The sequence below is a fragment of the Dioscorea cayenensis genome, chromosome 10, assembly GCF_009730915.1.
Source record: "Dioscorea cayenensis subsp. rotundata cultivar TDr96_F1 chromosome 10, TDr96_F1_v2_PseudoChromosome.rev07_lg8_w22 25.fasta, whole genome shotgun sequence".
NCBI classification, from domain to species: Eukaryota; Viridiplantae; Streptophyta; class Magnoliopsida; order Dioscoreales; family Dioscoreaceae; genus Dioscorea; species Dioscorea cayenensis.
The window spans coordinates 22,035,760-22,107,848 of NC_052480.1; the positions used below are offsets into that span (position 1 = coordinate 22,035,760).

At 36.2% G+C, this 72,089-nt stretch overlaps 3 protein-coding genes and 1 long non-coding RNA gene across 5 annotated transcripts; 1 reads left to right on the top strand and 3 right to left on the bottom strand.

Moving 5' to 3' along the window:
* Positions 1-6,278: 6,278 nt before the first annotated feature.
* LOC120270164 (probable disease resistance protein At4g27220) lies at positions 6,279-13,563 on the bottom strand. 2 transcript variants are annotated; one of them, XM_039277186.1, is made up of 4 exons: positions 13,266-13,563; positions 7,679-10,796; positions 7,180-7,328; positions 6,279-6,567 (listed from the first exon to the last, which is right to left on the bottom strand). In XM_039277186.1, exons 2-3 carry the CDS (start codon positions 10,252-10,254, stop codon positions 7,280-7,282), a joined length of 2,625 nt encoding a protein of 874 aa, XP_039133120.1. In that variant the 5' UTR covers positions 10,255-10,796; positions 13,266-13,563; the 3' UTR covers positions 6,279-6,567; positions 7,180-7,279. The 2 variants fall into 2 exon arrangements, with proteins under 2 accessions (XP_039133120.1, XP_039133121.1); XM_039277187.1 differs by having other exon boundaries at positions 6,279-6,570.
* A 293-nt stretch (positions 13,564-13,856) lies between these two features.
* On the bottom strand, positions 13,857-15,156 carry LOC120270375. Its single transcript, XM_039277371.1, has 2 exons — positions 14,788-15,156; positions 13,857-14,126 (listed from the first exon to the last, which is right to left on the bottom strand). Exons 1-2 carry the CDS (start codon positions 14,896-14,898, stop codon positions 13,857-13,859), a joined length of 381 nt encoding a protein of 126 aa, XP_039133305.1. The 5' UTR covers positions 14,899-15,156.
* Positions 15,157-35,572: 20,416 nt separating this feature from the next.
* On the top strand, positions 35,573-36,809 carry LOC120270030. The gene is made up of 3 exons (XR_005539542.1): positions 35,573-35,707; positions 35,776-35,818; positions 36,356-36,809. It is a non-coding gene; the product is annotated as an uncharacterized LOC120270030 (long non-coding RNA).
* An 11,493-nt stretch (positions 36,810-48,302) lies between these two features.
* Positions 48,303-51,973, bottom strand: LOC120270019 (S-adenosyl-L-methionine:benzoic acid/salicylic acid carboxyl methyltransferase 3-like). The gene is made up of 4 exons (XM_039277027.1): positions 49,935-51,973; positions 49,466-49,849; positions 49,011-49,283; positions 48,303-48,922 (listed from the first exon to the last, which is right to left on the bottom strand). The coding sequence occupies exons 1-4, from the start codon at positions 50,247-50,249 to the stop codon at positions 48,542-48,544; spliced, it is 1,353 nt and encodes a 450-aa protein (XP_039132961.1). The 5' UTR covers positions 50,250-51,973; the 3' UTR covers positions 48,303-48,541.
* Between the last annotated feature and the right edge of the window lie 20,116 nt (positions 51,974-72,089).

Below are 72,089 nucleotides of genomic sequence, written 5' to 3' on the forward strand. Positions count from 1 at the left end.
CACTTAGGAAGAGTGATTAAAATTGACCACTTATATTATAAAAGAGCGGTAGCTCATTTCCCTCCTAAGTGTAAGATTAAGAATTTGACTCCTTGTCAACATAATGGTTGAGGGTTCGTGGCTTCTTGTCCAAATTATCAAATAAATAAATAAAGAAAAATAGGGGTTGATTCATCATTAAAACAAAGTCATGCTTATAGAATTATTGAAAAAGTTCAATGCAAATCTTTGATTCATGAACACCTTAATCATTTTGTTTTCTATTGTTTGGGTTTGCATGGAGGAAGTTGCACTCCACCCTCTCTAAGGCATTGAGAGTCGCTTATTTCTAATTTCAAGAGTTTAAAATACAAGTACCACACCTTTACAAGTTTTCAATAATTTTTTTAGACTAAACAAGATATTTTTATGTGCAACAAAATTGCCATTTTCTAGGCCTATGACAATTCCTTAGACCAAAATGGTACTTTGGCATGGAATGGGTTGTCGTGGTGGATAAGGAGAGGTGAGATAGGCCGCTAGGAAGCGGATGAGAGGAATGGGACAAGCGAGTTAGCTTCGGGCAGTAGACAACAAGGAGCTTTGGAAACCATAATCCCAGCTTGGGGGCTTGGGTAGTGGGAGAGGAAAGCCAAAGAGGTTGATGAAGGTCGCAAGAAGGCCATGGCGTTAGCACAAAAACACAGGGTCTTCTCACTAGTTTTATCACATTTTTAGATGAGTAATGCTAGATAAATCCAACAACCTTCCTGAAAACCACCTCTGAATGACACAACATCCATGTACCTGGACTCTATTTCACATACACTCTCTCCTAGTCAACTTCTCAAAAAATAAAATAAAATAAAATAAAATACTAACCACCATCAAGATGCCTCTCCTCCTTCATCTCCCTCCTCCGATCACAATCATCTTTACATCTCGAAGCTTTACTCCACATGTTCAATTAATTTCTAAAAATTAAAAATAAAAAAATTTAAGGCTCATATAAGAGGCAAAAGAGAGAGCACATAATGTTAAGATCTGTTTCACCATGACAAATATTAGCAATATAGTATGATTCACCACCAAATTCAAACATTTTCATAACAAATCAAACAAAATGTAAATCATTAGAACCAGTTTTTTCCTGATTTCACTAATAAGCCATCCAACTTCTCTGTTTTTGCAAACACCCATCAAAGATCATCAAAAACACTAAAAAAAACCTTTAATTCTACTAAAGAATCAAAACATGTTGAATAATCTCAAATCCGTTAGAGAGAGAGAGAAAGAGAGAGAGAGAGAGAGAGAGAGAGAGAGAGAAGGAGAAGGAGGAAAAGGAGAAGAAGAAACAGAGTAGCATACAAACTGAGAGCAAGCACAAGGAATGAGGTATATCTAACCTCTGTTGCCCTTCTTTTCTTCATCGAGGGTTCTATGGTCATTATTTGCTAATATCTACCCATATAGAAAGTGAGGTGTTTTCCACTATAGACCGTGGGTCCTTTCTTATTTGATTTTATACTTTCTTACGAAGATCAAAATGCATTCTTTTTAGTTTTTAATAACCTTAACTTACCTTTGTGGAAACCAGTGGGTTTCTTAGATTGGATTCGTCGAGCCTCTCAGGCATCTCTAATTTCCCATTTGTTAATCTTCTTTCTTACAAACATCAAAATGCTTTCTTTTTACTAACCTTGACTTACCTTTCTTGAAATCAGTGGGTTTCTTAGAATAGTTGTTGGAGCCTTCTCGTGTCTTTAATTTCAAATTAGTTAATCTATTATCAAACGGATTCTTATCTACCGATGATGTAATCCACCTCTCTTGATAATAGTATTCAATATCTTATGTCTTGTTTATTGCTTCGCTAATGTTTGCAGCCACAAAGTAAAATCAACTATATTTATATAAATATCCAAATTCCAACTCTCTCATCACAACAATGTAACTTCATTTGATTGGCTTTCATTTATTAGTGAATGCGAAAGGCTTCACGCTCATTGCACATGTTTGATTTGTTCTATACTTTTGACCTATTATCGGTGTTTTTGAGTCTAGCTAGTAAATTACACTTTGTCTTTTCTTGTGTTTTGTTTTAATATTTGTTTTTATTGTTATCAAATAATAATCGCTCTATAATTAATGTTGCATTCATGTAAGTTGAAGTGCCTGAATATCTTTATAATTACTATTGTATTTAGGTGTTTATATTTGTTGGTTTTTCTTTTGTCAAAATTTTTTTAATCATAATTGTTGTTATTTTGCCCAAGCATAATATTAATGATATATTTCTCTCATGATATTTTGTATTTCAACATGCATTCACCTACTTCTATACTTTGACTACTGTCTTTAGAGGTGAAATAAGGAATTGCTTATTGGTGCTAACCATCATAGGGGGAAAATAACGAAAATTATGTATTTTTTTCACGAATTTTTTATTTACTATACTTTATTTTTCTCTAACGCACGTGTCAACAATCCAATAATCCTTAATAACATTTGATTAAGAGAGTCAAAATTCATTTTGGAAACTCATATGCAATTGTCTGCAACTGAATAATGTTTGATGAAGGACAAAAGGCGGATCTTTTTATGATTAACAATGTTTTGAAAACTTCTTTATATGGCCTGCAGTGTTATGCAAACTTGTCCATAACCGAACAAAACTGATAACAAGTTTTTCAAGAATTATATACTGGTTGTAATTATTGACAGTTTTATTTAGAATTAAGTTTTAATTACTATTAGGTTAAATGAAAAATTTATATCCCGAGCGGAAAAAGAAAAGCTTGCACCTTATTGACACTGTAAATTGCTAATAAAAATTTATAAAAAAAATCATATTTAGCTTATATCCTTACAAAACATTTGCAGAAAAAAATAATAAACAAATAACTAAATAGGTAAATAAGTAAAAATGATTTATAAGAATATATTGACAAAATATTATCTTTAGAGTAATACAGTGCAAATAACCCATTTATTTAGGGACTGTTAAAAAAAATCCAAAAATTAAAATTTTTTATAAAAAAAAATGAAGATAACATTTGACGGTTAAGATCATTTGATGTTAAACCTCCTCGAGATATGAACACCGAAACCCGCCATCTATTTAAACCAATTGCTTCGCTATCTTTGAATCGATCCATTCCCCAAATGAATGATCAGAGCTCCGGCGATATCTCAACAAGTGTAGGCCAATACTGCCGAGAAGAGCGAGGTGGTGTAGATTTCCAACGAAGGAGACCAGAATCTTGAAGATAACGAAGCACTCAAGGAGATAAATTACAAAACAAAATAAAATTATGGGTTCTCGAAGTTTTCTTTTTATATTCGTTTATGGGTTCTCGAAGTTTTCTTTTTATATGGTTCTATATTGAAATTGGAACCTTTCTTGTGGTTTTTTAGGGCAAAGGAATTAAGCTGAGGGACATCAAGAAGGGTACATTGATCTTTGTGGATTAATTCTTTTTATCTTTTAATTCCTCGATGTATGATTCATGGTAGTTTGAATATAATTAGCAAAATGATATGATTGTTTATGCCCTGATGTTCGTTCTTAATGGGTGAATTCTTTAGTGTCTTTAAATTTGAAAAGGGGAAAGATTGATGCTGATCTTGATCTTTTCACGTTGCTCTTTTTATCTTTTCATGGACTGTATGATTCTTGGTAGTTTGAATATTAGCAAAATGATGTGATTGTTTATGCCCTGATGTTCGTTCTTAATGGGTGAATTCTTTAGTGTCTTTATATTTGAAAAAGGAGAAAGATTGAAGCTGATCTTTGATCTTCACGTTACTCTCCTTTTAATCGCTTCACAAAGTTGATGATTCTGGTAGTTTGAATATATATTAGCATTTGATTTTTATGCCCTGATATTTGTTCATAATGTCGAATTATTTAGTGTCTTGAAATTTGAAAAAGGAGAGACTGATGCTTTTTCATGTTACTCTCTTTTTATCTTTTCACAGAATGTATGATTCATAATAGTTTGAATATTTGCAAAATTGTTCTGATTTTTCTTGCCTTGATGTTGTTCATATTGTTGAATTCTTTAGTGTCTTTCAATTTGAGAAAGAGAGAGATTGATGCTGTCCTTAAAAATTTTCATGCTATTCTTTATGGATTAAAGGTGAAGGTAGAGTTTCTTTTATGATTGCGTTTCTTGTAAAATTGTTGCTTAACTTTGTTCAAGTATGTATTGATTAATGGAATTATTTCTCTTCAGAACAAAGATCTGAAGAGAAATATACTGCGATAGTTTTGTGGGGTCCTCAAGAGGAGGTAATTTTTCTTCCTATTTGTGGTGATAGTTTTGATTTTCTGATCAGGCGAGTGTTATTCAGATGGTTGATTTACCTGCTGACAATGAGTTACCTGTTGTCAATGATATGGATGAGAATGCAGTTCTGCAGATGCTAGAAGAACTTGGTGGCAATGAGTTACCTGCTGTAAATGACATGGATGAGAATGCAATTCTTCAGATGATCTGGGGAATACCAGGTTGGTTGGAAGGTGATGCAAATCTTGGAAGGCAAGCTGGAGCTTCTAAATGGGAGGATTTCACCAATATTTGTTGCCTTGTAAAACTATGCAAACATCGAAATAATCAAGCTATTTTTGGATAGCAGTTTATGCAGATTATGGCCTTCTTGTCTTTGACTTCTATATATATTGTAATGTTCTCCTGTAAAAAGATGTACCGAAAAAGTTATTGAATAAATAAAAAAAGGGAGGGAAGGAATTGAGGGAGTCTGGTGTTCTTATGGTGCTTCCTTTAAATTTCTTTTTGCAGATATGAAGAACTTGGTGGCAATGAGCCTGCTGATAAATAATGCAGCTGATTATGCAACAATAATAAAAATATTGATAAAAATATCTGATCAATAAAAATATTGATCAGATAGTGATAGTGATGTTGATGATGACGGTGATGATGATGATTTTTATATCCAGTGGAGATTATGAAGATGATGATTTTTCGGAGGATATAAAAACTCTTGAAGTTGAGGAAGTTGATGGTTGAGAAGAAGTCAGACTTAGAAAAAGGAGCTAACTCCAAATCTAATTTTCCTGCAAATAAAAAGGTAAATTGTTTCTGGTTTGTAGATCAGAATATGTAAGAAGAACTTCTTTTGTGACTTTCTTTTTGAAAAAAGTGTTCCCAATCATGATTTGCCAAAGTCTAATTTAAGTTCATAGGTTAACACAATCTTATGAAATTCTAAATATTCAAGGTTGTTGTTATAGCATCTCGATTTTGAAATAGAATTTCCCTTCAGTGGTTTAAAATGAAACAATCATTATATCAATATCTTTTTTCGCCCTTCATGTTGAGAACTATAATTAAGGCACCTCTCCTTTCTGGCATTTTAGTACACATGCTGAATGTTAACCATTTATCATCTATGTGATGTCATCTATGAACTGGTGTCCTCTATTTAGAGGGCTCTAGATCTAGAACGCTAAATGGTGTTTTATGGAAAGAAGTTTTGTGGAGTATTTTTCTCTGGTTGTTGTTTTGTGAGAAAGATTGCTACTGAATCTTATTGATAACTGGTTTTAAGGTAAAATTAATTGTGTTCTTTGTTTGATTATTTGATTTCTATTGCACTGTAACAGATATCTAAACTAGCCTCATGTCTTATTAATTTTTTCTAAATTAGCAGAGTATTACAACCGTTCTAAGTTTGGTGGGCATAGGAATGTTTATTTTAGTATTTGTAGTTGCTGTAGCCCATCCAAGTCTAGAAGCATTAGTCTTGGTAGCAATTGTCTATGGTTATAATTTGTATATCTAATTACCTTCTCCCATTTTAGTTTATAACGTATAAACTACTACAGTGTAACCTCAATACCGCAGCAATTTTAGTCAAATTCATTTTATTTCAACATCTTATTAGTCCCAAACAATTTATAAAATTCCACACAATACATTATAATAAAGTTTAATTCAAATCCCAAATAAATAGAAGCAATAACAACAACCTTTTTATCAAAAGCAGCGAAATACAAACAAACACAACAAATTAACCATCTGCAGCCAAACACTAGTGGAAATTTGAAACAATAAATAAACAGAACCAAACCAAACTAAACACAACCAGAAAGTCACTCATGAAGATCAAGACTGCCTCCATTTACAAGCAATCCAATTCTTTCAGATGTCAAGGGACCAAGCAGTAGAGTCTGCATAATGTTAGTGTTAGAAGAAGTAAGAATGAAAGAGGAGAAGAAGAAGTAGATCAGTTACTTATCTCATCTTACACAACTAGTGATCATGGGGCTTCATATAGAAGCTAAATGTACAGGTATACGTATGTATATATATACATACATCTAATATACATACACATATCTAACAGTTAGCACATGACCTGAGATCAAGATATTCCAGAGATGGCTACTCATCGCCACTGTCTGTGTCACTAAAGCAGTAAGTTCAGGCAACGTTATTAACAAAAGCTTCTTCAGTACAGGAAGCAAGCATTCATCATCATCTTCTTCTTCATAAACTACAATTCTCTCCAATGCAGCGCAGTCTTTTCTATGTATTTGTTCGAGTTGTTGCATTCCACCTGCTTGTTTCAACAAGAAGAGGTATGTCAGTTTTGGACAAGAAACAAGGCCTTGCAAATTTGATGATAATGATGACATGATCGTTTCTCGTTATCCTCCACAATTCCAGCAATGTATGGGAATAAAATTGCAACATCTCAGGACACTCTTTAACAATGAGCTTCTTCAAAATAACCAACGTTGTACTGGAGGGGCTAAAAAGAAGAGCTTTATGATCAAATTTTCACTAATTATTAAAAGGAGGGCATTAGATCTAGAACACTAAATGCTATTTTACGGAAAGGAGTTTTGTACAGCATCTTTTTTTCTAGTTTCTATTTTGTGAGAAAGATCACTATTGAATTCTATTGTTAACTGGTTTGCTGGTAAAGCCAATTTTGTTTAAATAGATATCTAAATCAGCTGCATGTTTCAGTACCAAGTGATTTCTGACTATCCATGTGCAAATGCAGATGTGGCTGACATCAACAAAATGATTATAAGCATCAACTCAAAATTGAGAAGTCATTGTGAATGTCAAAACTCAAGAAACATTGGAATTTGAAGGAGTTATGCTTATCTAACACACACTGTTATCTTTTAAATAGAATAGAGACACTTTGTTTACTTACCATTCATAGTGATAAGTGGCGTTTATCCTTCAAGATGCCAATCAGGTTACAAATCACCTTCCTCTTTTTCCTCTCCTTTGGCACCATCTAGCACGTCTTCCTATCCTTTCACACTGCCTGCCTTCTTCTTCTTCATCCTATTCCTCTCACTTCGTGAACCAGAAGACATTCAATATCAAATTATTGCTTGATACAAATTTTATGATTAATAATTGTCTTATGTACTTCCCATTAAGTGTTGAATATGAAAGTATAAAATGAAAGATACATTAGAAAAAAAAAAAAGACAACATTAGCAATTATTGTACATAAAGTACACATCAGAATATAATGAAAGCAACACAGGATTTCATGAATCAAGATCCAAAATGGTTAAAACTAGGATATTTGTCACACAAATTTGTAACTAATTACGATTGAAATGCAGGAGGAAATCAGATGAATACATATATGGAATTTTAGCAAAGATTGAGATGAGAGGGGATGATGATGCTCTTACCATAGTGATTGAACTCGTTCTTCCAAAGGCTCCTGTAGTTTTGGGCATTTGTTTATGAAGCATCTTTCAAGGTGTAACCACTCCATGGGCGGTGCTGTGGGGTGATGGAAGGCAGTGAGTTGAGGCAAATCATTCAGGCTGAGGTCTGTCAAATTAGGGAAAGGGCTATTATAAGATTCATGATCAGCAACATGTGCACTTGAAGATGCTTCCTCTTTATTTTCCGTGGAAATCACCACAGCCTCTAACGCATCACAATATCGGATATCAAGCTCTTCCAAATGTTGCATGCCTATTGCCTGCTCGTAGGTGAAAAGATGCTTTAGTCTTAGACATGAAAAGATATAGAGTTGTCTAAGTCTCTGGAAGAAGCACGGGGATTGCAAAGAAGCAGGGGGAGAGATCATCTCAATCATCTCTTCGCAATCTATGATCTTAAGATTCTCTAGTGCTGGAAAAGGATCAGCCAATATTGTCACTGTCTCCATCTCAGATGAAACTACATATCTCACTCCACAATTATCGATGTACAAGGACGTCAAGTTTGGTAGGCATTGGAATGGTTGTAATACATTCTGTAGACTCTGTAGGTCATATAATTTGAGATCCCTTAGCCCTGGCAGCATACTCCGCTGACAAAACCTTGATGGTATTGAATTGGTCAACCCAGGACAATTGTTTATGATCATGTGTTGGAGTTGGCTGAGGGGGATTTCTTCCTGCAATAATAACTCATCGTCCAACAACTTGGTCAACTTTGGCCAGCTGTTAACTTCAAGAGACTCCAAACTTGAGAACACAAGCGGCGAGATATCGCTGTTGATGGAAATCAGTTTAGTTTTTTGGAATTCTACTAATACCAACTGTCTTGTTTTTTCAAGTAATTTCTTGACCCAAACAGCCAAGGGTTTGGTTTCCTTCAGTACTAGCCCTCTAGATTCTCGTTCAAAATTAAACACCCATGGATAACCTTCAACAAAACAAAGACTGAATTTTAGAAGTCGATCAGGCCAAGAATCTGGCAAGATTAGTTCATGCGATAAGGAATCATCCAAGTCCACCACTTCTGAGATGAATAGGTGTGTTAGATGCCTCAAGCTTATCAACTCTTGAAAGCTACCTGCAAACTTGTTCATGAACAATTGTTCTAGCCTGTGAAATCTTGGCAATTCCTTGGAAAAAAAAATATCAAGGCAAGATGAATTTGAAAACACTAAACTCATACAAACAAATCTCAGACTTTGTGCGAATCCTACAGCTTCTGGAACAATGGACACTGGACAATCATCCAGAATAAGTATTTCAAGCATCTTCAACCCATTAATGTGAGAAATATCTTTCAGATAACGACAACGACGCAGGTTCAATACTCTGAGTTTAGTGATATAAGAGAATGATTTTGGCAGTGATTCAATGCCGGTATAACTCAAGTCAAGAACCATCAAAGATCCCATGTATAGGAAGAACATTTCTGGGATGCTAAATAAACTCCTGTTGCCACTCAGGATCAACATTTCAAGTTTTGGATACTGCATTGGATCAGGAGGAAGATCTTCAATATCATTGTACATCAGTGAAAGCCGTCGGCAATTTCGCATGTCACTTTCAGTAGTTCTTGGCCACCCTGTCAAGCCTTGCCCAGCTCTTGTATCGAAAGCATGATCTGCCGCAGCACCGATATGTATCGCCACATCCCTAACAACATCATGCATTCTTACATAGCCTTCATCCTTACCTTGAAGAAGCAAACCACAAGCTTTTAGCTGGTCAAGCAGTAGATCCACTATCTTCTGTACTTCGTTTAGAGTTTCAACATCAGCTAAGAGGCCCCCTCCGGCCATCATATGCATTAGTTCTTCTTTAGGAATTTCCCAATCTTCAGGGTAGACACAACAGTGCAAGAAACAAGACTTGGCTGCATCAATCTCTAAGAAATCGAAACTTAGTTTTATGGATTGATAAACTTGTTTACTCACACCTTGGAGGTACACCTCCTTTGACCCTTTTAGCTGATTCAACACTGTGTCCCAAGTCAAGGAGCTCTTATCCTTAAGTGTTGTGCCAAGAACCACCAGTGCTAGAGGCAGGCCAGCGCACTCTCTGGCCACTTGCTGTGCCAATTTCCTTATTGTGGGGGACTCCACTGCATCGCCTGCTCTACTCTTGAATAGAATCCAAGATTCTTCATCTGACAATGTCTTCAACTCAATTATCTCTCGGCACCTCATTTCTTCACAAACATATTTGTTTCTTGTTGTGATCACCACTTTGCAAGTGGTAGCCATCTCTTGAAGTCGAATCCCAACCTTTGACAGATGCAACTGCTCCCATAAATCATCTAATATCACCAATACTTTTTTTCTTGTAGTCTTTAATCTGTCTGCAAGGTTGCTAGCAACTACTTGTACATCATCTTCCTCGAGTTTCAAACCCAAAATTGCTGCCATCTCTTTTTGAATTCTCTTTAGATCTATGTTTTGTGATATGGTCACCATCACCACCTCACCAAACAAGCTCTGCTCCTTGGCTTGCTTTGCGACGTCTTTAACTAACATCGTCTTTCCCACTCCTCCCATGCCCAAAGCCCAATAGAGTGCACAGCATCATCCTTCAGAGCTTCAAGCATTTCCTTCACACGTGACTTCCTTGAATCGAAAATCACGAAATCTTCATTATATAACAGTGAATCGGTAGTGCTTGGGGGTGGCCGCTTGTGAGACACACTATCAAACTTGCCTTCTCTTAAAAGATCATCAGTGTTTTTTATATGATGAGCAGCCTCTCTTCCAAGTTTATAGCGCAGTTTTATGTGTTGAAAGCAATTGTTGGAGGTTACAGTACTACTAGCTTCATGTTTGATTTTCTCTACCTCTCCTTTCATATTGTTCACATTACACAACCAAGTTCGAACTTCTCTCGTGGCCTCTTCAAGTCTTCCACGCCTCGCTGCGTTAACCCTTTCCTGGACATCCTTCTGAAGATCATCTAGTTTATTAAATATGCTCTCCAACTTCTCAATCTTGCTTTTGTAACAAATAAGGTAACCAAAGTGGCGGCTAATGGGGGACCATGCATGTTTGACAATGTCAGTAGCGATTGTTATCAAGGACTCCATTCTCTGGGAACCACAAAGAGTAATTAATAAATGTTAAGTTTTTGAACTTTTTCTGATTTGGAAAATAATTCGTTATATAACATATATATTTTCAAAATGACCTGTTATGGATTATGTTTTATGATAGGTACAAATGTTTATAAACTCTGTATACATGTTAGCATCGACTACCAAAAAAAAAACACAGAAGCAAAGCGTCAATTGATGACAACACACGAGGCAGATATCTCTTTGGTCATGAGGGTATCACTTTGACATAAATATATCGAAGTTTAACATTTTGACATAAATATGTAAGTTGTTTATCATATTATATATGAGGACCGGTAATTTAGGGACATCCCTAGATTTCAAATCTATGGATGTCCATAGTAATACTTGGATGGTAATCCGACGGCTATAATCATCATAAACAATATCAAAATATGTTCTACAGTGTCATACAATAATCAGAAACAGTAAAAAGCATACAGTACTTATATAAATAAATAGCAGTTGGATAATAATCCAACAGTTCTAATTAAAACATTCCTAGAGAATAGTAATCTAGGGACGCCCCTAGAGAACAGTAATCTAAGGACGCCCTTAGATTTCAAATTGAGGAATGTCCACAGCAACTATAGGACGGTAATTCGGCAGCTATGATCAACATAGAACAGTGCTAAAACTCGTTCTATAGTGTCATACAATAATCATAAACAGTAAAAGATATGCAATACTTATATAAACAAACAACCATTGAATAATGGCTATAACTAAAACGTCCTTACATAACAGTTAATGAATTTCGTTTTAGTCCAAAAGTGTAAAATAAATAGGGTACAATTGAAAGAGTATATTCCATTGTGAATATTAGATTACTACCTATTGCGTTAGTAATCACACAACTACTAGTATTACAAAAGTTGTTAAATTTTAGAAATGTAATATTTCCACCTTAAACAACTAAACAAGGTAATCCTGTATTATTTGATCCAAATTCTCGAGGTAATATCATATCTCCAATCAAAAACTACTTAATTGTTATATTTTATGGTAGGTATAAATGTTTATAAGTACTATAAACATATGAGTTTTGATAATAAAATTATAGACACCAAACGTTGACAAGGGCAAAATTCAACCTATACTTGCTCGAGGCATAAGGACATTTTGCATTGTCCCTTGGCTTTTGCCAAGAGGGCAATGTGGGTATTCTCGAAAGATGTAAATCCTAACCCCACTTGTGAGACACAAGGATATTTTGCACTGTTGTTTGGTTTTGGTTAAAAGGTGAAATTTCAAAAAATTAAAATTAAAATCAAACAGGAAAAAAAAATTGAAAGCTAAAGGGGAAGAATAAAAATTTTTAAAGATTTTTTATAAAGGTGGATAAACCACAATTTTTGTAAAGGCTTAATTATATAAATTAAAAAAAAATAAAAAAGAATAACTAAAAGTTGAAATTAATAGGTGACAGGCACTCTCTATTTAAGAAATGTCAGAGGGACAAATAGATACGAAGGTGCACCAATTATGGTGGTTTACTGATCTTTTAGAAAAATTCTTGTCCTACAACCATAAAATGGTGAAACTGCTGTTTCTTCACGTAAGACCCATACTTGAGACCGTGACTTATTTTAATTCTTCATTCATATGGTTTATTCATTTTAAAAAAAATTTAAACAAAATTTCAAAAAGAAACAAAAGTGAAAAGTTGCCCAAAGGAAAAGAAAACACTCATTGTAAAGGTATCTATTTATCGCCCCCCAAATCTAAGCATATGTGAAGACTATTCTATACTAATATGCATGTAAATAAAGAAAATGAAAAAGACAAAAAGAACTAAAGAAGATGGAGAAAACTTGCCTCGGGATCAAAATCAAGCGCAAATCTCCATAAACTCCGTGTCCTCTCTCCATGTAACCAGGTGTTCAAATCCCAAAAACCAGAAGAGGTTCATATAACCAGGAAATCTGTCATGGCTTTCTTACTTGCCTAGTTATATCTAGTCACTCTACCACTATCACTTCTAAAAACATACATCCCAAAAAAAGTTATAGACCTAGGTGTTCAAATCTCATAGATGGCTTGGAATCCAATTATGACTGATATTATCATGTGAAAACTATATATATTTTAAATTTTTATGATGAAGTGGATAAACCAAAACAAGATTACATTAAAGTTGGATACATCAAAGAAAGACAAAAACATGAAGACCCCAGATGTAGAGACTCTTCTTTTAAGAATAACTGGCATGACCTAGCAGTAAATATAGGAGGATATAATCCAATCTCATAAATGTAATATCGAGTTAATTAATTGGCCGACTAGAAAAAAAAATTAACTAGAAATGATATAAGCTACTTAAAATCCATTGGTTTCACATGTTAATTATCATCAGTAATTTGACAATTACTTAAATTAAAAAAGCAAAATAAGCAAAATCATAATTAATTGAACTAATAATTATTGGGTTCTTAAGAATACCTGGTTAATTGTGCAAGTGCCTGCTGCCTGCTGCTGATGATCACTATTATCTGGTAATCGTCAGCGTAGAGAGAATTGAAGACATTGAAAGATGTTTAAATAGAGATGGCGGAACATCTCTTTTAGATTTCTTTCTTCATTCTCACTCCAAGAATAAACCACTCCAAGAATAAACCAAAATAATTTAAGGAAGTCTCTTTCTTTCTTAACTTCTTCTCTTATTATTGTTAAAATTTAGAATGTAAGCTAGGAATGCAAAAGAAACTAGGAGGAGAATCAGATGCTGACCTTTGCTTTAGGAATGGATAAGAAAAGCAACGATCATTGCCTTTCTGAAAGACCCTCATAGATTGCCTCCATGTACAAGCAATTCAATTCTTTCAAAGGCCAAGGGACCAATATTCAGCTAAAGTAGTCTGCCTAATCTTTGGATATGATTTGAGTTCAAGATATTCCAGGGATGGTTACTCCCACGCCACCACTTTTTGTCCCTAATGCAGTGAGTTCCTGCAAAGCTAATTAACTAAAGCTTCTTCAACAAAGAAAACAAGCATTCATCAACTTAGTCTTCAGAAACCACAATATCTTAAATTAATGCAGCTTGGTCTTCTGCATGTAGCTCTTTTGACTTTTGCATTGCATTCCATCAGTTTGTTTCAAGAAGAAGATATATGGCAGTTTTGGACAAGATCGAAAGGACTGCAGAACTCTAAGCAGTTGAAGATAGATATATGCCAGAGCACATTGATAGATTTTGTTGATTAGCTCGATTGGAGTGTTCCATGTCCTGGCTTTTTTCATCAAAGCAATGTTGCAAAGCAAGCAGTGGTGTTTTTCTGGAAGGTTGTCTCTTGGGTTCATCTGACAAATAGAAGCAATAACAGTTGTCTTTTTATCAAAAGCAGCAAAACACAAACAGATTAACCATCAGCAGCCAAACACCAGCAGAAATTTGAAACAAAATACAACCAAACCAAACCAAACCAAACAACCATTAAGCAGCAACACAACCAGAATCTCTAAGTCACTCATGGATTGCCTCTGTGATTAAGATTGTCTCCATTTACCAGCAACCTAATTCTTTCAAAGGTTAAGGGACCAAGTGTTGAAGCTTTGACTTGCCGAAATCCGGAGAGAACCAAGGTGTTCGATGAAATGCCCTGTAATCTATCAAGTGTTTGTGGAAATGACTTAGTTTCGTTGTTCTGGGTTTTCCTGGTCAATATGTCAAAGAGAAAGGAGAAACAATATTGAAAGCTTGACCAACCAATTACTTTCACCCACTTACTAGTATTATATAGCAAAAAGTAATACAGACAAACAGACAGCAACATGAGCACCCATTGGTCAGTGCCACCCACTACTATCTCATTGGTTACACACATACTTAAGCTGCTTCACCATTGGTCAGTCACTAACATCCAGAGATTGTTTCTCAAATAAACAAAACATTAAACACAAAGACTAGTCAAACTTCATTAACTAGCATAACTAAACATACTTTTAGTAGTCAAAATACTACCAGCTTCGCAGACGACGCCATACTAGGTTTGGTGTGGACCCATGCTTGCACACCTCCGTCCTCCGCTTCTAGCACTCCACCCCACCATGCATTCAGTCCTTTCTTCACCATGCTTTGTGTTCACGGACCATGCTTCTCCATACCATCACCCGTCTGCCCATCTTCAATCACATCTTCAACACCAAGCGCGGAGTTTGCATAATCTTAGTACACTACCTGAGCTCAAGGTATTCTAGAGATGGTCACTCCCACACCACCGTCTGTGTAACTAAGGCAGAGAGTTCAGGAAACAAGAATTCATCTGCTTTTATTTCGGAAACCACAATTCTCTCCAATGCAGCGCAGTCTTTTGCATGTAGTTGTTTTTGTTCTTCGGTAGAGGTGGAAGAAGAGAGTTTTGAAATGGTGAACTTCACTAATTCAGACATTAACTTAGTCTTCATGGACTTTTAAGTTTGTCCATGCATACAAAAGGGAACGACACACGTTCCAACACACTTACACCAATTCATGCTAAAAACAAAACACTAAACCATATGTGACTAAAGCCACATTCATTACAAAAACTGAAATACTTAATATTGATGTGACTCTTCATCAGATAATTGTTTCCCCATTGGAGCTTCTTTAGTCTGTCTCCTTTAGCTGTTGGTCAAAGAAGAAGTCTCCTCCTTTCTCCTTGGTCATGGCCATGTGAACCATGTGAAGCTTCCAATCACTCTCAATAGTTTTTCCAGTCGTTGCATTCCACCTGTTGTTTTCAACAAGAAGGGGTATGCCAGTTTTGGACAAGAAACAACATACAAAGCTCGAAAGCTAATGAAGTTTCCAAGGCCTTGCAAATTTGATGATTTCCCCTTATCCTGCGTAATCCCATCAATGTGTGGGAATAATTGCAGTATCTAAGGACACTCTTAGACAGTGAGCTCTATGAACTATAATGAAAAGGAGGCATTAGATCTAGACTGCTAAATACTGTTTTATGGAATGGAGTTTTGTAGAGTATCTTTTTTTGGTCGTTGATCAGTTAGTTACAAAATACAAATTAGAGGGAAGAAGAGAATATCTCTAGTTTGTGTCAAATCTATTTTGTTAGAAAAATAGAGGATCCATAGAGGAAATCAAGAGAGCAATGAGACACACAAGATTTACGAGGTTTGGCAATGTGCCTACGTCTTCGGGAGTGGAGTGGCCGTATTCCTCTTATTCACTCGTCTCTCTTCACAGATGAGATAAAAAACCAGGGTTTCAAATATTTATAGGTAAATACCTAAATTTATCCAAATACAAACCTATTTGGATCCTAACGCTATCTGGATTCTAAAAATATCCAGATTCTAAACCTATCCGGATACAATTTACAAGATTATCAAATCATAATCCTAACCAGATACAAATTACCCTTGTATCCTACCGTGGGGTGTTTCCCCGCACCCCAACCTATCAAACTGATGCTCCCACAATATGACAGATGTTGTCACGCCACTCTACTCCGTTCCCACATCTACTCGTTTACTTGTATATATGAGCCATACACAACAATCTCCACCTTGGCGAATATACCCCATGAAGATATAAACTATACAGCTTCTTATCTTCCCGATAGGTTGAGTGCCATGTCTCCTTAACTTTAGAGACATTGATCAAGTCCAAGCAATGCTTGTACTTCCATGTAGTGATTGGCTTGATCTGATTTTGTAATTGCAATAACTCCACCTACAACTGTATTTCCCATCAGCGTGTAGATATTCCTTGCACTCCTTTCTTCTTTCATTACTATCAAACCATCCTTACTCACCACAATGCAATCCTTTTCGGTTTTATAGCCAAAACCGTTTCCATGCAAAGTACCCAAAGAAATCAGATTCTTCTTTAATTCTGGAACATGTCGAACATCACACAAAGTCCGAACAACACCATTATGCATCCGAATCTTGATAAGCCCATTTCCAGCAATAGCACACGCTTTATCATTGCCCATGTAGACAAAACCAAAATCCCCTAATTTGTATGAATCAAACCAGTCCTTGTTCCATGTCATGTGAAACGAACATCCCGTATCCAAAATCCATGAATCTGAGGTTTGACATGATGAAAATGAAAGCAGATCCCCATCACTACAATCTGAATCACCCCGCTAGATCACATTAGCAAACTGTGATGAATTACTGTTCCTTTCATCAATCTGTTGCTTCCTGTAGGGACAGTCTTTTCTAATATGCCCCATCTATTGACACTTATAACATTGAACAGATCTTCTAACTCTGAGATTCCTTTTGCTAAAACCATATTTCCCTTGCATTCTCCCAGTTTCCTGGTTCCCTTTCACATACAATTCTTCCATTTGAGAACCTTTAGCATTATTTTGCTTCTGCTGATTGTGGGCCAACAACGCTGTAGTGATCTCTTCTACTTTGAGCGTATCTTTTCCCCATGTGAGTGTAGTCACCAGATGCTCATACGAAGGCGGTAAAGAACACAGTAAAATCATAGCTTTGTCATCATCTTCAATCACGACCTCAATTCTCTGCAAATCACTGACTGTGTGATTGAAGAAAATGATATATTGTACCAGATCTACACCTTCCTGCATCTTCAGGCCGTACAGTTTCTGCTTAAGATACAACTTATTTGTCAGGGATTTTGACATATATCGACTTTCCAATTTCCTCCAGACCTCCACCGGAGTCGAGAGATCCATGATGTGATACATAAAATCATCCGCCAAACACAACTGAATAAGTGTCGTCGCTCTTGTTTGCAAATCCAACCAGACTTGGTCTTCCAAACCTTGGGGCTTTGTCTCTTCCAATGCTTTCAACATCCCCTGTTGCACGAGCAAATCCTTTATCCTCCGCTGCCACAATCTGAAATTCCCAGTTCCATTGAACCTTTCCACATCGAATTTTATAACAGAGTTCATCTTGACAGTGAAAACCTCTCTCTGATACCACTTGTTAGAAAAATAGAGGATCCATAGAGGAAATCAAGAGAGCAATGAGACACACAAGATTTACGAGGTTCGGCAATGTGCCTACGTCCTCAGGAGTTGAGCGGTCGTATTCCTTTTATTCACTCGTCTCTCCTCACGGATGAGACAAAAAACTAGGGTTACAAATATTTATAGGTAAATACCTAGATTTATCCAAATACAAACCTATTTGGATCCTAACCCTATCTGGATTCTAAACATATCCAGATTCTAAACCTATCCGGATACAAATCCTATCCGGATATAATTTACAAGATTATCAAATCATAATCCTAACCAGATACAAATTACCCTTGTATCCTACCGCGGGGTGTTTCCCCGCACCCCAACCTATCAAACTGATCCTCCCACAATATGACAGATGTTGTCACGCCACTCTACTCCGTTCCCACATCTGCTTGTTTACTTGTGTATATAAGCCATACACAACATATTTCAATTGCCACATTCAATATTTTCATTGTTGTTGTCATCATAGCTGCATTATTTATCTCAGCAGGCTCATTGCCACCAAGTTCTTCTACCATCTGAAGAATTGAAATCTCCACCATGTCATATACAGTAGGTAACTCATTGACACAAAGTTTTTCAATCATCTGAAGAACTGCATTCTCATCCGAGTCATTCACGGCAGGTAACTCATTAATGCCACAAAGTTCTCTCATCTGCAGCACTGCATTCTCATCCATATCATTCACAGCAGGTAACTCATTGCCACCAAGTTCATCGGTCATCTCAAGGACTGCATTCTCATCATGTCATTATCAGCAGGTAAATCAACCATCACCATTATATGCATCTTTTATGTCAGTTGGCACACACTCATCATTGTCATCATCACTATCATCATCATCATCATCAGATGAATTTTTTGACTCCATATTAACTTACTCTTCTCCTCCTCATCATCCTTTTCCTCATTCTCCACACCATCATGATTATCATCCTTTCCCTATTACTCCTTCCACTCATAATCATCATCCTATTCCTCCTCATCCCCTTCCCACTCTTCATCATCATCATCCTTTTCCTCCTCCGCCTCTTCCTCCTCATCCTACTCATCATCATCAACAACCTGTTTTGACCAAAATAATGATATGCTTGTCAAGAAGTTATTTTGGAGACTTCAATGAACATGCACTGCAATCTGAGCTTTTTAAAGAACAATAACAAGAACATTTGCATAATTGCATGAACAACCAACAGTGACCTTTTCAAATAATATTATCAAAGCATCGGGCACTAGGTAAATAGAGACAAACAGATTTTATATTTTAAATTTATTATTTATCATTTATCATTTATTGATCCTTTCTCCAAAAGTTCCACCAAATCAATGAGCACTTGATGTTTGATGTAACTACAGAACAAGCTAGCTAGAATGTTAAAAATTAAAACAAAAAGTTTTCTCAGCTAGAGCATCATGCATTTTTTCATGTGTGATTATCAATTTTCTTTTTTAAAGCATCCATGTTATCTGTGAACTTGAGCTGGTGATGGTGCCTATTAACGGATTCATAGTCTGCAACTGAAAGGAAAAAAATAAGCATCTGCACTACCTAAGTGACAACTAGATATATGTCTTTATAACGTATGCACAGCATATTCAAAGCTTCCATCTTTCAAATTGAATAACTGATGGTTTGATTCAAAGGCATCAAAAAGAGCATATGAGTAAAGTTAAAATTAAAATGGCTAAAATCCCATTTCTATATGTTGGTGGGTTTCGGTGTTCATATCTCGAGGAGGCCCATCAAATGATCTTAACCATCAAACGCTATTTTCATTTTTTTTTAAATTTTTGGATTTTTTAATAGCCCATAAAAATGGGTTATTTGCACAGTATTCCTCTAAAGATAATATTTTGTCAATATATTCCTATAAATCATTTTTACTTATTTGAATATTTAGTTATTTGTTTATTATTTTTTTATGTAAATGTTTCGTAAGGATATAAGGTAAATATGATTCTTTAATAAATTTTTATTAGCAGTTCACAGTGTTAATAAGGTGTACAAGCTTTCTTTTTCCGCTCTGGAAAAAATAAATTTTCATTTAACCTAGTAGTAATTAAAACTTAATTCTAAATAAAAATGTCAATAATTACAACCAGAGTATAATTCTCGAAAATCTTGTTATCAATTTTGTTCTGCCATGGACAAGTTTGAAGAACATTGTAGACCATATAAAGAAGTTTTCAAAACATTGTAAATCATAAAAAGATCCGCTCTTTGTCCATCATCAAACATTGTTCAGTTGCAGACAATTGCATATGAGTTTCCAAAATGAATTTTGACTCTCTTAATTGGATCATTGGATTGTTGACATGTGTGTTAGAGAAAAATAAAGTAAGTACAGTAACTTATAAAATTCATTAAAAAATACATATAGTTCGTTATTTACCCCTTAATGATGGTTAGCACCAATAAGCAATTTTTTTATTTCTTCTCTAAAGATAGTAGTCAAAGTATAGAAGTAAGTGAATGCATGTTGAAATACAAAATATCATGAGAGAAATATATCATTACTATTAGGGCTTAGGGTTTAGGGTTATTCATCATTAAACAAAGCTGCTTATAGAATTCTGAGAAAAGTGTAATGAACAATTTTGATTCATGAACACAAACACCTTAATCACTTTGTTTTCTATTATTTAGATTTGCATGTGAGGGAGCCGCAATTCTACCTCTCTATAGCATTGAAAATTAGTTATTTCTAAATTCAGGAGTTTAAACCGCAAGTACCACATCTTTACAAGTTTTCAACAATTTTTCACACTAAATTGGATATTTTTATGTGCAACCAAATTGGGCATTTTCCAGGCCTATGACAATTGCTTAGATTAAGATGGGTATTTTGGCATGGAATGGGTTGTGGTGCTGGATAATTAAGGAGGTGAACGAGGGCATCGGTGGATGCGGAGGGGAGGTGTGGTGGCGGAGTTGGCTTCAGGTAGGAGAATGAGGAGCTTGAAACCCTAATTCTAGTTTTGGGGCTTGGGTAGTGGTAGACGAAACGTAGAGAGGTTGAAGAAGGTCGCAAGAAGGCCATGGCATTGCACAAGAACGCCGGGGTTTCTCACTAGTTTTTATCACATTTTTAGATGAGTAATGTAAAATAAATCCAACAACCTTCCTAAAACCACTCTCGGATGACATGGCATCCAATGTCACCTATGACGTGGACTCTATTTCATATTCACTCTCTCTTAGTCAACTTCTAAAAAATAAAATAAAATAAAATAAAATAAAATAAATACTAATCACCATCAAGATGTCTCTCACCCTTCGTCTCCCTTCTTCAATCACTGTCAGTTTTACATCTACGTTTATTCACATGTTCAATAAATTCCTAAAATTAAAACAAAAAATTCCATACTCATAAGAATAAAAGGAAAAAGGCACATAATTTTAGTTATTTCTATCAAAATCCCTTTCACCGACAAATTCTAGGAATACAGTATGAATTCATGACCAAATTCAAAACTTTTCATAACAAATCATACAAAATGTGAATCATTTGAACCATTCTCTCCTGATCCCACTAATTATAAGTCATCCAACTTCTCTATCTCTACAAATCCCCATCAAACATCATCAAAAACACTCAAAAAAAGAAAAAAAAAATGTCAAGAAACAAACCTTAACTACTGTTACTTTCACATGGTTGAATGATTTTGGTACTGTTATCATCCATGTTGGTTTATGAGGGAACTAGCTAATCTAGTTGTATTGACATTGTAGTGATGCGATGGCTAAAATTAATGAAGAAACTTGTAGAGGTGGAATTTGATGATATTAAGACAAGAATCTAATGTGGTGATGTGATGAATAAAATTAGTGAAGAAACTTATTGAAGTGGAATTTGATGATATTATGACGAAAGTTTAATGCTTGAGTTCTTACATTTTAAATTTTTCATGGCTACACAGAGTCCTCTTTATTTTTATTATTTTGTTATTTTATTATTTTTTAATTTTTTTGGGGTTATTTGATATTCTTGAGCTCACTATAGTATTGTTGTGAGTGTTAGTATGGTAAAAATTTTATTATTAGTCTATGTTCTTATTCTCATTAGGACAAGAACCTCATTTCATTAACAAAATTGAATTTGTTGACTTCATATATTAATTTCATTATTGTCTGATTGAATATTTAGAGAGAAGCAATCCAATAATACTAGGCTAGATTGATCTAGTCATTATTTACTCATATTTAGAGAGAAGCAATCCAATAGAAAGTGAGGGGTTTTTCGCTCTAGACCCCTGGTTTTTTTTAAATTGATTTTATACTTTCTTGCAAACATCAAAAGGCTTTTCTTTTATGGACCTTGACTCATCTTTGTAGAAATCAGTGGGTTTGTTAGCCTAGTTGCCCAGCCTTCTATGCCTTTGATTTCACATTAGTCTATCTATATATTGTTAGAATAGTTTCTTGGCTATTCATGATGTAATCCACCTCTTGATAATAATAGTACGCATTATGCAATGTCTCATGTCTGGTTTGTTATTGCTAATGTTGTACAGAGTAAAATCAACTATATTCTTGTAAATATCCAAATTTCATTATATTTAGGTGTTTATATTTGTTGGTTTTTCTTTTATTAAAATTTTTTTAATCGTAATTGCTATTATGTTACCCGAGCTTAATGTTAATGATCTATTTCTCTCGTGATATTCTACATTTCAACATGCTTCTATACTTTGCCTACTATCTTCAGAGGTGAAATAAAGACTTGCTTATCAGTGCTAACCATCATTAGCCGGAAAATAACGAACTATATGTATTTTTCCATAAATTTTATTAGTTACTTTACTTAATTTTTCTCTAACACACGTGTCAACAATCCAATGATCCTTTATAACACTTGGTTAAGATAGTCAAAATTCATTTTGGAAACTCATATGCAATTGTCTGCAACTAAACAATGTTTGATGAAGGACATAGAGTGGATTTTTTTATGGTCTGCAATGTTTTGAAAACTTCTTTATATGGTCTATAATGTTATGCAAACTTGTCCATCATCGAACAAAATTGATAACAAGTTTTTGAAGAATTATACATTGTCTCTAAGTATTGACATTTTTATTTAAGAATAAGTTTTAATTACTACTAGGTTAAATGAAAATTTATTTTTTCTCATAGAAAAAAAAAGCTCATACACCTTATTAACACCAAGAACCCTTTTGACTCGATCGATTCCCCAAAAACCCTTTCTTCTCCGGCGATATTGCAGCAAGTGAAATCTAAAACCTGTCGATTATTACAGACCGGAGGAGTTCCGGAAGAAGAGGGCCCTGCGCATCCTGGTGGTAAATTAGGGTTCGTGATGTTTTCTTTTCTTTTGGAATAGTTTATGGTTTTCTTGTTAATGATATGGTTCTCTATTGAAATTCGAATCTTTCTTATGGTTATGTATTGATCTTTGTGAATTCTTTTTATCTTTTCTTGGATGTATGATTCATGGTAGTTTGAATATTAGATAGATGATGCGATTGTTTATGCCCTGATGCTCGTTCTTAATTTGAAAAGGAGAAAGATTGATGCCAAGTTACTATTTTTTATCTTTTCATGGAGTGTATGATTCTTGGTAGTTTGAACATTAGCACAGTGTATGATTCTTAGTAGTTTGAATATTAGCAAAATTATATGATTTTTTTATGCCCTGATGTTTGTTCTTAATTGTTGAATTCTTTTTTTTATTTTTATTTTTATTTTTTTTTTTGAAAAAATGAATAAACCACATTCATTGCAAAAGCCAACACAGCACAAGCCTCTACCAAAAGCAGAGGAGAAAATACAACACCAACTCACAAACAGAACCACTAGCAGTGGTTACAAAAACAACCCACACAAAACCCAACAGAGGCAGGAAGAACACTTCCCACCAAAGACCGGCAACCCGAACACTACTCCTCGCTTGGCACAAGTGTCTCCTTGGTCCTCGGGGTCAGATCCTCAGCGCGGGGTCCCAAGAACTCCAAGCTGCGACGGATACTAGACAAAGAGTCTTCCATCTTTTCATGAGTGCATTTGTAGTCCAACGGTTAGGATTTTTGTTGAATTCTTTAGTGTCTTCAAATTTGAAAAAGAGAAATTAAGGCTGATGCTGATCTTTGATCTGTTCATGTTACTCTGTTTTTTTATCTTTTCATGGAATGTATAATTCTTGGTAGTTTGAAATGATTAGATTTTTTGTGCCCTGATGTTTGCTCGTAATGTCGAATTCTTTTGTGTCTTGAAATTTGAAAAAGAGAAAGGCTGATGCTGATCTTCAAGACTTTTTGAAAATGTAATCAACTTTTGGGAGATCTCTTTCATGGGATAAAGGCCAAGGTAGAGTTTCTCATATGATGAGTTTCTTGTAAAACTGTGGCTTAATTTTGTTCAAGTTTGTATTGATCAATGGAATTACTTCTCTCCAGGACAAAGATCTGAAGAGAAATATACTGGATTTCTCTTGGTTTTTGTTGGGTCTTCAAGAGAAGGTAATTTCGCTTCCTATTTGTGGTCATAGTTTCGATTTTCTGGCATGATGTTGGGGGTTGTAAATTTATTTTTGATGTTATATATTCATATGTGAAGTAAAGCTCTTTGGTTCAGAATCTCTGTGTAACACGTAATACCTTGTTTACATGGGAATCAAATTTCTCTTTGTAGAAAAGAATTTAAAGAGAAAAGTTGCTAAATGTAAAAAATCTCAGTTGTTGGATTTCTGTAGCTTTCTTGAAATGAGAAATGTGAAAGCTAAAAACACTAATGTGGCTTAATTAAAAACTTTATTTTATGACTTTTTTTCATCTAAATATGAACTATGAAGATTAACGAGTCAGCTTGCTTCATACTTGCTGAAATGCAGAAAGAGATCTCACAAAAGTTGATTGAATTCACAATGCAATTCTTCATACCAAATCAAACAAAATGTGAATCATTAGAACCAATTCGTCCAAGTGTCAACAAGTTAAAATTCATTTTGGAAATTCATATTCAATTTTAGGCAATTGAACAATGTTTGATGAGGGACAAAGAATGGATCTTTATATGGCCTACAATGTTTTGAAAAATTTTCCTTAACCGAACAAAATTGATTATAAATTTGGCTACCAAATCTCATTATCTACCGCTATAGCAACGCATCCAATATCATATATACCCCTTTTGAGGATGACTTAGGTGTAGTTCTAACAATGTAGTTTGTGTAATTTCCAGTAAATTGTGACACCTATCCCAAAATAATACGAAAATTTAACACATTTTGGTATAATACTCTTATTGCCTTTATTAAATTAGTCATCCAAAGGACAAGTGTGAAAAAACTAGTGGTGAACTATATAAACAAGTCATTGTAAACTATTGTCATCGAAAATATTTGCAAAATTTTGTGCTGTTCTTTTTACATATACCCTTTTCCACCCCCTAAAAATAATAATAATAATAACATTGAGCATTCTTTACTCTTATTCTTTTGATTAGCCCATTTTTAGAGAATTATACATTTGTTATAATTATTGAAATTTTATTTTTATTTATCTAGAATTAAGTTTTAAGTCAATTTTCTAGAGGGTAAAAAATGCTATTCCATCCAGTAAAGTTGAATCCAAATTAAAACTTACAGCCAGTAGTGGCTATCAGGGTACGAAAAACAATGAGGCATATCTTATTATTGACTGAGATCGTACTGTGAAGATAATAGGCAAAAGTGTATATAACCTACGGTTGCAGTGTAAGGTGTGGGATGAGTCCAATCAGCAAGTTGGGTTGAGGGGAGTTTTTATTAGAAAAAACCCTTTGCTGTGATTCTTCAAGGCCTGTCAAAAATAAAAAATGCCATGATTTGACTTGACGTCGCCTTTGCTTTTGCTTTGTGAGCCTTCTCCCACTCTGATTATGATCAGAAAATTGCCAGTACTGTCTCCTTGGATTAATTAACCACAAAGAAGAATTCATGAGCAGTAGCCCAGCCAATCCACTCCACAATCAACAAATACAAACAGTTCAACATACATTGATTGTGTATTTATCACCCTTTCCATCTCTTGCACCTATTTCTTATTTTAGTGCCTAACCTCCTATCCTGAGCCTTGACATCGACAGCCAAGCCAACTGAAGAGCTCCCGCTCCCTCCTACAACTATACTATTGTATTTAGGCGTTTATATTTGTTGGTTTTTCTTTTGTCAAATTTTTTTTAATCATAATTGTTGTTATTTTGCCCAAGCATAATATTAACGATATATTTCTCTCATGATATTTCGTATTTCAACATGCATTCACCTACTTCTATGCTTTGGCTACTATCTTCAGAGGTGAAATAAGGAATTGCTTATTGGTGCTAACCATCATTAGGGGGGAAATAACAAACTTTATGTATTTTTTTCATGAATTTTATCAGTTACTGCACTTACTTTATTTTCTTTAACACACATGTCAACAATCCAATGATCCTTAATAACATTTGATTAAGAGAGTCAGAATTCATTTTGGAAACTCATATGCAATTGTCTGCAACCGAACAATGTTTGATGAAGGACAAAGAGCTGATCTTTTTATGATTTACAATGTTTTGAAAACTTCTTTATATGGCCTGCAATGTTCTGCAAACTTGTCCATAACCGAACAAAATTGATAACAAGTTTTTCAAAAATTATACACTAGTTGTAATTATTGACATTTTTATTTAGAATTAACTTTTAATTACTACTAGGTTAAATGAAAATTTAATTTTTTCTAGAGTGGAAAAAGATAACTTGTACACCTTATTAACACTGGGAATTGCTAATAAAACTTTATAAAAAAAATCACATTTACTTTATATCCTAACAAAACATTTACAGAAAAAAAATAATAAACAAATAACTAAATAGGTAAATAAGTAAAATTGATTTATAAGAATATATTGACAAAATATTATTTCTAGTAGAATGCAGTCAAAATTACCAACTTTTGACGGGCTTTTACAAAAAAAATCCAAAAATTTAAAAATTAAAAAAAAATGAAGATAACGTTTGACGGTTAAGATCATTTGATGGGCCTCCTCGAGATATGATCACCGAAACCCACCATCTATTTAAACCAATTGATTGCTTCGCTATCTCATTCACGCTCTTTTCAATCAATCCATTCCCCAATACCCTCTCTCTCTTTTCTCCGGCAATGAATGATCGGAGCTCCGGCGATATCTCTCAACAAGTGTAGGCAATACTGTGGAGGAGAACGAGGTGGTGAAGATTTCCAACAAAGGAGACCAGAATCTTGAAGATAACGAAGCACTCGCACTGGGTAAGCCAAAGCGAAGGAGAAAACCCATCGATCGTTATCGAACTGAGGATTTTTGGGAGAAGAATAAGAAGAAGCCCCTTCACCTCCCGGAGGTAAATTAGGGTTCTTGATGTTTTCTTTTCTATCTGAATCGCTTATGGTTTTCTTGTTATATGGTTCTTATTGAAATTGGAACCTTTCTTGTGGTTTTTTAGGGCAAAGGAATTAAGCTGAGGGACATCAAGAAAGGTACATTGATCTTTGTGGATTAATTCTTTTTATCTTTTAATTTGTGGATGTATGATTCATGCTCTGATCTCTGATCTCTGATCATTTGAGTTTTCTCCCCTTGATCAGGTTGAGATTGACAAGGGTACCTTGATCTCTGATACTCTTGATGTCATTCCTGATCAGCCTTCTATTACTATTGCTTCATGGCATATCAGAAGGAGCGATCGGAATAAGAAGCCATCTGGTCATTGGAATGAAGAAGCATGGTTTGTTATGCATCCCCCTAGGTCCTCTAAGAAGAAAACTCCTGTTGATCCCAGAGAAGGTACCCCTAACCTTTCTTATTAAGTATTTTCTTCTTGGACTGATGCACAATTTTTCAATTATAGCAACTCTTGTGGTATTAATTTTCAGCACAAACATAAATGTCTAGATAAGATACGCTCACTAGAAAAGGATAGAGTTGCTAATTTCAGCAATTCTTCAGGATCTCTTATGAGATCCGACAGTTAGACTCATCTGTTTCTCATGAAAATACTAAGCTGGAATGTCAGAGGTCTTGGCAGACCTTCTAAATGCCATTTAGTTAAAGATATTTTACTTAGTGCACATGTTGATGTTGTTTGTATTCAATAATCCAAACTCCAAGATATTCATAGCTTTATTTGGAGATCAGTAGGTGGACTGCGATTTTATTCATTTGATTACATACTTGCAAAGGGAACCGCAGGTGGCATAATCATTGCATGGGATCATTCTCAAGTACTTGGAACGCTTCTTCATAAAGGTTCCTATTCCATCTCTATAGCTTTTAAAAACATTTTGAACAACATTACTTGGACTTGTACAAATGTTTACAGAACCAATGATCATCTTCTCAGATTAGAGCTTTGGTATGAACTTCGTACTGTTAGGGATCTTCATAATGCTCCTTGGGTGATTTGTGGAGATTTTAACACTATTTTCATTTCCTTTGATAAAAGTCAAGGAGAAATTATTCTCAGAGGCCTAGCTACTTCACAACAATTCTTAAGCGAATTTAACCTCCTTGATACTCCTATCAAAGGTCTAAGATTCACTTGGACTAATGGCTAATCTGAACCACTTTGGATCAATCTGGATCGATTCTTAATCTCACATCACTGGCCTACTCCATATCCCAGACACACCCAATACGTACTTCCCAGATTTGGCTCTGATCATTCCCTCATTTGTCTAGACTTTGGGGACCACCATCCTCGCCCAAGACGATTCTGATTAGAAAAATTTTGGTTCACCAATCTTCAACTTCCTTCCTTAATTCAGGAATGGTGGTAAGATATTTCCCCTGAAGGCTGTGACACCTTTATTCTCTCCAAAAAAACAGATTTATTTAAAAGATAAACTTCGAACTTGGGTGAAAAACAACTTTGACTTCTCCAACATTCATAAAAAAGGATCTTTTAGCTGAGCTTCACTCCCTAGACATTATTGGAGAAAATAGACCCCTTTCCACTGAGGAATCCTCTCGTTTTCTTCATTTACGTCAGGAACTCTTTACTCTTTTAAAACAGAAAGAAATTTACTGGAAACAAAGATCCAAATTACCTGGCTTAAGGAAGGGGATTTCAATACCAAATTCTTTCATCATATGGCCAATGGTAGGAGAAATAAGAATCTCATCCCACGGATCTGCCATCTTGGTCAATGGATTAAAGGTGATAAAGAAATTGGTAAAATTATTAATGATCACTATCAGTCTCTACTGGGTACTCTTATTCCTAACAGATTCCTTTTGGATTGGCAAAATTTATTCGCTTTCAAAGATAGAGTTGATCTCTCTTCGCTTGAACAACCTTTCACCTTAGAAGAAATCAAGCTAGCGGTCTTCGGACTCCATGCTGATAAAGCTCCAGGCCCGGATAGATTCCCCATGTTCTTTTACCAAAATAACTGGAGTATTGTTTAGGACACCATAGTTAACATTTGCGAAGACTTTTATAAAGGCTCAATTAATTTTGATCGCCTGAACTGGATCCACATCGCTCTTATAGCTAAAAAATTTGCCCCCACTGAAGTTTCTAACTTCCGCCCCATTAGCTTGGTCAATTCTATCTGCAAAAATTGTCTCAAAAATTCTTGCTACTAGATTAAGCTTAGTGATTAGAGACTTGGTGGATGATTCCCAATCTAGGTTCATAAAAGTATGCAAGGTGTGTATGTATCACAGAAGAGATATGCAAAGGAGATGCTAAAACAGTTCAATAAGGATGCAAGGCTGTGAATGTATCAATGAATCAATGTACTAAGTTGCAACTTACTCAAGAAGCAGAAGGGACAGATGCAACCATTTATAGAAAATTAATTGGCAAACTATTCTACTTGACTCATACCAGACATGATCTTGTGTATGCAGTGAATCAGTTATCCAAATATATGCATAATCCTACAAAAATTCACTTAGGACCTGCTAAACAAGTGCTAAGCATGTTGCAGGTTCTCTTAATTATGGTATTCAGTATAACAGTGGAGTTGAATATGTGCTAGAAGGCTATTGTGACAGTGATTAGTGTGGTGATAAAGAGGATAGAAAGAGCACATCAGGATATGTTTTCAATTTAGGCTCAAGTGTTGTTTACCGGGCTTTAAAGAAACAAGAAATTGTGGCCTTATCATCTACTGAGGCTGAGTATATCTCACTGAGTTCAGCTTGTTGTCAAAGCTTGTAGATGGAGAAAATTTTGAGTGATTGTGCATTAAATTGTGAATCAACAACTCAAATTTGGTGTGACAATAGTCCTACATAGCCATTGCCAAGAATCCAACTCTCCTTGCATGAACAAAGCACATGGATGTTAAATTCCATCATATTAGAGAACTTGTGGCAAGGAAGAAGATTCAATTAAATTTTTGTTCAACTGATGTGCAGGTTGCTGATATATTTACTAAATGTTTGAGTATTTAGAAACACAAACAATTCATAGGTGAGATGGGTGTTTGTCAGCTTCAATCAAGGGGGGATTCTATTGGAATTGATTGAAAATCAGTGGAGTTTAGAAGAGATGGAGTGAAGAAGCTGTAATCTGAATTCAAATGTGTCCTGGTGTAAATAAGTTAAGAAGTGAAGGGTAGCTTGGTCTTTTTAGGTGTTTGAATGTTAGTTAAATCAGTTGGGAGATCAGAGGGAAGGAAATGAACGGCGATGATGCGTTTGGTTAAGTAGATTTGGTTTAAGCTTGAGGTAACAGAGAAGACATGAATTGTATTTGTGAAGAACGATTGTGATTTGAAGATTCAATTGAATTTTTGCTCAACTGATGTGCAAGTTGCTGATATATTTACCAAATGTTTGAGTATTCAGAAACATAAACAATTTAGAGGTGAGATGGGTGTTTGTCAGCATCAATTGAGGTGGGATTCTGTTGGAATTGATTGAAGATCAGAGGAGTTTAGAAGAGATGGAGTGAAGAAGTTGTAATCTGAATTCAAATGTGTCCTGGTGTAATAAGTTAAGAAGTGAAGGGTAGCTTGGCCTTTTTAGGTGTTTGAATGTTAGTTAAATTAGTTGGGAGATCCGAGGGAAGGAAATGACTGGCGATTATGCGTTTGATCAAGTAGATTTGATTTAAGCTCGAGGCAATAGAGAAGACATGGATTGTGTTTGTGAAGAATGACTGAGATTTGGAGATCAAGGGATTGTGTAAGTTCGAGGAAGAATCCTGGTCAAGTAGTGAGATTAAGATGAGCCCGACACGTTGCAATGTGACTCAGCTAGGTTATTTCATTTTAGTTACTGAACTTTGACAAATGTATATGAATGGTTTTTTTTATTAGAGTTATATGATGTTTTTTTTTGGTTTTCTTAGAAAAGTCCAAGCTTGTATGAATTTTCCAGGAAATAGAGTATGTTTTGATCTTTACTTTGAATACAAAAGTTGTTCCTTTCGATCTCTAGTTTCTATATAGTATTTTTCAATGACTCCATTGAATCTCCACTTCTCTGAAGAACTTTAGCTACCTTAGCCTCATTTTCAACCATTTCTCTGCCAACTTTAAGCAAAGCTAGCCCATTGCCCGTATTTTCAAGCTTCATAACATTTTGGTCCAATGAACTCATCTCTTAGATTTATGCAAGAGCTCCTCCACCTTTATGCCTTGCACCACAAACGCTCACTTGAAACCCAATACAACACAATGAACACCTCTGCCTGAGCGAGCTCTTAGCTTAAGGATGACTTTGGAATGATCATGGTGGGGGGATAATTCTCAGTGCACACGAACTTGGCCAGCACCATCTCCGTTTCTTTGATCAGCATCTGTCGTTTTTATTTATTTATTTATTTTTTTTTATGAGAGCTTGGACTCCATCGGAAAAAAAACATTGTGAGACCACCCGTGCTTGTCCCAACAAGCATACTCGCCCGAACCTTGTCAATCTTCTCGAGCTCCTGCGATTCTAGGTGCAAGCCAAGCGTTCACAAGCGCCTTCTTTCATTTAACAAGGTAGTACCCGAGACAATCATCAAGCCTCTAGTCATCCTTCTCGTTGATATAACTCTCTGATGAGAACCTTCGGATTTGCCCTGTGAACTCGTCGGAAATATAAATGTGTTGAATCGATCAATTAGCCCGATCCCGCTTCAGTATGATTTTTAGGGTTTGGCATAGGATTACCCCAAATTTGAGGTCCCACATGAATATTAATTTTTTAAACAATTATTTTTATTTTTATTATTATTGTAATTAAAATTATAAAATTAATATAATTATATATAGTCATTATATAACTACAATATTAATTTATGTGCAATTAATTAATTAATTTATAATAAATTTATGAAACTGGAATACTTAAAATTTTATTGAAAATAACCTTAATAAAAGCTAATATAATGTAAAAACTAATTATATTAAAACTAATATTCTGGTAAATTAGAAACAGTTATGACTAGATTGTCAAAATAGTTTCCAAAGACATTCAAGGTGGAAGGAGGTGGTTGTTGAAGGATGTGGAAGGAATATTTTGAGAATATATATATATATATATATATATATATATATATATATATATATATATTTGGGTAAAATTTGGGGTTTGTTGTTGGAGTATAATTTAATGTAGCTGAACGAAATTTGAGATTTGGGGTAGAAATTTAGGGTTGTGGATTGGAGGTCATAGAGGCTAAATTTGTAGAAGATTAAAATTGAAAAGTTGTTATGATTTATTTGATCTATCTATCTACCAAATTTCATATTTATGTGGCGTACACTCTGAGATATGATCCATCCTATTTGACGTTTCCTAAAAATGATATTGAATAGACTTGTAGATTTATAGACAAATTCCGGACTTAATAAGTAAAATGAGACAAAGTGCACAGTATAGAAAATATTCCTTATTACCTTGATCAATCTGCAAATTTCAAGTTATTGGATTTATAGATTAGAAGTTATGATCTATTAAAAGACTTGTGAAAGATGATGTCTCTACAGAAAATCTTCAAGTTTAGTATGATTTTTCTCACTTCTGGAGACTAAATTTTGAGAATGATTTGACAAAGAAAAATATTCAGGATTGTCCTAAGTTTGGTACTGCAAAACATCTTTGCAATTTTTGGTATGATCTTGGAGTTATGTGTTGTGAAATGAGGCATGTTAGAAGTGATATTATGCCGAGACCTTGAGAGTGTAAATTTTCAGGGTGACTGGTTTTTATTTGATGATTTATTCAATTATTAAATTTTGTAAATAATTTCTATTTATTCAATTATTTTTCTTGAAGTGGGATTTTGAAATTCTGTATTTTCATTTGCATGAATACTTAGAAAAATATCTGTGAATATTCTATTTTCTGGCTTTGAAATCTGTATGAATGTTTTGTCCTCCAAATGAGTGATATGTAACCCTGTCAGTGGGGAGTAAACGCTGACCTTGTGGACAAAAAATTCTGAAAAAATGAGACTGCAGTTTCACACCGTGTTCATTCGGTGAAATAATTAACGACCACCTGATATTCAGTCTCGGGTCACCGAGGGTAAATAAATGATTTCTGTTATTCTGGCTTGGGCCACCGAGGGTAAACAAATGACTTTTGGCATATATAGTGAATTTCGAGACATACACTGGAATCTACTATTTTTTGCTTTGAAGTTTCTGTAATTTTTTATATCACATTTCTGGGTTTTGAATTCTGGTGAATCATTTTTGGAAATAATGTTTTGTTAGAATATTTCACTTTGTATTTTGTTTAAATTATGTTTTGAAGACTTATGCTCATTTCTGGCAATTTATTGTATGAAGTTGGAAATTTGGTATTCATTTGATCACAGTTATCTTGAATAGCAGTATTACTTGAGAACTATACCTACATTGAATTATTTATTTTGTATTTGTTTAAACTATGTTTAAACTTTACATTATTCTCAATATCTGAAATCGAGATTTATAAATGTTGTTGTTTTAAAACAATTTCTAGATTACTTACTGGGCTAGTGAGCTCATAGATTTGCTTTAAATCCTTTTTAGATCAAGAGTGATTGACTAGCGTGGATCTTGAAAGACCGTCTATAAATGTTGTCTTGTTCTGTTATAAAATTTGAATTCTTGTCATTATCTGTCCCTGTGTCCATGTATTTTGTATTTTTAGACTTCTTGCATTCCCGTATTGCGTGCTCTGTGTAGTCTATAATCCTGTAACTCAGTTGGTTCATTATAGTTTTGTCTGTCCTAAATCAAGTTCTGAGGCCTTGCAGGTCTACTGGATTCACGTCCTATGGGTTTGTGATCATTTCTCTACGCACCGGGTCCGGCGAGCTGGGCTCGAGGCGTGACACATTGACTTACCTTTCTAGAAATCAGAGGGTTTCTTAGACTAGTTGTTGAACCTTCTGTGTCTTTAATTTCAAATTAGTTAATCGATTATCAAAATGGATTCTTATCTACTGATGATGTAATCCACCTCATGATAATAGTATTCAATGTCTCATGTCTTGTTTGTTGCTGCTAATGTTTGTACAAAGTAAAATCAACTATATTTATATAAATATCCAAATTCCATTCTCTCTCATTACAACAATGTAACTTCATTTGATTGGCTTTCATTTATTGTGAATGCAAGAGCTTCATGTCTTTGCACATATCTGATTTATTCTATACTTTTGACCTATTATCAGTGCTTTTTGGAGTCTGCTTGTAAATTACACTTTGTCTTTCTTTGTGTTTGTTTAAATATTATTTTACTATTGTTATCAAATAATAAGCGCTCTATAATTAATGTTGCATTAATGTAAGTTGAAGTGCCTGAATTTCTTTAGTACTGCTATTGTATTTAGGTGTTTATATTTGTTGGTTTTTCATTTGTCAAATTTTTTTAAATCATAATTGTTGTTATTTTTCCTAAGCATAATATTAATGATATATTTCTCTCATGATATTTTGTATTTCAACATGCATTCACCTACTTCTATACTTTGACTACTATCTTTAGAGGTGAAATAAAAAATTGCTTATTGGTGCTAACCATCATTAGGGGGTAAATAATGAACTATATGTATTTTTATATGAATTTTATTAGTTACTGTAATTACTTTATTTTTCTCTAACACACGTGTCAACAATCCAATGATCCAATTAAGAGAGTCAAAATTCATTTTGGAAACTCTTATGCAATTGTCTGCAACTGAACAATGTTTAATGATGGACAAAGAGCGGATCTTTTTATGATTTACAATATTTTGAAAACTTCTTTATATGGTCTGCAATGTTCTGCAAACTTGCCCATAACAAAACAAAATTGATAACAAGATTTTCGAAAATTATACTCTGGTTGTAATTATTGACATTTTTATTTAGAATTAAGTTTTAATTAATACTAGGTTAAATGAAAATTTATTTTTTTCGAGAGCGGAAAAAGAAAGCATGTACACCTTATTAACAACACTGTGAACTGCTAATAAAATTTTATTAAAAAAATCATATTTACCTTATATCCTTACAAAACATTTACATAAAAAATAATAAACAAATAACTGAATATTTAAATAAGTAAAAATGATTTATAGGAATATATTGACAAAATATTATCATTAGAAGAATACTGTGCAAATAACCCATTTTTTATGGGCTATTAAAAAAATCCAAAAATTAAAAAAAAAATGAAAATAACGTTTGACGGTTAAGATCATTTGATGGGCCTCCTCCAGATATGAACACCGAACCCGCCATCTATTTAAACCAATTGATTGCTTCCCTATCTCATTCGCGCTCTTTTCAGTCGATCCATTGCCCAAAACCCTCTCTCTCTTCTCCATTGAATGAATGATCGGAGCCCCGGCGATACCTCGACAAGAGAGCGAGGTGGTGAAGAATTCCAATGAAGGAGACCAGAATCTTGAAGATAACGAAGCAGAAGATTAGGGTAGGCCAAAGCGAAGGAGAAGAAGAAGCCCCTTCACATCCCAGAGGTAAATTAGGGTTCTTGATGTTTTCTTTTCTATCTGAATCGCTATTGAAATTGGAGCCTTTCTTGTAGTTTTTTAGGGCAAAGGAATTAAGTTGAGGGACATCAAGAAGGGGTACGTACATTGATCTTTGTGAATTCTTTTTATCTTTTAACTCGTGGATGTATGATTCTTGGTAGTTTGAATATTAGCAAAATGAGATGATTTTTTATGCCCTGATGATGTTTGTTCATAATGTTGAATTCTTTGGTGTCTTTAAATTTGAAAAAGAGAAAGACTGATGCTGATCTTTGATCTGTTCATGTTACTCTTTTCATGGACTGTATGATTCATGGTAGTTTGAATATTAGCAAAATGATGTGATTGTTTATGCCCTGATGTTCGCTCTTAATTGTTGAATTCTTTAGTGTTTTTAAATTTGAAAAGGAGAAAGATTGATGCTGATCTTTGATCCTTTCACATTACTCTCTTTAATCGTTTCACAGAGTGTATGATTCTTGGTAGTTTGAATGTTAGCAAAAAGATTTGATTTTTTATGCCTGATGTTCGTTCTTAATTGTTGAATTATTTAGTGTCTTTAAATTTGAAAAGGGGAAAGATTGATGCAGATCTTTGATCTTTTCACATTACTCTCTTTTTAACTTCTTGCAGATCGATGTGTTGTCAATGACATGGATGAGAATGAAATTCTTCAGATGATTGAGGTGCCATAGATGATACAAATCTTGGACGGCAAGCTGGAGCTTCCAAATCTGAGGATTTCACAATTATTTGTTGGCTTGTAAAACTATGAAAACATAGAAATAGTCAAGCGATTTTTGGATAGTAGTATGAGGCAGATTATGGCCTTCTTGTCTTTTGGTGTTCTTATGGTGTTTCCTCTAAATTTCTTTTTGCGAATATGAAGAACTGGGTGGCAATGAGCCTGCTGAGATAAATAATGTAGCTGATGATGACAACAATATATAATGAAAATATTGATCAGAATATGGCTCCTGAGGCAAATGATGCATCTGAGGATAGTGATTGTGATAGTGATGGTGATTTTTCGAAGGATACAAAAACTGGTGAAGTTGACGAAGTTGATGGTTGAGAAGAAGTCAGATCGAGAAGAAGGAGCTAACTCCAAATCTAATTTTCCTGCAAAGAAAAAGGTAAATTGTTTCTGGTTTGTAGATCAGAATATGTAAGAAGAACTGCTCTAGTGACTTTATTTTTGAAAAGTGTTCCCAATCATGATTTGCCAAAATTTAATTTATGTTCATAGGTTAGCACATTCATATGAGATTCTAAATATTCATGGTTGTTGTAATAGCATCTCGATTTGAAATATAATTTCCATTCAGTGGTTTAAAATGAAACAATCATTATATCCATATCTTTTTTCACCCTTCATGTCGAGAACTATAAGGCATCTCTCCTTTCTGTCATTTTAGTACACATGCTGTATGGAAGCCATTGTTCAGGATTAATCATCATTGATATCTTTAGAAATGAATTGTACTTTATTAACATTTGTATGATTGAACTACAAATATAAGCCTGTTTGTTCCTTCTGCTAATTATGCCTTAGATCCTCAAAATCTAACCATGCATCTTCAGGTGAATAAATGCATTTTCTCCTCTTGTGCTGCTATATCTTTGACGATATGTCAGAAAATCAAGTTTATAGCTGTAGACAGTGAAGAAAGACCAGAGTGCAGAATCCAAGAACTCTTGTTTTTACTTCTTTTTTATCTCCAAAAAAAAAAAATAAATAAACTTATGATTTAAAATCCAATAGCAAGCATGGTAACAGGATTCATTGAAGGAAATAATATATACATATTGGCAATCCCAGAAGAGATGCTTCGTAAAAGAAAATGCAAATAGTTACAAAAGTGATGGAAAGAAATTATGGGTGGCATCTCTGATAGCTGTCACTCAAGTCCAAAAACAGTGTTCACATTTTAATGTGCCAGTTATCTCTGATATCTACCCTTTGATCCACCTATAATCATTGCCATGGTTGCCTTTATTAAAACTCTAGCGCTTGCGAGACTAATCCTGATGCTATTTTATACTAGGATGAATCCACAATGCAGCAGATTTATTCTGAAAAACAAATTTTGCAAGCCAAATTATCACAAGGATAATTCTTACTATTCAAATAGTTATTCCAATCTCTGGGTAGAATAAACTCTTTTCTAGGCCATTCAATTTCATGGATTCTATACATCAAATATAGGAATGGAAACAAAATAAAGTAAAATGCAATATACTTCAAGTTAGCTTTCAAATTAAATCTTATTTCTCATAAGGTGTTCCAGTGCCTAATGCAGTAAAGAAAGCAAAAAATTTTACTCGAACAACAATAAATAATAAAGACAATCAGTTTATGCATAACAATGGTGTCATTAGGGCAACAATTTACATGTTTCAGTATATGCAAAACTGAACCAGAGAGCTTCAAAGTAATCAAAATTTATATAGAATTAACTCACTTGAGTGATAAACCAAACAATTCAAAGGCACAATATCACATAGTTCATCCAATGAATTAAACAAGAAAAATCAAATTCCATGAAGACGAGATAATAATCACATACATTTGGGTTCATAGGTTAACACATTCTTATGAAATTCTAAATATTCGAGGTTGTTGTAATAACATCTCGATTTTGAAATATAATTTCCCTTCAGTGGTTTAAAATGAAACATTCAGTGGTTTTTTTTTTAAAAAAAAAAACTCCTAGATGCCTCTCCTACTTCGTCTCCTTTCTTCCATCACCATCAGCTTTACATCCTAGTTCATTCACGTGTCCAATAAATTTCTAAAATTAAAAAAGAAAATTTCAGACTCATACAAGAATAAAAGAAGGCATATAATTTTGGTTATTTCTTTTAGTACTGTTACTGTTATCCTCATCCCTGGTGAAGAAGACAGTCTTTCATGTTTTCTTATGTTTGGTACTTTGTCTTTTCTTTTGTACTTGGTGCTTTCTCCTTTTTTTAATAAATTTGTGGTTTATCCACTTTATTAAAAAAAAAAATCTCTTTCACCACAAAAAATTCAAACAATAATATGATTCACAACCAAATTCAAACCTTTTCAAAACATATCATACAAAATGTGAATCATTAGAACCAATTCTTTCTTGATCTCACTGATAAACCATCCAACTTCTCTATCTCTATAAATCCCCATTAAAGATTATCAAAAACACTTAACAAAAGAAAAAATAATCAAGAAATTAACAAATCTTAATTGATGTCATTTTCCTTTGGTTGAATGTTTTGGTAATGTTATCATCCATTTTGGTTTATGAAGAGGGCTAGCCAATTTAGTTGTCTTGACATTGTAGTGATGTGATGGCTAAAATTAATGAAGAAACTTGTAGAGGTAGAATTTGATGATATTACAACAAGAATCTAATGTGTTGATGTGATAACTAAAATTGATAAAGAAAATATAGAAGTGGAACTTGATGATATTAGGACAAAAGATTAATGTATGAGTTCTTACATTTTAAAGCTTTCATGGCTACACCAAGTTCTCTTAATTTTTATTATTTTATTATTTCTTTATTTTTTGGGGGCTACTTTGACATACTTGAGCTCACTATAGTATTATTGTGAGTGTTAGTATGGTAAAAATTTTATTATTAGTCTATGTTATTATTCTCATTAGGACAAGAATCTTATTTCTTTAATAGAATTGAATTTGTTGAGTTCATATATTAATTTCATTATTGTTTGATAGAATATGCAGGGAGAAGCTATCCAATAATACTAGGCTAGATTGATCACTTCATTATTTACTCATATTTACCCATATAGAAAGTGAGAGGTTTTCCACTCTGGACCCAGGGGGAGGAGTCATGTAAACCTCCTCCTTCAAGTCCCCATGAAAAAATGCGTTCTTCACATCAAGCTGATGAAGAACCCAACCACGAACAGCAACCAAAATGCGCACAGTGTGCATGTGGGCTACTGGGGCAAAAGTTTTCTCAAAGTCACGACCATACTCCTACTGAAAGCCACGAGCCACCAAACGTGCTTTATAGCGCTCGAGAGACTCATCAGAACAAGTCATCACACGGTAGATCCAATGACAAGTGATGGGAACGGCATGAGAAGGAAGGGGAACAAGATTCCTCGTATGAGTCCGAGTCAAAGCATCAAGCTCCTCTACCATGGCAGTCCGCCACTCAAGTAATTGAACTGCTTCCCTGTAGGTACTTGGCTCAAAGACTTCTGAAACACTGGTGCTAGCAAAAGCAAAACGGACAAGGGGATTCAAAGTGGAGCGATCGCGTAAAGAATAAGTGTGAGAGTGTACCTCAGGAGCTGGATCTATAGTAAGAGAGGTGTCAGAGATGACAGATCGAGATGGAGGCTCTGCAGGATCCCGATGGTGGTATATGAAACGAACAGGTGGGTGAGCAAGAGGAAGTGAGGGAGGAGGTGAAGACACTGCAGGAGACTCAACAGATAAAGGGGGAAAGACACTGTAGGAGACTCAGCAGATAAAGGAGTAGAGGGGTCTAGAGAGGAGTGAGAAAGAAACTCGGCAGGAGGGTTGAATGATGGAGGAGAGCAAGACACAGAAGGAGTATGCTCAACCGAAGGGGTAGGAAAAAGGAAGGACAGAGGGACAAAGGGAGATGAGAACTCAATGGAAGAGGGAGAAGCATAGAAAGGTGTGGACTCATAAAACGTGACATCACGGGAGATGTGAATACGATGAGTGACTGGATCATAACAACAATAACCTTTATGCTAAAGTCTATATCCTAGAAAAACACATGAAACAGACTGGGTTGTTAGCTTTGTTCTCTCCTGAGGTGAGAGCAAAACAAAGCATCGACAACCAAAAACACGAAGATGATCATAGAGGGGAAGTGTCCCATGAAGACACTCACCTGGACTACGACCATTAAGGTGAGAGTAGGATTGTAGGTTAATGAGATAAACGGCAGTGCCTTCAGAAGATAAAAAGGGATGAAAGGCGTGAGAGGTGTACTCACCGCCAGAGTTAGACTGAAAGGTCTTAATAGAGGCAGAGAACTGGGTGTGGATCATAGTAGAAAAGGAGCGATAAATAGATAATAACTGGTTATGGTGAGGCATAAGATAATACCAGGTGAATCAAGTGTAGTCATCTATAAAAATAACATAATAGTGATGACCACCTTTAGAGACAAAGGGAGCAGGACCCTAAACATCAGAGTGAATAAGTTCAAAAGGAGCAGTAGTCTGAGACACACTCAAAGGATAAGGACGTTGGAGTTGCTTACCAAGTTTACATCCAAGACAGACGACATCATAAGGAGGAGAGAGCTCCTAAAACGCCATGACGAAGAAGGAACGACATACGAAACGAGCATAAGTGGCCAACACGATAATGCCACTTATGATGAGACTGAATGGCAGTATAATAGTGATGAATGGGTTTAGGTGAAGATGGAAGACGAAGGGAATCCAATGCATAAACTCCATTTTAACGACAATCAATTCCAATCACCGTCCCACTGCGATCCTGCACATGACACGAGGTACCATCAAAGATAACCTGACAATCATGATCAGTAAGCTGGCTTACAAATATAAGATTCATAGGTAAACGAGGAACATGAGAGACTGAAGGAATTAAAAAATCACTATAAGAGAAATGACTAGTGGAGGAAATAGGAAGAAGTGTGCCATCAGCAGTGCGAACACGGGTGACGTGAGAAGGTGAATGGGAATGGTGCAGATGAGTGGTATCAGGGGTCATGTGGAGAGAAGCACCAGAGTGAAGAACCCAGAGAGGACAGAAACTACCTGATGCAGATAGAGCAACCTAGGTGAAAGTCGCATGTCCAATAGAAGAGATGGAGTTTGCCAAATAAGACTACTGGAATTGCCAGAACATAGCTAAAAACTACTGATCTGCAGGAGACAGTGGAGTAGGAGAAGCCTGTGTATAGTGAGGTGTTGGAAGAAAAGGTGGAGGCGGTGAAGAAACAACAAGGCGAGTGACATGTGTGAGCCCTCGCTGCTCGGTCCTCTTTGGCCTTGGAGGAGGCCTAGAGGCATTAAGGGGAGGAGCCTGGAAGCAAGTAGAAAAGGACACCAAGGTACGAAGAAAAAGTAAGAGATGGGCAGAAGACTCGTCCCCTCCGAAAGAAGCCTAAGAATGTGTTCCCTCAAGACGAACAAAGGCCGGTCCATAAGTATTCATCATCACTTTTTTAAAGCAAAACCAGGATAAGCAAAACCAAGATAATCTCAATGCAATGCTTTGTGATATTTAGACAAGAGAACACATGGCAACAGTGGTGTCACATCCATGTGTTTATGTGTGGCTAGGCAAGAAGTCGCAAGTGATGGAATGGTGATGTGACCGATGTTTTGGGTGCTAGCTTTTGGAGGAAGTAATGGAGGTGTGGATGGTGGTCGGTTGATGATGGGGGTGATGGTGGGGATGGTGGCCGGATGGCGGTGATGGAGATGATAGTGATGGTGGTCGGGTTATGATGGAGACGGTGGTGATGGTCGCCAGGTGAGGATGGTGAGGGTGGTGAAGATGATGGTGATGGCCGGTTAAGGATGGTGGTGGAGGTGGTGAAGTTAAGGTTGTCTAATTGATGATGGTGGCCGGTTGATGATGGGGATGGTGAGGTTGATGATGGTAGTGAAGGTGGTGAGGTTGATGATGGTGGTGAAGGTGGTGACCATGTGATGGTGGCCGGTTGATGGAGGGGTTGGTGAAGTTGATGATGATGGTGAAGGTGGTGGAGAAGATGGAGAAGAGAAGATTCAGTTTTTGAAAGAATGGATGATGAAAGAAAAGAGGATGTAGATGAAGAGTGCCGAGGAAGATGACCGGAGAATGCCGATGAAGATGGCCGGAGAGGATGGTCGGAGAATGGCCGGAGTAGTTGGCCGGAAAAAAAACCTAACCTAGCTCGGATACCATGATATGAGAGATAGAAGAGAAAGAATCAATCTTCATTAATTGTGAACAAGTGTGATTATAGGTCTACATATAGAAGCCAATAATACAAATGTACCCCACTGCCTACATACATACAAATATACAACATACATAACATTAACCATTCATTAGTGGTATAATTGGTTGTTGTTATTTTTCAAACTCTCTATATAGTGATTACGTTGTGTGTGTGTGTACGTTCTATTGTTGTCCCCAAAATTGCTTGTTGTGATTAGGGATGGCAATAATACCCATACTCGACCCAACCCGACCAGACCCGACCCGAGTTTGACGGGTAAAACCCGATTTGACCGAGTTTCGGGTCGGGTTCGGGTAAAACCCGACTTGTATGAAACGGGTGCTCGTGCGGGTATGGGAATTCTAAAATATTTATATAATATATATATACATATATGTATACTAGTATGTTCTACAACTTCACAATTTAGGGTTTTTTATGTTTGCTCTTTGTTTAGTCTTGTAATTTTATAATTATTTTATTATATTTTATAAAAAAAGTATAATTACTTTTAAGTTATTTTTTAATAAAAATAATAAATTTTTTTATTATTTTTTTAATATGGGCGGGGCGAGGTATACTGCTGGGTACCCAATTACCTGTCGAGTGCGGGTATGGGTTGGGGTTTTTAAAACCCGTCGGGTTCGAGTATACTAGCGGGGTATCGAGTACGGGTACGGGTATGGTAATACTCGCACCCGACCAGACCCAACTTGTTGCCATCTCTAGTTGTGATTTTGTTTTGTTAACCTTGCATAGGTGTACGTGTGATATATGTGTGTATATATATATATATATATATATATATATGGAAATAAATCATCTGGGGGCGTTCACAGGAACATCCCCAAATATTTAAAAGGTTGAGAGAGAATTAACAGAGAAAAATAGGAAGATACAACCAGTGAACAGTAATCTAACAGTCATTTGGGTGGTGTGTTGTGATGGGGGTTGATAATCCAAAGGTTAAGAATCAACATCCATAGATTAGATTTCTAAGAACGTTCTTAGAAGATTGATGCTCTATATATATATATATATATATATATGATTCTTGCATGAGAACCTACAGCCACTTTCACAAATCATATGTGTGTTCTGTGGCCACCTAACCAGATGTATTATTGAATATATATACACCTATGAGTATGACATGTTGTTTTGGGTATAATTAATTACGTTTATGCTTTGGAAACCATTATATTTAAAATGTCCCTATCTCAAGTGGGTACGTACTTATGTATACATTATGTTATACGCTACTGTTTAGGCTTGAATAGAGAGATATGTGTGTTCATATATACTTATAATTTGAATTGCGGCCCACTTGAGTTTGCACTTGCACTTAAGAGTTGACCTACAAGCCCTTTTTATATATATATATATATATTTTTGAGAAACAAGCCCTTATATTTTGCTCTCTAGAGCATGCTTAGGTTTAACACACGATTACTGTTTAATCATGCGAGTGGGTTTCTTGTTGTGTTTGGCCTAGTGTTGATTTCATTACTTGCTTATAGGACCCTCCAAAGGGACTGATTCTGGGGCTCAAATTGGAAAATTTTTGTTGAGTTCGGACATTTCTCAGGCGAATAAATCCACTTAAGCTCATGTATTTTTTTTTAATTTCAGATAAACTATAATCAGTTTTTCAACTATTATTGGGCTATTTGTTTATTTACTTAATTTTGAAAAATAATTATCCTCTTAATTAATTGTTCATTATTCATTATTGGTGTTATTTCTTTAAATATTGAATAATTTATTGGCAAATTTGATCTCACAATATGTATTTATTTCATTATTATTTTATTTAATTAATTTTTAATTGTGGTTGTGTTATCTGGTTTTCTTGGATTTCTCAACATTAAATTCTAAATTTTTCTTTATGATTATTAAATTGTCTATTTTTTTTGTTTATCCTTAATCTATTGGCTTATTATTGTATGTATATCACATTATTTTGTGTCAATTTATGCACCTACATAAATTGCTTATGACATTATTCATCTAGTTATTTGGAATATATGTATAATTTTGGATTCTGTCTGCAAAATTTTCTGATTATAATTTTTTTTTGTCTCTAACTGAACTGTACTTAACCCTTTCAAGTGGGGGTTAAAACATTGACCTTGTCAACAAGAAATTCTAGAAAAATGAGACTGTAATTTTGCAACTATCCATTGGTTAAATAATAATGGCCTTTCATATTTAGTTTCGGGTCACCAAGGGTAATTAAATGACCTCTGTTATTTTGACTTGAGTCACTATGGGTAAACAAATGACCTCTAACATCTATATTGAATTTGGAGCCATTCTTTTGATTGAAAATATGTTACCTATATGTTTTGCATTACTAGTTTGGGTATTCCCCGATCAGGCGGCTTTTCTTGATTAAGAAAATAAAAATAGTTGATATCCAAAAATCATTAAAATTTAAGGTTTATAGCTTGTTCATACTTATTTTTTTTAAAAAAAATAGTTGATATTTTATTTTAGAAGAATTTTTTCTTTGATAATAATAAGCACGCCAATATTAATTTAAATAATTTCAATTTAAACTATATTATGAAATTAATTATTTTTATTTGGTAAAATTATATTTATTTATTTAAAAATTTATTAGTGTCTCACACAAGTGACACAACTCTATTTGGCTGGGAAATTAGAAATGAGTTAATGTAAAATGGATTATTTAAAAATAAATAATATCTAAAGCCTTTGGTTCAGCAGGTCTTCACTGTGTAAAACTTAATTTCCAGGACTAAGCAGCAGTGGTCCCAAGATCAGTCAATAAATCATGTAAATAAATAAATAAATATATTAAATAATAAAACACCAAGTTGATGAGACAACTGATTATAGTTTTGTGAATTTAACATCATCCTTAACATGAACACGCATTATCTTCTTTGTGATTGGAAGTAGTTTATATTTTGAATATTAAATTGTATGTCCTCTTGAATCATATATATATATATATATATATATAATTTTATTTTTGATTAAAATGAATAAATTACAAATTTTATTGAAAATCATATATATTTACTATCGTCATTAGTTGGAGTTAAATTATTTATTATATTAAATAATAAACCATTCTATGTACCATCTTTAGAGGAAATAAATTATAATCAGAGGCAATAAGAGTAATTAACGAAAAGAAATCAAGAAGAAGAATATAATCGAAATCACGGTTGCATTGTCTTCATCCTCTGTTTCATCCGAGGTTACATCAAAGCTCTCAATATTTATAATGGAGAAGGATCCTTCAGTCTCTATGGCATGCTTCATTTCCTCTAAAGATGGTGCAAAGAATGGTGCATTGAATAAATCTATCTTCTCCTTATCCACAACAACCTGCTGATCAGGAGTAGTCCTCCTATCCTTGTAGCTGGGCAGGCCTGTATCTTCAGACGGTTGCTTTCGCCGTCCCAACTTGTTTTATTTTCTCTTTCTTCCTGTCTTGCTTTTGCTCACTGTTTTCCTCATCTCTGGTGAGGATTTCAGTATGTTATTTACTTTTACCCTTTTTTTATTCTTGGCCTTTTCTATTGTACTCCTCTGCTCTCTTTTTTTTTTAATAAATTGGTGGTTTATCCACTTTATTCAAAAAAAACCTGCAATATGAAGTTTTATAAGTGGGTCAAGGCTAAAAGCAAAAAATGAATTAATTTGTTTTTATTTAACCTTAATTAACTAATCTAATCAATTTAAGAGAGCTTAATTGACTCAACATGTCAAGAGATTTTTAATCTTTCCATTATTTTCTATCCAAAATAATAAATAAATAAATAAATACGGATAATAAATATGAAAAACAAGAAAATGATCTTAGAGGCCAAGTCCATGTGAGCTAGTGGCATGATCTCCCACATGTAGCAGTTCTCCGCATCAGTGTGATCTGATCTCCCACATGTAGCAGTTCTCCGCATCAGTGTGATCTGAATTCTTACTAATGCTCTACGGTGTGAAGAACATGTTACCACCAGCAACTAGTTTTTCACCATGGCACTTGAGAAACAATGAGAAATCTCTCTAGAACTGCTTACTATATGCTTCTAAACTTGTTTTTGAAGTGCATAGCTTTCCTCTGTTTATCTTCACATTCTTTTCATTTTGAAGATCCAGAGGAACCTGCATAATTAATCTGCAGAATTTCAGAAATATTGCAAGGATATATCATATATATATATATCATAATTAATTAATTAACCAAATGGAGTTGACCTAGTGAATACTCGGTAGCTCCAATGCCTCAATGGTGTTCACGCAAACGTCTCTAACGTTGCATGCAACCAAGTGAGAACCCAAAGTGAACTCTGGTGTGCCAAATTTTAAATTTATGCAAGCTAACTGTATTATTTACATCAGCCCTCACTTATCCCCAAATTCGGTGGAGCTTAATGATGACGGGCGCATAGATGACGTGGCATGTGCGTACATGGAGAAATACGACTCAAGGACATTTCGCTAATTTGGTGAGCGACGAGATTTTGTGGTTTTACCTGGTCTATTTGATGGGAAACGGGTCAAGGAACAAAAGTCATGAGTTTGTGTCCCACAAACTCGTGAGTCATACCAAAATTTGGCCAAATTCCATTGTTTAGGCCTTGAAAACTCTAATTTTGCTATTTTTAGTAATAATTGATTTCGTTATAACTTAGGATAGAAATCTCTGATTTGTGAGCCGTTTATGGCAATTGTCTTTGTTTTGATAGATCTCTTATTTCTTGCTGATACTTGAGAATTTATTATTTTTGGTAAATTTTCGAATTATCTCCTTTCTTAGTGCTATTTTTGCCTATTTAATGTAAGCCTATGGGCAAGAGGAAATCAGTTTTGTGATAATCATTTTCTTGAGTAATAAGATTTTACTCTTCCCAATTCCTGGTTATCTTTGATCAACAGGCGTTGGAAGCTTATTACCGGGTATTCGTGCGTGAATCAACGGTCTTGAGTATACCGCTGCATCACTTAACCAGCTCCAACTCAATATTACTGAACCAAGTCTTCAAAAGGTCCAACTAGTTCACATTCTTCAAACTAATAGGCCGAAATCCACTCAATCAAATGGGCATGAGCCAAATTCTTCTCAAACAAATGGGTATGCTCCCAAATTTACCCAAACTAAGAAAAAGGTCTAAGCCCATTTCTACTCAAACAAAAATGTCTGGGTTCAAATCAACCAATTCCAACAGCCTATACTCCAAATCAACCCAATTTGGGAGGAAAAGGTCTTGCTCTATTGAAACGGCAGACACCAAAAAAGCTAAGTCTTAAAAAAAGCTAAGTTGGAAGACTTACCTATGATTGTTAAGTGTAGGTTGGAGTTCCTAATCTGCATTATAGTCATAAGGGGTTAAGATGAAGCATCAACCAACTAGTTGAGAGGCCTTTTACTCCCTAAAAACTTCAGAGTTGTCATATGTTGCCTTTGTACCTTCATTTTATCTTACTTTTAATACATGTGGTTTAACCATTTAAAAAAAACTTTTATAAATAAATATATAAACAAAAGAGAAAGGTTTCTGTCGGAAACAATTTACTCAATTAAAATATTAGAAAGAAGAAAGAAAAACACACATATAAAATTAACATTTTATATATTCTAATAAACTTTTCTTCTTTAACAAACTCATTAACAATAGTCCATTATATAGATTTTACAAAGGACTCTTAATATTCTAGAAACTCCTTGTACATAGCAACTCATGACTTTTTCACTTCATATTAGTAAATCATAAACATCTAACTTATTAAAGGTAGCCCCACATTTTATTTCTCTACATTATTATTTTTTTCAATACTTAAAGGTTTAAGTTTAACTTCCAACAGTTTCTTGGGCTCATATCTACAGTACATTAATCCTCTGAACAGATGCACAAATGTTGGTAAGCGCACCGTCAGGATACTTAGAGAAATACCCTTCCATGAAGTTACTATACCTCTCAAACAATTCATCCATTAGTTCCGCTCCAAAGTGACTTACAAACAATGATTCGGAGCTTGCCCTCATGCTCTTGGCCATTCTTTGAGCAGTGGTTGCATTATCTTCAACCTTATCATCATGTTCACAAGCTTGATCTCTTGCTTCACCCCACCCAACATCAAACATCTGAATGCTTTTGATGGCAAACGATCCTTCTCTTCTGATAGCATTCTTCACTTCCTCTAAAGTAGGTGTGTAGAATGGCAGATTAAAGGTATCTATTTTCTCCATCTCCACAATACCCTGGATGCATATAAAATATAAGTAGCGTTTTCATGTGATAGTACATGCATGCATCCATGAAGATGTGTATATGTATATATATATATACCTGAGAGACCATGTCCATGAGTGCCTGTGCCAAGAGTTCCCATTGGAGGTAAATACCTTCAACAGATGGATCTTCACCTTTCCTTGCAACCAGTGTAAACACCATGCAACCACCGTGAATGACTTCTTCAGCTCGGCACTTGAGAAACTGTGAGAAATCTCTCTCGAACTGCTTGGTGAATGCCTCTAATACAAAAGGAGGACTTGTTTTAGAGATGTATATATTTCCTTTGTTTAGCCCCAACTTGGTTCCGTTTTGAAGCTCCACAGGAACCTATAAAATCAAATAGTAGACCTGCTTAATTTGTCCTCTCACTAGTAGTATAAGGTTAGAAATACTTTTAGAAGAACTATTATATAGCTAGTGTATATATGGACAAGCACATGTAGGTATGGGGTGACAGAAATAAAAAATGAGTTTGTCCCTGATCTAAAAAAGGAAATTAATTATTTGACCTGAGAAAGCCAGTGGAGGCACGTGGAAGAGTGAACAAAATGCAATGTCTGGCTGGGAAACAAACGGCCGTAGAATGAACCAGGAGCCACTGAGATGAAACAGGCGTGATTCTTTTTGAAATCTTCAAATGATCCAATGAGTGTATTGAAATCATTCCTTGGTAGGTCATTCAACATTACATGAATCTCTGGCAATGGCTTCTGGTTGAGCTCCTTGCACACTAACTCCACTGCATCAATGGCATCAGAGACCACAAGTAAGGCATTATGTCCTGAAGAACAACCTAAGTCCGCAATACTCATGATCTTAGGACAGGATGTGTTCTTGAACGCTTCTATCACTGCTCTTTCCCTCTCTGACTTGGTCACTGATTGTATCAAACTCTGCAAAATATACTAGAAGTTGTTACACACACACACACACACTCACAAATATTTATATGTAGAGAGGGAAAGAGTAAATGATCACTTGGATTGTGGAGTTTTTGGAGTAGCTCATGTCATCGTTGCCAACATTCGTGTGAAAAAATTGCTCAACTTGCATATTGGTCTTTGATATGTTGTGTATAATTTTGAGTGTTATTCTTTTCACAAATATGGTGTGTGTAGAGTCTTGATGTGGCGGTAGGGTTTTGGGGAAGATAAGGAATAAGAGAAAAGGGAAAAAGTAGAGAGGAAAAGGGAGAAAGGGAAGAGAGAGAGAGAGAAAAAGACAGAGATTAGAAATTGAATGATAGGCTGTCTGCCACTCATTCTTAGTACCTTGTGCTTCACGACATGCCATACAATTGGTTAAGGATTACAATCATCATTGATTACGAGGTAATCTCTAGTAATCAGCCCATAATAAAGTCCCCAAACCGCGTGACAACTGCCGCTTCCCGGTTGCTCCTCCTCAGCCCCTTTGTTTGTTGACCCTTGCCTTCCTTCTTTTGACCATTGCCCTCTTTCTCTTTACCATTAACCGGTACATTAGACCGCCCTTCAAAACCAGACTTGTCCTCAAGTCGGAAGTGGAGAAAGTTATGGCGCAGCTCCTGCGCAGTAACCCAGGTCGCATCCACAGCCGAATGGTTCTCCCATTGCACCAAGTATTGCTTGACTGGCTGTCCTCGAAGTAATATAATACGGGAATGTAAAATAGATATCGGTTGGAAAACCGGTTGGTTCTCCCTGAATTCTCCTGGAAGTGGAAGCTATTGCACTAACAAGGTCGCCTCAGCGAATTTTGAGCTTTGAGATGTGACATATGTTGTGTAATTGGGCTGATTCCGGTAATTCCAAATGATATGCCACCGGACCGATTTTCTCCAAGATTTGGAAAGGTCCAAAAAAATGTTTGGAGAGCTTATGGGATGGTTGCTGAGTGAGTGATCGTTGATGATAGGTTTGCAGCTTGAGGAAGACCCAGTCGCCCACCTTGAAAGCAGTGTCCGTCCTCTTGGTATCAGCCTTAGTCTTCATGCGTTGCTGGGCACGAAGGAGATTATCCCGGAGGATAGTCATCACGCGGGTGCGATCCGGGAGTATATTATGGACTGTTTCCACCGTTGTTCCCGAACCCACATAATCCAGTAAAGTGGAAGGTGTTTGTCCATATACCGCCTCATAAGGAGACATTTGGATGGCGCAGTGCCACGCTGTATTGTAATGCCATTCGGCCCAGGCGGGCAGAGAATACCATTGTTTGGGATGATCATCGGCGAAGCATCTGAGGTAATCCTCAAGATATCTGTTCAAAATTTCTGTTTGCCCATCCTACTGAGGATGATAGGTGCTGCTCATCGAGAGTTGAGTACCTTGCAACCCGAACAGTTCTCTCCAGAAATGGCTCATAAACAATGGGTCTCGGTCGGACACCAAGGCGTATAATATCTATCACAAAGATCTCAGCAACTTGGAGTGCTGTGAATTGTGTTGGCAGAGCTGAGAAATGAGCTTGTTTAGTAGTCGATCAACGACTACTAAACGAACTGTCTTTCCTCCCGAATTTGGTAGGTGAGTAATGAAATCTAGAGATAGTGACTCCCAGATTTTTCCCGACAATGGGAGAGGCTGCAGCAAGCCCTGAGGAGCCTTGTTAAACGGCTTCACTGTCTTACAAACTCGACAAGTTGCCACGAAGTCGCGCACCTTCTGTTTCAGTGAAGGCCAGTGAAAGGTGCCCACGATCCTGTGGAAGGTTCGGAGAGCCCCAACGTGACTACGCACAGGTGTTTTATGGAACTCCGAGATTAATAGATGGCGCAAAGGACCATTTGCAGGAACCATGATACGGCCCTTGAATAATACAATGTGATCTCGGATGGTATGGTCTGGATATGCCGCATGATCTTGCCGAATGGAGTCCAACAGGTTTGTCATGTCTGTATCCTCAGCATAAGCACTTTGGAGGGCTTGCCAAATTGCTGGAATGGGACGAGTAACTGCAAGGGCAGTGAGTTGAGGTGTCTCCTCCTCAAACTATCTAGATAAAGCATCCGCTGGTTTGTTAGCCGTTGTTGGTTTATAAACAATGTCAAATTTAAAGCCTAGAAGCTTGGTGAGCCATTTGTGCTGCTCAGGCGTTTGAATATTTTGGTGCATAAGAGAGCGTAAGCTCTGGTGATCAGTATAAATGATGAAGCGATTGCCCAGTAAATACTGACGCCAATGACGCACCGCCTTCGTGAGAGTATACATCTCTCAGACGTATGCCGAAGAAGCCCGAAGCCAAGGTGTTAATGCTTTGCTGAAATAAGCCAAAGGATGCTGATCCTGTAATAATATAGCTCCAATGCCCGTAGAGGATGCATCAATCTGAATTTTGAATGGACGATCAAACTGCGCCAATCGAAGAACTGAAGTGGTTGTAAGTGCCTGTTTAAGATCTTCAAACGCTACTGTGGCTGCGGGTGTCCAAACAAAGGCTTACTTCTGGAGTATATCCGTTAAGGGAGCTGCTAAACGCGCGTAATGCGCGACAAAGCGCCGTTAATAGCTAGTCAGGCCCAAGAATCCCCTCAATTGTCGCACAATGGACGGAAGAGGCCAGTTTTGCACGGCTTGGACCTTATCAAGTTCTACCTCAACGCCATCACCCGAAATCCGGTGTCCTAAATAGCCCAGGCTCGTACATCCGAATGCACACTTACTGAGTTTGGTCGAGAGATAGTGCTGCCGAAACATTTAAATACCGCAGCAAGATGTTCAAGATGCTCATCCCAGGAGACACTGTAAATCAGCACATCATCAAAGAAAACTAAGACAAATAGCCTTAACACCAGATGGAATACTTCATTCATCAAGGCCTGAAATGTCGAAGGGGCATTCGACAGTCCAAAGGGCATTATGAGGAACTCGTAGTGCCATTCATACGTGCGGAAAGCCGTCTTGTCGATGTCCTCCGGATGAATACAAACTTGGTGATACCCTGAGTGTAGATCCATTTTGGAAAAGACCTTTGCTCCGGCCAGTTCATCAAATAACTCCTCGACGATCAGAATAGGAAATCGATCCCACACGGTCACTGCGTTGAGGGCCTGATAATCTACACAGAATCTCCATGCCCCGTCCTTCTTCTTGACAAGGATCCCCGGCGAAGAGTAGGGGCAGTTGCTCGGCCGGATGATGCCTTCTTTCAACATATCCCCGACTAGGCGCTCGATCTTTGTCTTTCGGAAATGACGGTAGCGGTAAGGCCATACATTTACCGGCGATGTATTCGGCTTCAAGGGAATTCGGTGATTGAACGGACGCCCCGGTGGAAGTCCTCTAGGGATGGAAAATATATCAGTGAAGTGGTGAAGTAATTGATTCAGTCGGTCAACGAAGACTAGTGGAGCTAAGGCATCAGCAGTCACGGAAAACTCCGAGGTTGGTCCCGTTTTCCCAGTCAAAGTTACAAAGAGATGAAAATATTAACTGCCAATTTGACCCAGAGCGCCTCGACGTAAAGAGGCCGGTGAAACCGTCTCTCCACATGCAGTGGGCAAGCCATGGAGACGTACTCGAGCACCGTGGTGGTCAAATCCATCCATAGATTTTTGTAATCAAAGAGTGTAGGTCCTCTCCTGGCTAACCAGTGCATCTCGAGGACCACGTCGGCGCCGAATACCGGAAGAAGCAAGAGATCCACCAGAAATAAGGCCTCGCCTAGCTTTAAAGGAACCTGTAAACATTCACCGCCACATTGCAGTTGTTCGCCATTCCCCACTGTCACCGTTAGGTCAGAAGCAACGTGGGTAGTTAAAGCCAAGTGAGATGCCAAACGAATTTGGAGGAAATTGTTGGTGGATCCTCCATCGATCAGCACCGTGACACTCTTGCCATTAATTGTACCTGTAATCTTCAGGGTCGATGGCACCCGAGCGCTTGTGAGGGCATGGAACGAGATACTGGGTTGTTCCTCCGAGGGGGGCTTCGCCGGGGGTAGTTCGGTGGGAACCTCTAGAGGGATTGGATCTGGTTGAAGAACCTCATCCTGTAACTTCGTGCCATCCTCGACTAGGAGACATAGAAATTGTGGGGGATTACAACGATGACCTCGAGTGAATGGTGAATCACAGTTAAAGCACAGGCCTCGTTCCCTCCACGCGGCCATCTCAGCCGATGTCAGCTTCTTAATGGGTATTGCGGCTGGTGGTGCTGGAAGGCGTGGTATGCCCGGAGCTGGGAGGCCGGTGTTGCCCATGGACAGGGCCCGAAAGGGCAAGCGTGGCGGTCCCAAGGCACCCCGCGGAGCATTACATTTATCCTCAATGATTTTAGCTAAGCCCATCACGTCGGCTAATGTCTCCGGTTGTAAGATATACAGCTCGCACTGTATGTCATCTCGTAATCCCGAAAGGAAGCAGTTTAATAGACTGCTGGGTCGCAACCCAACGACTCTCGTCGATAAGCATTCAAACTCGGACATGTACACCGTGACGGAGGACTGTTACCGGAGTTTATAAAGGCGAGCCTCATGGTTCACATACTTGGATGAACCAAAGCGTATTTCCGCCAGGTGGACAAAGGCGCTCCATGTTGTCAACTGGTCAGTAGCGAATAGCCAATGGTACCACTAGAGAGCAGCGCCGGCCATATAGAAAGCTGCCATAGAGGAATCTCCAACTTAGGGAGGCGCGCTAATGATTGCGAAGGATGACCCGCTGCAGTAGTTGTCGGCATAAGGTGAGGGTATCCTGTTCCCGACGAAACCGGGGATAACGGTATTAAGGGAGGAGAAGGTCCTCTTTCAATCTTGGAAAGCTTGAACATCATGTCGGACATCATCGTTTGTTGAGTTGCCAGTGATTTTTGGATAGTATCAAAGAGCTCAGCATGCTATTGAACCGACCCACAGAGGTCCTCTATCTTGGCCAGCAATGCATCCTGGCGGTCGTTGAGATAATGGATGCTCTCTTCCACAATGCGAGATCGTGTTGTCATTCCTGTTGATTTTCCTTGGGCAAGAGTTACAGCAGAAGAACCTCACAACTGAACATGGCATCCCTCGATCATCATGAAAATTGTAAAATGACTTAACTGAGAAGGAACCATTTGTTATAAGCATCGGGAGGGAAGGGGGAACGAGGGAGGGTGTCAGGAGGAAAGGAGCAGGTGGGATCAACAGACCCCACTGGCTTGCTCCGCCCTTGCCTCCATCTAAACACACCCGCCCTTCCCTCTCTTAGATTGCTTAAATACTTAAAAAATAAGAATCTTGCAAGTGTGAAATGAAAGGACTTGGCAAAATAATAAAGCAAGAACTAAATATGCAAGAACATAAGTAATATGCAAGCAAGAAGATGAGTAGAAAACTCTCTTGCATATTAATGCTAGTAATGAAACAGTCTTGTGTGTTTTCAAAAATTGTCATGAGTTATTTATTTAACCCTCTATCTAACAAATCAAGGGTTGGGATCAATTTGATCCAAAAACTCACATGAGAGGGGTAAGTAGCACCTACCCTCGCTGATACATCCCACCCCACACGGACTCTTTCCACCTACCATCATGTCATTTCGAAAAATCTTTTCCACCTACCACCGTGTCATTTAAAAAAATCTATCAAGGAAGAGAAATTCATGCTTACAATACAGCTGAGTACACTCTTTCATGCGTTGAAAAACTAAAGAAACATTGCGTGGTGCTTAATTACAAGTAACGTGGCAAACAGTGAACTATGTGGAGATTCAATTGACAGTTTGGAATAATTGAAGACTTTAGGATTTAGATTAGACATGTCTCCACTAAATCGATGTTGATTGATTGAGAAATTATTTGTCTTTCAATCCAAAGTTTCTTTAATTTGCACACTAAAGTTTCCATGGGAGTACCCTTGATATTAAATAAGTAGCGTTTAGATTACGTTAGATTGAATTATTGAATTATTTATATTAAATGGTAGTACATTTATGAGAATATATTATACTAAAAATTATAAAAATTATAAAAATATTATAGCATTAAATAATTTGTTATTTATATGCCAAAAGATGTATGATGAGCATGTTTTGAAAAAAATGGATAAATCACTTCAAATAGAAGGAAAAAGCAACAACCCTCCACTAACCATAAGCAGAGGAAACAAGAACAAACAACACCCAACCACAACAAGTGGAAATACAACCCAAAAAGAGAAGGCACGAGTGGAAAAAAAGCTACAACGAAAGCAGAAAACATAAACAAAAAGCCAGCTTGAGGAGACATGCCTCCTCAAGCCACACCCAAAGATCCCTAGCATGTGCTCTGACCCTTTGCGCCTCCTTAGAAGACGGAGCCCCACTAGACTCCTCCACATGAGGTCCCAAAAACTCTAGGGTATTCCAGCTTCACTCAGCATCCATCTTTAGCTGCTGAGAACCAGGACAAAAGCATATGATTAATTTTCAAGATAAGCATATGTGCAGGCAAAACATTAGCGTTAAAGATGCGATCATTTTTAGCAAGCCAAATATTTCACGCAAGCGATTTCACGACCAAGTCCCCGATGTCCCTACTCGAAGGTCTTACAAGTGCCCTCCAAGAACTACAAATGACCCGCATAGACAGAGATAGTTCAGGCAGTTGAAGAAGTCTCCTTCTTTTCTCGAGATTCTCAAGGGAAAGAATTTTAATTTTCCACACAAGCCAGTTATAAATGTTGATTTTCCTTGGGCAAGAGTTACAGCAGAAGAACCTCACAACCGAACATGGCATCCCTCCATCATCAAGAAAATTGTAAAATGACTTAACCGAGAAGGAACAGTTGTTGTTGTTGTAAGCATCGGAAGGAAGGGGGAACGAGGCAGGGTGTCGGGAGGAAAAGAGCAGGCGGGATCAACAGACCCCACTGGCTTGCTCCGCCCCTGCCTCTATCTAAACACACCCGCACTTCCCTCTCTTAGATTGCTTAAATACTTAAAAAAATAACAATCTTGCAAGTGTGAAATGAAAGGACTTGGCAAAATAATAAAGCAAGAACTAAGTATGCAAGAACATAAGTAAATATGCAAGCAAGAAGATGAGTAGAAAACTCTCTTGCATATTAATGCTTGTAATGAAGCAGCCTTGTGTGTTTTCAAAAATTGTCATGAGTTATTTATGTAGCCCTCCATCTAACAAATCAAAGGTTAGGATCAATTTGATCCAAAAACTCAAATGAGAGGGGTAAGTAGCACCTACCCTCGCTGATACATCCCACCCCACACGGACTCTTTCCACCTACCATCATGTCATTTCGAAAAATCTTTTCCACCTACCACCGTGTCATTTAAAAAAATCTATCAAGGAAGAGAAATTCATGCTTACAATACAGCTGAGTACACTCTTTCATGCGTTGAAAAACTAAAGAAACATTGCGTGGTGCTTAATTACAAGTAACGTGGCAAACAGTGAACTATGTGGAGATTCAATTGACAGTTTGGAATAATTGAAGACTTTAGGATTTAGATTAGACATGTCTCCATTAAATCGATGTTGATTGATTGAGAAATTATTTGTCTTTCAATCCAAAGTTTCTTTAATTTGTACACTAAAGTTTCCATGGGAGTACTCTTGATATTAAATAAGTAGCGTTTAGATTACGTTAGATTGAATTATTGAATTATTTATATTAAATGGTAGTACATTTATGAGAATATATTATACTAAAAATTATAAAAATTATAAAAATATTATAGCATTAAATAATTTGTTATTTATATGCCAAAGATGTATGATGAGCATGTTGAAAAAAATGGATAAATCACTTCAAATAGAAGGAAAAAGCAACAACCCTCCACTAACCATAAGCAGAGGAAACAAGAACAAACAACACCCAACCACAACAAGTGGAAATACAACCCAAAAGAGAAGGCACAATGGAAAAAGCTACAACAGAAAACAGAAAACATAAACAAAAAGCCAGCTTGAGGAGACATGCCTCCTCAAGCCACACCCAAAGATCCCTAGCATGTGCTCTGACCCTTTGCGCCTCCTTAGAAGGCGGAGCCCCACTAGACTCCTCCACATGAGGTCCCAAAAACTCTAGGGTATTCCAGCTTCACTCAGCATCCATCTTTAGCTGCTGAGAACCAGGACAAAAGCATATGATTAATTTTCAAGATAAGCACATGTGCAGGCAAAACATTAGCGTTAAAGATGCGATCATTTTTAGCAAGCCAAATATTTCACGCAAGCGATTTCACGACTAAGTCCCCGATGTCCCTACTCGAAAGGTCTTACAAGTGCCCTCCAAGAACTACAAATGACCCGCATAGACAGAGATAGTTCAGGCAGTTGAAGAAGTCTCCTTCTTTTCTCGAGATTCTCAAGGGAAAGAATTTTAATTTTCCACACAAGCCAGTTATAAATGTTGATTTTCCTTGGGCAAGAGTTATAGCAGAAGAACCTCACAACCAAACATGGCATCCCTCCATCATCAAGAAAATTGTAAAATGACTTAAACCGAGAAGGAACAGCTTTTGTTGTAAGCATCGGAAGGAAGGGGGAACGAGGCAGGGTGTCGGGAGGAAAAGAGCAGGCGGGATCAACAGACCCCACTGGCTTGCTCCGCCCCTGCCTCCATCTAAACACACCCGCCCTTCCCTCTCTTAGATTGCTTAAATACTTAAAAAATAACAATCTTGCAATTGTGAAATGAAAAGACTTGGCAAAATAATAAATCAAGGACTAAGTATGCAAGAACATAAGTAAATATGCAAGCAAGAAGATGAGGAGAAAACTCTCTTGCATATTAATGCTTGTAATGAAGCAGTCTTGTGTGTTTTCGAAAATTGTCATGAGTTGTTTATCTAGCTCTCCATCTAACAAATCAAGGGTTAGGATCAATTTGATCCAAAAACTCACATGAGATGGGTTAGTAGAACCTACCCTCGCACATACATCCCACCCCACACGGACTCTTTCCACCTACCATCATGTCATTTCGAAAAATCTTTTCCACCTACCACCGTGTCATTTAAAAAAATCTATCAAGGAAGAGAAATTCATGCTTACAATACAGCTGAGTACACTCTTTCATGCGTTGAAAAACTAAAGAAACATTGCGTGGTGCTTAATTACAAGTAACGTGGCAAACAGTGAACTATGTGGAGATTCAATTGACAGTTTGGAATAATTGAAGACTTTAGGATTTAGATTAGACATGTCTCCATTAAATCGATGTTGATTGATTGAGAAATTATTTGTCTTTCAATCCAAAGTTTCTTTAATTTGTACACTAAAGTTTCCATGGGAGTACTCTTGATATTAAATAAGTAGCGTTTAGATTACGTTAGATTGAATTATTGAATGATTTATATTAAATGGTAGTACATTTATGAAAATATATTATACTAAAAATTATATAAATTATATAAATATTATAGCATTAAATAATTTGTTATTTATATGCCAAAGATGTATGATGAGCATGTTTTTTTTTTTTGAAAAAATGGATAAATCACTTCAAATAGAAGGAAAAAAAGCAACAACCCTCCACTAACCATAAGCAGAGGAAACAAGAACAAACAACACCCAACCACAACAAGTGGAAATACAACCCAAAAGAGAAGGCACAGTGGAAAAAGCTACAACAGAAAACAGAAAACATAAACAAAAAGCCCGCTTTAGGAGACATGCCTCCTCAAGCCACACGCAAAGATCCCTAGCATGTGCTCTGACCCTCTGTGCCTCCTCAGAAGATGGAGCCCCACTAGACTCCTCCACATAAGGTTCCAAAAACTCTAGGGTATCCTAGCTTCACTCAGGATCCATCTGTAGTTGCTGAGAACTAGGACAAAAGCATATGATTCATTTTCAAGATAAGCACATGTGCAGGCAAGAAATTAACGTTAAAGATGCGATCATTTTTAGCAAGCCAAATATTTCAGCAAGCGATTTCACGACTTAGTCCCCAATGTCCCTACTTGAAGGTCTCACAAGTGCCCTCCAAGAACTCCAAATGACCCGCATAGACAGAGACAGTTCATGCAGTTGAAGAAGTCTAATAAAATAATCCCACGCCTTCTTTTCTCGAGATTCTCAAGGGAAAGAATTTTATTTTTCCACACAAGCCAGTTATAAAATATTAATTTTCCTTGGGCAAGAGTTATGGCAGAGGAACCTCACAACCGAACATCGCATCCCTCCTTCATCAAGAAAATTGTAAAATGACTTAACCGAGAAGGAACCATTTGTTGTAAGCATCCACCTTTTCTTATCCCCCCCCCGTTTCCCAACCGGCGCCCCCAAGCATTCTTTGTAATGACAAAATATCCAAGTTCTCCATGAATGGGCCTTCTTCTAAGATAGATACAAGGTCCCGAAATGTGCGGTTAGGGTGCAGATTATCTCTGAATTCCTTTGGCCATAAATACATGGGTGCCCTTCCATTGAGCCATTGGTCTTTCCAAAATAGTGTCTCCATTCCCATGTTGGTGCCATGCAAAGTGCATCCTCTTAGAGCCGGTAAATAACTAGAAACTCTTTTCGGAAAAACAAAGAAATTTTGCTCGTTTGTCTAGGGAACATATTCCATCTGGATACACCATAACTGAATTGAACCACTTCCGCACCACTCCAAGTGGGATCCATCATGAATTTCCACCACCATTTCCTTAGAAGCGCCTCATTGAAACTATGCAGATCCAAAATGCCCCAACCTCTTGGTCGCGAGGCTAATAGAGGTTTTTCCAACAAACCAAACAACAACTCAAATCGATGGTCAATATCCGATCCTGACCACAAAAAATCTCTCCTAACACGGTCAATTTCTTTGATGACAGATAGAATCAAATGAGCATTTTAATTTGGTGAAAGCTAAATGAGAGCTTAAATAAAAAGTCCAAAAAATACAAATATAAAAAAAAATTTGGAAAACTTAGATAAATTTTGGCATGTAATACAGTCGGTAGGCACACGAGTTTGACAAAACTTAATAATGTGCAACGTTTGTAGGAATTTTTTTTTATAAAATTCATTTGGGTGTTAGTTGGTTTTGTAGTTTGGAACATATGTTTATAAGTCTATAATTTGTTTCTTTTCAATGTTGGATAAATATTGATTTTAATTTATATGTTTTTATGACAAAGTTGACAAGTGACAATGCAAAGTACAAATGGGTAGTTACCAGCAGAACTCCTACAAGGGACCCAGAAAGTGAATTTTAATTTGAGAGGCTCGAACTTAAGGCCTTTCAATCATAAGAACGGGTAGTTACCAGTGGGGTAGCCCACGGTTCCTAATTTGTATTTTTAAATCGAACTATGTTATCTTATTGATCACTTATATTTATCAATAATAAATAATTTTTAATAATCATAATCAGATATGTAGTTTTTAAAATTTTGATAAATAATCATTCCTATCTCAGTTAAACTCAAGAGGAAGAAGCTAATGCTTTGTTAACACTAATGATTTGGCTAAGAAAATGATGTATCTAACACAAGCACGGCAATGACAATTCAAAACAATGACCTTTGAAAAGATTACCGATTGTCTTGTGATAGAGACTAGTTTTTAATTTGAATCCTACATCATGAATATCTACCTTCATTGATTAGTTTTTAATTAGTCCTTTTATTGTATATTATAATCTTAATCAGATTTTATATAGATATCACTTCGTTATTATTGAATGATAGCTTATTATTTTAATTCAAGCACTCATTCAAATATACAGAGAAATGATAAATAAATGAGAGACAAATTAAACATTTTCTTAAATCAACTTGATAGGTAAAATAGTAGTTAGCTATAGAATGCAAGTGTGTTTCCGATCAAATGATAAAGTGTGTTAAGAAATAGAGATATTGGTCCACATGGGACAATAGAGTACCAATATTGATTCTAAGCCTGAAAATTAACCTAATAAAAATAGTGGAGTGAAAGTGTAAGAATATGAAAACTAGAAATCAAACACATTGGGAAATACGGCTAAGAAAACATGAAAGAGGGGTGTCCAGGCATAGACTTTCTTTGGGATTTGATAGGATAGAGACAATGTTTGAATAAATTCTTGTAATCTAATTGAACCGAGAGAATTCCTAAAACATGCTATCCTCTTTCTCAAGGTGAATAGTAATTGATCACATACCGTGCTGATACAAACAACCATATGACTGCAGTGCACTCTATGAACTCTATCTAGAATTAACACGCATTCAGAAAATAGACAACTCTACTCTTGAAGCAATTTCCCCTAATCCCATATAAAATAGATCAGAATCTTTTCCTGAAATTACTCCCTATGATTGCATAATGAAAGAAATTACATGCTAAATAACTCAGAAGAATTACGGGAGGAGAAATCTCAACTCCAACTCCAAAGCACCCTATCTCTAGGTGTACCAGTAATCCCCTTCAATCACAGCTTGCCTATGCCGATGAATTTCTTCACTCTTCACACAAGCACATCAAACATGAATTCTTGGCTCTTGCTATGACAAAATTCAACACAAATAAAGGCACACAATTGAATTCAATAATGAAAGATTGCAATTAACAAATCAATATAAGAACACTCAAGAATTACGGGAGGAGAAATCTCATCTATGCCCAAATACCTACAAATTAGTACTCCATCGAAAGAGAACAAGCATATAATCCGCTGGAGATAAGATAATTGAATGAAGACATGGAAACCCCATTTTCTCTTCTTTCCCCTTGAGATGCCATTGAACTTAGGGATGGCAACGGGTAGGTTATAGGTAGGGTATGCCAAAACCCTTACCAGTACCTGTAACCCCGACCTCATACCCATACCTTTCAGGGTAAAAAAATCATACTCTTACCCTTACCCGCAGGGTATGGTTATACCCGCAAGGTACCCGCTTACCCGTTGTTCAAATTATCGAATTAAATTTAAATATAAATTTAAATAATAATAATAATAATAATAAATTAATTGTACATTACATTACAATCTTTAAACACATGTGCCTAAATTCAAAATTACAAGTTAATATATATTTGTTTATCTTAAATTATATAATCACATAAAAATGATGTCTATTTAGGACTCAATGGTAACTCTACCTTTTATTTTATTTATGTTTAACTATCTTGGTTTTTGTTTTAAATTTTTTCATATATCTCCTATTTATATTTTATATAACTTCAAATTTTATAAATATCTAGTAAGATTTAAAATATTAAAAACATTATAAGCAATTATCATAAGTTATATCCAATTGATTTTTTATTACTATCTTATTTTTCGGGATGTTCTTATAATTTATAGAATAAATTATTATAACATTATTTTTTGTATTTGTTTTATAATGTTTATTTTTTTAATTTAATTATGCTTCTTAATATATATCCAAAATTAAATTTTAATAATATTATAAAATATAAATATAAAAATTAAATAAAATTTAAAATAATGTATTAAGAGAAAATTTGAAGTATTATTTTCAAATTAATCACCATGAAAATAAATTTTGGGTAAATTGTGGGTAAATGTTTAGTTTAATAAAAAAATTATATATATATATATATATATGATAGGGTAAGGGTATGACCCGTACCCTCTTCAACGGGTAAGGGTAAGGGTACGGGTAGGGTAGGGGCATACCCTTACCTGACCTATACCCGCTAAAAAACTAACGGGTAATACCCTTACCCGTACCCGGTCAAAGAGGATAATATCCTCTTTGATTGGGTACGGATATACCCGTCAGGTAAGGTACAAATTACCATCTCTAATTGAACTTCCCCCTTGTCTTCCACGAAAGCCGCCAAGGATATTCCTCAAAGGCTCCAATAGAGTGATAGATGATGGGTAGGTCTCCTCTCCTCGATAGATTACCCTAGAAAACTTGGAGAAGTTTTCCCCTTTTATCCTTTTACTTGGTGGTTAAAAGATTATGCAAAAACCCTTAAAAAAATCTTTTATATCTAATTACTTACGTGTTCTTTACAGGTGTAAGATCGAGGCTGTAAGGAGCTGGAGATGATGGGTCGTGTGCCTTACGAGCATGTTCTGGGCGTGAGCCACACCTGCAAGGTATTCTGTCTAGATGTTACGATCGATCTTTACGGCTGTTAGTGTTGGACCGTTAACTTCTTTGGATGGCTCTTGCGACCCCTTTTACATGGGTGCGTTTCTCCTTGTAAGCTTCTCTAGATGGTCATTACAGTGAGGCTTACAAGAGTAAGTCCCACCCATAAATCCCTCTGTTTGATTATGGTTATGCTCCTCCTCACAGGCATAAGCATTCTCGTAATTTTCTCAGGATGAGGCTTATGACCATAAGTCAGACCGTGAGGTGATTGTAAGGTATTTTGTTTGGCATGTTCTTCAGCTGTTGATGTTGAGAGAACTCTATTTTCTTTATTTTGGCTCTAAATTGCTTCTTTTGACTCTCTCTCTCTCTCTCTCTCTCTCTTCTCATTAAATGTTGGCCATCAACTGAAAGTACAATTTACACCATATTTAACATTATCTGCTAAATAAATACCTTAATACATGGCAAATAAGTGTATAGAGCAATATTAAATAATGTTCAATTGCACCCTTGTCACAAAGCCAATGATCACTAATGACTACTGAACCGGTTGTATAAATACTTTTTTTATAAACAAATTGAATTATTATTGAGAGATAAATCACATACAAATCACAAGAATAAAAGAGGGAGACAAAGATTTAACGAGGTTCGGTGATATGCCCTACGTCCCTCCGGGAGGCGATGAGCAATGGGCTTTTTTATTAACAAAAATCAAATAGGGTTACTGAATACAATGAATATATCTAACTAACACTCCCAGGTATGATTTATAAATACCCTATATCAGACCGGGAGGCGCTGCCCCGCATACCCCCAACTTACTTATTGCAAAACTCCCATCATTTGTCCTTTATTTAGTATATGAGTTATACCTAACAATTATTATGCCAACATTGCACTACAGCATATTAGGTTTTCCCCAGCATTTTTATTGGCTTTTGGTGGCATTTATAAATGCCGGTAAATCACACCATGGCGATTTCAGCAAACGCTGGTGCAAACGCCAAGAAAACTAATGTCGCTGAAGTTACGGTGTTTTGTCTATAAAACGCCGTTATTTGTTGGCATTTTAGGTTAACAAACGCCGCTATAATTGGCTGCGTTTCATAGTAAAGCGCCGGCAATAGTGAAGCGAATTCTCAAAGAAAGGTTTGGATTTGCCGGCGTTTATAATATAAACGGCACCCATATTCCGGCGTTTGTTAATTTAAAATACCACTAAACTTTACGCCATTTCACAATAAGGCTCCGGCAACGGTGAAGCCGATTATCCGAGAATGGCATGAATTTGCCAGCGTTTATCGATAAAAAAACGCCACTAATATTACCGGCATTTTCTATCATTAAACACCGGTAAAAACAAATCTTCATTCTTTTGTTTATCCTGGCATTTTTAGTAGACGCCGGAAATTAAATAAATTCTGTAATATTTTTTTTATATTTTTGCATTTAATGGTTGTAACAAACTTGAATATTACCTAAAACCCAAATTAAACTTCTCTATATATTAATAAACAGAAATATAAAAGCAATAAATAATGTACATTCCTGTGTTTGAATGCCACAAAGATATATAAATCAAAACTTAGAGAGATCTTGAATAATCTCATTCACAAACACAAGTATTTAACAAAATATGATAGGTAAAATTGTGACAAAATCTCATAAAGACATCAAGACCATCAAAGTTCACATAAAAAAGTGGGGAAAATCAAACATTCATCGGTCTTCATCATCGAACCTCCTAAGAGAGGGCATCAATGTTCTGGAGAAGTCTGATTCTGTAAGAATAATTTAGAGTATTAGATTGTATTCACAAACACATGTACAACATTATGTATTTAACGTACAATTACCTAAACATGCACATGCACACTAGACCCGGCTGTGTTGGCCTTAGGGGTCTGAGATCCAATGCATTGATTCGGCAATAATTACAATTACATGTTTAAAATATAGAAATGAAAATAATAATATAGTACTATAAATTTATAGTGTATCACCCAATCACACACATACAAACACAAAAATGAAATAATAACTTCTGTTTATGGAAGTATCCAAAGTATCTGATTACTAGTTTACAAGTTTGAAATACCTGCGATTGAGAAGATGATCCAACTATGGTAGGCGGGGGGATAGTTGCTCCTGGGAATTGTTGTTGCAAGAAAGTATATAGAGCATTGTAATTAGCACATTCTCGCCCAAGCTCATCTTCCATCTTTTGGAACTTTTCATCCATCTGTTGGCAAAAATCTATGCATTCAGATGAATGACCACCACAGGTTATGAGATGATGACTACCTGAATGGCCGTAATATGTTGTAGGTGTAGGACCCAATCCAAGCCCTCTTACTCGGCCATGTCGCTCTATTCCAATCACCTGAGTCAAAATTTTTGTTTCAACCATTCCCTCATCCCCATCTATTGATTCATATTCAGCTAGTTTTTCATTCGCCTTTTCCTACATTTATGTAAAAAGCTTTTAGCAAATGTTATTTATGAAGAAATCAATAGAAGAAAGAATAGTGATCAAAGACTTAGTACCATAATGTCTTCTGTCTCTTTATTCAAATATGATCCATCTTTTTTAGTATGGATTGCTTTGAAAAACTCAAAACGTCCTATTTTCTTTCCACTTCTAAGCTCCTAAATCAAGAATGAACAGATTAGTAATGTTTAATAGCAAAGCATACTCTTTGGAAAAAAATTGTACATTACCAAATATTGAAGACTTGAAAGAGTTAACAATTTGTTACCATTTCCTTTTCTTTTCTAGCAAAACTTTTTGAACCAGAAGTGTGTGTATACTTTTTTTGTTTTCTCGAGGAAACCCCAACTTGTTCTGATTCCTGCATAAAAACATGAACATTAAATTACATATGTAAGGTACCATGATTATTACATTTAAAATAAACAATATATTATTCCTACCTCCTACCTCCCCTTTCCTCGAATACCAGAAGTCAACTAACTCTTCCCATTGCCATGTAATGGTCCCTTCTGGATGCTTTTCTTTATTTGCTTGCAGCCCATGCTATCTTTTGAAATATTTTTTCTTCAAATCATGTTTGTAGTCCCTCCATTTCTTTCCCAAAGACTTAAGCACATAGTCTTTTGGGATTTCAAGAACAAAGCACATCTATTTGACAACCAAAAATAATTTTAACCATGACCATAATAAGATTGTTTTGTAAATAAATAGCACCTTATGCATAACACAAATTTAACCATAAAAGAATATCTCGATGAAGTTTAAAAGTTTGTCCTTCAATGTTTTTGGCACTTTATGCCAACTCTCATATTGAAGACCAATCTTCTGACTAGAGCGAGCGATCATACCTAAGAATGAAGAGAACAATTGTGCCTCGGGCCCAATTGGTTGTCCATGCTGATTTGAACTGACCAATACTTTATCTTCTGGAGGCAGTGCCCACAACTCCTTCAAAGTTGTTTGCCCTCTTCCTTTATGGCGTCCCACATTGTCAACTAAAACAATTCATGTGCCCATTCATCAAGACAAAATGGTTTAATCAATTAGTCAAAAAGTTGTTTTTTTAAAATCAATTGCACAAAATACCTGTGTTTACATTAACCGAGCCACTGGTATTTTCAAGTATGTTAACATGGTCTTGGTTTTCATCATCTCCATTGTGCTTTGAATCAGTATCTGATGAATTAGTTGAGGTGCGAGGTTGAGCATCATGCATTTGAGCAGATGATATCCCACTTTCATTAGATGTACCCGCATTTTGACTGGGATTTTTTTTAGATCGGATCACTTTCATAGCCTTCAATTTTAATCTTGGCATCTTGATGTTGTCTACATGATGTCATTCAAAATCCCGTAATAGTCAACATTTCCTTGGATGGGGTTAGCATCACTTGCGCTAGCATAACTCATTGTTGAAGAATTAACAAAGCATCTGGAATTTTGAGTTCTCCTTAATCTTTCACGGGATTTGGTATGGAAGCGAAATCCATTGATGATGTATCCTTTATATCACTTAATAATTCGGTTTGGTCCTTGTGCAAGAAACCTAACTTCTTCGGTCACATCTCTTCCACGAGAGACCTATGAAATTGCATCATTATATGTATGGAATTAAAATTTGACGAATTTATAGAGAATTATGCTTCTAATTTTCAGCACTTACAATTTCCTCCAACCTTCCATGAAAGGTCTTAGTGAATTGCAAATCAACATCACGAGCAGTTGAACGGAGACCACGCATTTGCTATCTCAGGATATTCTTATACTCACTACAATTAATTGTAATACAAATTTTTAACTTATGGCATACAAAGTAAAAGAAATGATAATGCTTCACTTACGATTGTAGTGTAAAGGTAACGTCATGGTGTAATAAGACATAACGATGTGCTTGTGCCAATGATTTAGCATCTAATTCTGTAATTTCGAATTTGCCTATTGGTTGTCCATGACTATGAAATAAATAAGATCCCCCAAGTGCCTCATCATGAACTTCTCCCAAATTCCTTGATGGTTTGTCAAATATTGTTTCAACATCCTCCAGATATCGGGAACAAAAAGTCACACATTCCTCTGCCAAATAACCTTCGGTAATAGAACCTTTAGGATTTCTCTTGTTCTGCACATAGTTCTTTAACTTCAACAAGAACCTAAAACATGTATGTCATGTCAACTAAACAAATAAATTTAATTCTTACTATTGATAGCTAAGTCTATAGTAGAAAATGTTACCGTTCAATTGGATACATTCATCGGTAATGGACAGGTCCACCAAGTTTGGCTTGCAATGGAAGGTGAATAAGCAAATGGACCATTATAGTGAAGAAAGATGGTGGAAAAATATTCTCTAATTGACATAAAACCATCGCTGCTCGATATTGTAGTTTATCAAGCTCTTCAACCTTGAGAACCTTACCACAAAGAATTTTAAAAATATTTCAAAGCTCGGAAATGGAACACATCACTTGTTTTGATGATGATAAGCGTAAAGCAATTGGAAGCAAATCATGGAGCAATATATGATGATCATGTGATTTTAGAGAATGCAACTTCCGTTCTTTTTGGTTCACCCATCTTGATATATTTGAGGAATAACCATCCGGAACTTTAATGTCCTTCAAGACTTGGCAAAACACATTCTTCTCCCCTTTTGTCATTGAATAAACAGTAGGAGGCAACCTTGTTCTTCCATTAGGAAGATATTCATGATGAAGAACATGACAAATTCCCATATCTACTAAATCAAGTCTGGCTTTCAAATTATCCTTCGATTTGCCACCAACATTAAGCATGGTTCCAATAATATTTTCGCAAACATTCTTCTCGATGTGCATCACATCTACATTATGCCGCAGAAGGAGATGCTCCTAATACGGTAAATCAAAAAATATACTTCTCTTTTTCCACAAATCTGCTTCTTGTAATTCGTCTTCTTCCTTGTCCATGACACTATCTTCTTGAAAATTGGATTCTTGCCTCTGTCTTTTCTTTGAGTTGTTAGATGATCGCTTCCCCGCAAGTGTACGGGATCGCCAAGTAATACCTCGTGCAACGACACGAGGATCGTATTCCACGGGGCTAAGGATCTCCTATTACTCCTTCTCGAGCTATTATCTAGCCTAAGATCTTAAGTGATGGATTTACTATACTAAATACAAATAAAACTAAACACAAGATTTGCTAGCAAATTAGAGAGAACAAGCAATAAGCAAGCAAGAGAATCAACGAAGTGCAAAGGCCTATGGATGTGGATCCCCTTGAGGGGTTATCATACGAGCATGGATGATGATTTAAAAGATGCAAGGGTAAATTGGACCATGAGATTCCAAGATTAGAACAACCCCAATTTCTCGGTGATTGAACCCTAATCCCATACGAACATAGATAGGAATTTCTTCCAAATCTACATTCCTACGATTGCATTAAGTACAAGGAAATCTCGCTTAGGAATAAACCTACTCTTCTTCGGATTAAACCTACATGGAGGGCTACCAAACACCCAATTTCTCGGCGTGATGATACAAGTATCCCCTTCTAATCCATTCATGACCTAATACATGCGAGCAAGTCACATCTACATGCATCATTCATAAAAGAGCTACGGATTTCTCCTTGGTGTAACACTTAGCATGAAAACAATGGATTAGATCTCAAACATACCCAAGCATAGAATTAACAAGTAATCATCCAAAATACATGATAAAACCCCCCAAGGTTCACCAACACCCGGTGGCCTTGGGGGTCTAGTGTGTCATCATCTCATAACAAAGCATACAATCAAGCAAAACATGAAACAAAGACATAGTATGACACTCCCTAGATGAAATGGTGAAGGATGAGGCGAGAATATGCCAAATGACGCTTCCCCCGCCAAAGGAATGCCGAATGACGCTTCCTCTAGCCGCGGTTCTCCTTCCTTCAAGTCGTGATCGATCTCCCCTTTGAATGATGTTGCCTTCTTGCCTTGAGAGCCTTGGACCTTGGGCTTGAATGATCTTCTAGCTTTCTTCCCCTTCTTCTCCTCCCCAAGGTCGCCCAAAATCTCCCAAAATGATCTCCCAAAAGTCGGCCAGCAAAAAGTCCTTTAATCAGCCCTAATAGTGAGTATATATATCCCCCGAGGCATACGGGCCGTATAGGGGTCGTATGGGGGTCATATAGCACTCAGAAACCCTAGATTCGCGTTCCATACGGGGTGCATACGGCCCCGTATACTGGGTAGTATGGAAATCTGGACTGAACACCAAATCAATCCGCTGCTACAGTACATACTGCCCCCATACTGGGTAGTATGGGGGTAGTATGAAATTCCTGTTTTCTTCTCTTTTTGCCAAAATGATATCTTCTTGTTCTCCATGGCTTCCATATGCCCTACAAAGCAAATAATAGACGATTAAGCGCGAAACGGGCATCAAACCTCACAAAATACATGCAAAGTGCATACGATATATATATGAAAACACCTACATTTAGACACTTATCACTAGAAGTCTTTGATTTTCTTAGCCTTTGTTTCATTCGTTTCCCATAGCTATATTGCACATCATTTAACATCAACAAGATGTCTGACCCACTTGTAGATAGCGGAGCCTCACGTAGCTCTAATGTACCATCGAATAAATGTTTTTGGAGCCTATATGGATGATCTTTTGCTAACCACCGCCGATGTCCCATATAACAAAAGTTTTGTCCAACCATCTTGATGATGTTTCAGCAGCACAACAAGGGCAAGCGTACTTCCCCTTTGTGCTCCAACCAGATAAAATTGCATAAGCAGGAAAATCATTTATTATCCACATTAGAGCAGCTCGCAAATTGAAATTCTGTTTCCTTGATGCATCATATGTCTGAACACCAACCCATAGTTGCTTCAGCTCCTTGATTAGAGGTTGCAAGTAGATGTCAATGTCATTTCTTGGACCATTAACTCCAGGGATAATCATGGATAAGAGGAAAAAGATTGCTTCATCCTTTTCCACGGTGGCAAATTGTAAGGGATCAACACCACCGGCCATGTACTATAAGAAGTACTCAGTAACTTGAATGGGTTAAAACCATCAGAGGAAAGTCTGAGCCTAATATTTTGAGGATCAGAAGAAAAGTCTGGATATCTAGTGTCAAACATTTTCCATGCTTCAGCGTCAGCAGGATGCCTCAAACACCCATCTTCTGTACGACCTTCAACATGCCAAGTCATATCTCCAGAAGTCCTTGACGACATGAATATTCTATATAATCTTGGGATGATAGGAAAATAACGCAAAACCTTCGCTGGTCTTTTGTGGACAAATTCATCATTATCATTGGAAGTGTGGTTAGATTCAGTGGATAACCAACGAGAAGTGCCGCAAACAAGACAAGCTTCATGATTTTCTTTATCACTCGAATAGAGCATACAATCATTAGGGCAAGCATGAATTTTTTCATAACCAAGTCCTAAGTCTTTGATAACCTTCTGAGATTCATGACTATTTGTAGGAATGGCAGCGGCTGGGAAAAATTCTTTCAAAAACTCAATTAGGTAATCGAGCACTTTTCCCACACATGCATTTTAGGTGGAAGAGGCGAATGCAAAAATATAGCCTTTAATGCTTCGATCCATCATAAAATTTCTCATTCATATCTTCAAGTAACTTGTAGAACTTTGCCGCTTCCGTAGGAAGTTCTTCCTCGCCTGCCCCATCGTGGC

Excerpts from the sequence above, each read along its gene's own strand:
- LOC120270164 (XM_039277186.1), bottom strand. The coding sequence starts at position 10,254 with ATGGGAGGAGTGGGAAAGACGATGTTAGTTAAAGACGTCGCAAAGCAA. Across the intron at positions 7,329-7,678 it reads GAACGAGTTCAATCACTATG|TGAGAGGAATAGGATGAAGA; the intron begins GTAAGAGCATCA and ends TGGTTCACGAAG.
- LOC120270375 (XM_039277371.1), bottom strand. The coding sequence starts at position 14,898 with ATGGTGAAGAAAGGACTGAATGCATGGTGGGGTGGAGTGCTAGAAGCG. Across the intron at positions 14,127-14,787 it reads TGGCGTCGTCTGCGAAGCTG|ATGAACCCAAGAGACAACCT; the intron begins GTAGTATTTTGA and ends TCTATTTGTCAG.
- LOC120270019 (XM_039277027.1), bottom strand. The coding sequence starts at position 50,249 with ATGGCATGTCGTGAAGCACAAGGTACTAAGAATGAGTGGCAGACAGCC. Across the intron at positions 49,850-49,934 it reads CCAAAAACTCCACAATCCAA|AGTTTGATACAATCAGTGAC; the intron begins GTGATCATTTAC and ends TATATTTTGCAG. Across the intron at positions 49,284-49,465 it reads GCCTCCACTGGCTTTCTCAG|GTTCCTGTGGAGCTTCAAAA; the intron begins GTCAAATAATTA and ends TTGATTTTATAG.